This window comes from Rhinoderma darwinii, chromosome 2, assembly GCF_050947455.1.
Source record: "Rhinoderma darwinii isolate aRhiDar2 chromosome 2, aRhiDar2.hap1, whole genome shotgun sequence".
In the NCBI taxonomy this organism is placed as follows: Eukaryota; Metazoa; Chordata; class Amphibia; order Anura; family Rhinodermatidae; genus Rhinoderma; species Rhinoderma darwinii.
In genome coordinates, this window is record NC_134688.1 from 213,581,657 (window position 1) to 213,653,745 (window position 72,089).

The following is a 72,089-nucleotide window of genomic DNA, read 5'->3' on the forward strand; positions in this document are numbered from 1 at the left end:
GACGCCGGATCAGCTCCTGACCCGGCGCCATCTTGCCGGCAGCTACGGAAGCCGATCAGGCTCCGCCGCCGGGCGGATCTTGACCGGCTTCGGTGCTAGGCAGACCGGGAGGCCAGTATTAGGCCTCCGGTTGCCATTGCAGCCACCGGAACCCCGGCAATTTCATTGCTGGGGCTCCGATGAGCTGCAAACACCTTAAGTGCAGCGATCGCGTTTGAGCGCTGCACTTAAGGGGTTAATGGCGGGGATCGAAGCTAATTTCGGTCCCCGCCGTTACAGTCGGATGTCAGCTGTAAGATACAGCTGAGATCCGACGATGATGGCACCGACTCAGCTTCTGAGCCGGTGCCAAACGTTTGACGTACATGTACGGCATTTTGCGGGAAGTCAATGCTTTCCATGACGTACATGTACGTCAAATGTCGGGAAGGGGTTAAGGGCGACTTTTTGTCAGGACACACACAGACCCCCTGAGGAAGCACCGGAAGCGAAACACGCTTTGGGGTCCATGTGGAGGAGCAAGTACTGAGTCACTTCTTTGCTGTTGCTGTGGGTAAGGCTAGGGTTACCTAATATTGACCAATGCATTGACACTTTACCCTAAATTTCCCCTTCCTCTCCTTTGTACCATAGAATTCAATGTGTATGGGGATTATGGACTAGGATAAGGGAACCCATCCTCTATCTAAATATAAATACATTAAATCTCACTTTAGCCCACAGCATTCATATATATTACTCAGTATTTTTTGACCATTTGCTCCATCTATTTTACTGGAGTCTTGTCCTTATGTATGCTTTTTTTAATACATTGTTTGTTATATGTGTTCAATAAAATATTTACATTTTTATAAATTTGGCTTTAAAGGGATCCTGTCATCAACATTTTACCTGTCAAACTCGCCTGACCCCTCAATGGCCGCAGCTGTCCAGAGTGCGTTCCTGTTCTCTGCTTTCCTGAAGTCCTCCTCTGTCAGTAAATGTAGTCGTTTAAACTCTTCCCGCCTTTTATGGTAATTAGTTTTCCCTCTGGGACTCAGCTTCTTAACCCCGTCTTAACACCTGTCCGGCCTTGACTGGCTAAGGAGCTGTCAATCAAAAAGAAGGAGGTGGAGTCCACTCTGAGATGCTGGAGGAATGAAAATCGGACTCTTTTCAGATGAAGATTTGACTCTTCTGCTCATTTGCATACGGCGTGGGACCACTGAAAAACGGAATACTAAAGGTACAGAGCTTACTTAGAACATATTTATAGCTTAGATGACAATGATTTTTCACCCACTTTCACCAGGTATTGCTGGCTTTATAGCTAAAATGCTGGTGACAGGTTCCCTTTAAGCTCTGCAGTTTTTCTTGTGTATGGAATACATTAATATTGCACTATATCGTGCAAGCGGTCCAACGATCGCTGGTTGAAGTCTCCTTGGGGGACTAATAAAAAAAAGTTAAAATTTGTAAAATAAAGTTGTTTTTTTTATGTAAAAAAAATATGTAAAGTTAAAAAAAAACCTTTTCCCATTTTCCCCCTAGACCATAGTAAAAAAATCAACATAATTGGTATCGCCACATCTGTAAAAGTCTGAACTATTACAATATATCATTATTTAACCCGCACGGTGTATGCCGTAAAAAAAAATTGTAAACGCCAGAATCGTTATTTTTTGGTCACCTCATCTCCCACAAAAGATCGAATAAAAAGTGATCAAACCGTCACATGTACCCCAAAATGGTATCATTAAAAACTACAGCTTATCCCGCAAAAAATAAGCCCTCATACCACTTAATCTATGTAAAAATAAAAAATGTATGGCTCTCAGAATTTGGCGACACACAATAAATTTTATTTTTTACACTTAGTTTTTTACTTGTAAAAGTAGTCAAATATAGAAAAAACAATATATATTTGCTATCGCCATAATTGTATTGACCCGCAGAATAAAGTTAACATGTTTTTTTAGTTGCACAGTGACTTCCGTAAAAACAAAGCGCAAAAAACATTAGAGGAATCACTGTTTTTTTAACTTTCTGCGCCACAAATATTTTTTTCCCCGTTTCCTAGTACATTATATGGCACAATACATGGCGCTAAGAAAAACTACAGCTCGTCCTGCAAAAATCAAGTGCCCACAGGACTATATAGACCGAAAAATAAAAAAGTTATGACTTTTGGAAGGTGGGGAGGAAAAAAAAATAAAAATCTGAAAGTTGTTTACGATGGGAAGGGGTTAAAAAGGATGAGCATCTCCAGGAAACTTTATCCCTTGCAGACAATGCCCCTATTATTGAATCATCGAGACGTTATGAAACGTAACCAGATAACGACAAACTTTCTGTGGCAGGGAAGACGCCCTCGTACCCATTTCCATAAACTGATGGCAACCAAGAATGATGGAGGAACAGCGGGACCAAACATACGAGGTTACAATTTAGCATGTATAGCAAGACACGTAATTGATTGGGTGCAATGCTCTAGTTACTATTCTGACTATGAGTTGGAAAAGAAGTTTGCTACTCCTTAGAATCCGTCTGCACTTTTACATACTAAAATCAGACTACAACTAGCTAAAATTAAGAAGTCATTGATATGCAGGGACACTATAGTGTTCTGGAGATCTCTCCGTAAATGTCCATAACTACCAAGTCTATTATCAAAACATTTGCCACTACGGTCTTTCCCATCTTTTCCCCCAGGAAAGGGGAATAAACTATTCAATGAATGGCGTGATAAAAGCATCACGTGAATGGCACATCTTTTACATGATTCAGAACTTAGATGATACAATAGAGAAGAACTCATAATGAAATATAACCTGAATCCATTTCAAACTATTACATTTGCTCAAATTAAAAAGTTGATAAATGTTAGATGTGAATTCTAGACTAATAAAATGCTTTTCTCCTGTACTTCTTGTTTATCTATATCTATATTATATGTAAGATTAACCCCTTCCCAACATTTGTCGTAAGTATACATCATGGAAACCAGTGCTACCCACAAAATGTTGTATACTAACGACAAGCAGGTGTCAGGAAAACGCCTGTTCCCTTAACCCCTTGCGTACCTTCGCCGTAATAGTACGTCGCTGGCCGCTTATTGCAGCGTACCTTCGCCGTACTATTACGGAGAAGGAACAAACTGTCACTATGTGAAATCACATAGCGATATAACAGCGGCGGCAGCTGTCATTGACAGCTAACCCTCTCTGCTACCGGCCTGGGGACAAATTAGCAGTCCTCAATGCCGGCGATTGGTCAGTCTCTGAAGACTGACCAATCACAGCCGTCTGTGACGTCGTCTGCAGGAGAAAGCTCCTGTCACTTTCTCTGAACTCCTCATTTCTGTGAGATCCGTGAGGAGATCAGAGAAAGCGGTGTAAAAAAACAAAACACTATTTTTATTAACCCCTTCCCGAAAATGGGCGTATAGTAACGCCCTGAGGATGAAGCGGGCACAGGAGCTGTGCTCGCTCCATCTTCATCGGATGTCGGCTGTAATATACAGCCGACATCTCACTGCAACTACAGCGATCACTGTCCTCTCCGATCGCTGTAGTTGCACCCCATTGCCCCCCCCCCTGGTTGCCAGGTACGGGAGCCTACTAGGTCCTGCCCAAGGCAGGATGTAATAGGCTCAACTGTCAGTTGTAAAGTGACAGTTACAATACACTGCACTTACACAAGTACATACAGAAGTAGTGCAGTGTATTGTACAGGGTATCAGAAGACCAGATCTTCCAGTCCCCTAGTATGTGTAAAATAAAAAGTGAAAAAAAGTAAAAAAAAAGTTTTAGATAAATAAATAAATAAAAGTTTTACGTAATAAAAACAATAATCGCCTTGTTTCCCTGATCAAGCCCTTTATAATTAGAAAAAAATGTACAAAAAAAAAGACAAAAACTAGACATAATAGGTATCGCCACGTTCGTATTGGCCTGACCTAAAAAAATATCATATTATGTATCCCGCACGGTGAACACCGTAAAAAAATACCAGAAAAAACAATGGCAGAATTTCCTTTTTTGGTCACGTTGTTTCCAAAAAAATGGAATAAAAAGTGATCAAAAAGTCGCGCGTAGCCAAACATGGTACCAATAAAAACTACAGTGTGTCACGCAAAAAACAAGCCCTCACAAAGCTCCGTCGACAAAAAAATAAAAAAGTTATGGCTCTCTGGACATGGTGACACTAAAACATTTTATTTAGAAAAAAGTGTTTTTATTTTGTAAAAGTAGTAAAACATATAAAAACTATATAAATTTGGTATTGCCATAATCGTATCAAACCGCAGAATAAAGTAAACATGTTGTTTATACTGCACAGAGAACGCCGGTAAAAAATTATAAAAAAAATAGTGAAAGAATTTCTGTTTTTTGGTCTCCTCACCTCAGAAAAAATGGAATAAAAACTGATCAAATTATCGCATGTACCCCAAAATGATACTAATAAAAACGACAGCTCATCCCATGAAAATCAAGCACTCACATAACTCGTCAACGGAAAAATAAAAAGTTATGACTCTTGGAACGCAATAATGCAAAACGATGGCCCAGACTAATTTATATGTGCAGCAGTTCTTCACCTAAAACCCCACGTCATCATTTGCAGCCCCCACTGGTAGACCCTGTAAATGCAGCGGAAACTATGACATTTTGGGGTCTGTTCTACATGTGGGGCTAGTGAAGAAGTCAAAGATTAGGCAATACTGGAGTGCGGATGTTTTGTACAATACCACGGACACACTTTAGAAGTGCGAGTCCTGCACCCAATAATCCGGCCTGTGCATGAAGGATTGGTTCAAAGCGTACGTCACTATCCATGGATCATTTTATTATTAAATTTTCCCCATTATTACATCATACTATTATGACCTGTTGCACTCCGCCCAGCTTACATATACCCTGATGTACTCCACATAGCTTACATATACCCTGATGTACTCCGCACAGCTTACATATACCCTGATGTATTCCGCACAGCTTACATATACCCTGATGTACTCCACATAGCTTACATATACCCTGATGTACTCCGCACAGCTTACATATACCCTGATGTACTCCACATAGCTTATATATACCCTGATGTACTCCGCACAGTTTACATATACCCTGATACACTCCGCCCAGCTTACATATACCCTGATGCACTCCGCCCAGCTTACATATGCCCCCACATTATAAACTGAAACACCAGTAAAACACTAAACAAAACTACTACCAAGCAAAATCTGCGCTCCAAAAGCCAAATGGCGCTCCTTCTGGGCCTGGCAGTGTGCCCAAACAGCAGTTTATGACCACATATGGGGTATTACCGTACTCTGGAGAACCACTTAACAATTTATGGGGCGTATGTCTCCAGTAGTACAAGCTGGGCCCAACACATTGGGCACTGAAATAGCATATATGTGGAAAATGTCAATTTTCAATCTGCAACATCCACTGTGCACTAATTTCTGCAAAACCTTTGGGGGTCAAAATGCTCACTACACTTCTAGATGAATTCCTTGAGGGGTGTAGTTTCCTAAATGGGGTCACTTCTCGGGAGTTTTCACTGTACTGGTACCTCAGCGCAATGCAACATGGCGTCAAAAACAAATTTTGTAAAATCTCCACTCCAAATACGAAATTGCACTTTTTCCGTTTAGAGCCTTGCCGTATGTCCAAATAGCAGTTTACAACCACATATGGGGTATTTCTGTACTCAGGAGAAATTGTGTAACACATTTTGGGGTGTCTTTTCTCCTGTATTCCTTGTGGAAATGAAAAATTCTGTGCTAAATCTACAGGTTATTGGAAAAAAAAAAATGTTCATTTTCACGGACCAATTCTAATAAAATCTATAAAACACCTGAGGGCTCAAAATGCTCACTACACCTCTAATTTAATTCTTTCAGGGGTATAGTCTCCAAATTGGGATCACATCTGGGGAATTTCTACTGAACTGGTACTTCAGGGACTCTGCAAATGCGACATGGCCCCCAGAAACCAATTCAGCAAAATCTGAGCTGCAAAATCTAAATGGTGCTCCGTCCCTTCTGAGCCCTGCCGTGGGTCCAAACAGCAGTTTATTATTACATATGGGGTATTACCGTAATCAGTAGAAATTGCTTTACAAATGTTGAGGTGCTTTTTCTCCTTTATTCCTTATAAAAATTAGAAAATTCTGTTTTTTTTCCAAAAAAAAGTCTCTTTTCATCTTCACAGACTAATTCCAATAAATTCAGCAAAAAACCTGTGGGGTCAAAATGCTAACTATACCACTAGCAAAATTCCTTGAGGGGTATAGTTTCCAAAATGGGGTCACTTTTGGGGGGATTCCACTGTTTAGGTCCCTCCAGGGCGTTGCAAAAGCGACACGGCACCGAAAACCATTCCAGTAAAATCAGAGCTCCAAAATCCAAATGGGGGTCCTTCCCTTCTGAGCCCTGCTGTGGGTCCAAACAGCAGTTTATTAACACATATGGGGTATTTCCGTAATCGGGAGAAATTGCTTTACAAATGTTGTAGTGCTTTCTCTCCTTTATTTCTTGCAAAAATAAGAAATTTTTACGTTTTTCCAGAAAAAAAGTAGATTTTCATTTTCACAGACTAACTCCAGAAAATATAGCAAAATACCTGTGGGGTCAAAATGCTAACTATACCCCTAGATAAATTCCCTGAGGGGTGTAGTTGAAAAATGGGGGTCACTTTTGGGGGTTTCCACTGTTTTGGCACCACAAGACCTCTTCAAACCTGACATGGTGCCTAAAATATATTCTGAAAAAAGGAGGCCCCAAAATCCAAGAGGTGCTCCTTTGCTTCTGAGGCCTGTGTTTCAGTCCATTAGCGCACTAGAGCCACATGTGGGATATTTCCTAAAACTGCAAAACCTGGGCAATAAATATTGAGTTGCGTTTCTCAGGTAAAACCTTCTGTGGTATAGAAAAAAATGTATTACATATGAATTTTGGTAAAAAAAATGAAATTTGAAAATTTCAGCTCTACTTTCCTTCAATTCCTGTAAAACGCCAAAAGGGTTGAAACACTTTCTGAAGGCTGTTTTGGATACTTTGAGGGGTGCAGTTTTCAAAATGGGGTGTTTTATGGGGGTTTCTAATATATAGGGCACTCAAAACCACTTCAGAACTGAACTCGTCCCTGAAAAAATAGCTTTTTGAAATTTTCTTAAAAATATGAGAAATTGCTGCTAAAGTTCTAAGCCTTGTAACGTCCTAGAAAAATAAAAGGATGTTCAAAAAATAATGCAAACATAAAGTAGACATATGGGAAATGTTAATTAGTAACTATTTTGTGTGGTATTACTATCTGTTTTACAAGCAGATACATTTAAAATTGGAAAAATCATAATTTCTTCATATTTTCTCTAAATTTTGGTGTTTTTCACAAATAAGCAATGAATTTATCGACCAAATTTTTGCACTAACCTAAAGTACAATATGTCACGAGAAAACAATCTCAGAATCGCTTGGATAGGCAAAAGCATTCCAGAGTTATTACCACATAAAGTGACACATGTCAGATTTGAAAAAATGGGTCTGGTCCTCAAGGCCAAAATGAGCTGGGTACTCAAGGGGTTATGGTTATCATGACTATTGTTCTGGCTTCTGGGCGTGTCTGTTTTACCTTGAGCCTATCTCTTTTGTCTGTCTTTCTGCCTTCAGTTGTAGAATTAGTATTTATACCCAGCCTCCTCCACCTGTCAGTGCTTGTGAATTTTCCTGTCTTCTGGTGTATGATCAAGCTTCCTACATTTCCTGCACTCCTGACTTCTGGACCTTTTGGAAACTGACTTCGGCTTGTCTCTCATTAACCCCTTGTTTGCTGATTTTGGATTATCTGCTCCCGGACAGTTTTTACCCTTGCTATTACTGATATCCGCTTGCCTTCTGATTTGGACTAATGTTTATACCCTGGCTGTCTGGTTTCCTGCTCAGGTTAGTCTGCATTGCACCTCCTATCCAACGCTGAACTCTGCTAAGACAACCTGGGTCCTAAGCAGCAAAGTCCATCCCACCTTGCGGTCGGCTCTGGCGAACACCTTAGGATCACCTTAGACACTGTCGATCAGAGTTGTGACGAATTCAAGGTTGCGATTTTATGTGCACGCTCTCTCCCGGCAGTCTCCAGCAGCCTTTGTTGAATCGCTCAAATTGCAATTCCATAACAGCAGGGAAGCGGTTACTGTGTAAAAATACACGGTTACAAAGTAAAGATTGCTGTTGTTCCTAACAGCAGGCTATCTTTACACAATGCACAGGGGGGTGTCACACACCCCGCATCGGCGATCACTGCGATTTGCAGGTCAATTCAGACTGGCCAATTGCGACTGTCTGCAGCTTTAGCGAATCACTGTGCCACAGGGAACAGTAATATGGTGGTGATTGGTGCTGTCTAGAACAGCACCAATCCCTACCATGTATTGATGAGAAGGTGGCGATGGTGCCACTCCCCTGATCGCTACGATTGATCAGCCTGCATAGACCGACCAATCACAGCCATTGCAGGTGTTTCAAGCACCCTGCACCAGCTCAGCTTGCCTCATTCTGGTTAGGAACACTAAGCAGAGCTGGTGTGACCGTCTGTGGGCCGATACTTACCGGTTCTGAGGCCTTTTGGTCTTGTGATCCTGCTGAGCCGTCTGCATCCTGCTGCTTTGTGATCACTGCTGCTGTGGTTCATCATCATCTGTGCTGCTGCTGATTGTTGTTTTGTTTAGCAGCAGCACTAGTTCTGTCCCTAAATTTCCCAGCTCGTTCCTCCCCTCCTTCCAAAACCCTCCCCCTTTTTTATATCCTGTGGCCACTGAGTGTGGATCAGTGACCGCCATCACTGATCGGCCCGTGTGCTCAATTTTTGGCACAGAACTTTGTTTTTCTCTTTTCTGCACCATCTCCCTGTGTGCACCCTTCGGTGACTGAGTGCTGATTAGTGACCGCCATCACTGATCAGAATCTGTGGTAATTTTTGCCTTCTTCTACCCGCACCAATTTACTGTGTGCATCCTGCGGCCGCTGAGCACTGATCAGTTACCGTCATCACTGATCGGAATCTGTGCTCAATTTTTTGTTTTTTTTACTGCACCATGTACTTGTGTGCACCCTGTGGCCAATGAGTGCTGAGTCTATAATCAGCCTCAGTGGTAATTTGTTGACAGGTTTTTTGGGCCTTTTTTTAAAAATTATTTTTCTACCTGCACCATCACTGATTGGCATCTGTGCTAATTTCTTGGCACAGATTATATATATTTTTGTTCATTATCAAAGCATTTTTTATTAGAAAATAAACAGAGCTTATAAAACATTACACAAAATTTCAAAGATTGGCACATAGTTCAATACAAGAAAGTCAAATTGCAAGAAATGGTACAAAAACATATGAGTAACAGCAGAAGGTAGCCTCCTGAACATCAAAGTAATATGAACTACATAATAAAACCTAATGGTAAGTAATAATATCATAACTACGATAAAGGTAGTGCAATATGTAGGGAAACCAGTCCCAAGTATTGACACGCTTAAGTGCAAAGTCTAACACGAAGTTACACAAACACAAGACAACGAAGGGAAACACAGGCGGACAAAAGCACACAGAATTTGGCGAAAGGAATGTTCAATAGAGGCCATCTAACCAGAGAGGCATATCAGGACCCCCCCGGAACTCAGACCAAACTGACCAAGTTCGAACAAAAACCTCGGGCCTACCACGATCAGCAGACATTAACTCCTCCATCCTCATAATCCCATTTAATTCCGTTACCCATTCCTTCAAGGAAGGCACGGTACTGGACTTCCAATGACGTGGAATAACAGTTCTAGCTGCAGTAAAAAAAATTTCTAAAAATCCCAGTTTTGAGGTGTGGGAGTGATCCGGGGACCATGGAGAGCAATCCAACAGAAGGCGAGGCAGGAACGTCAGTACCAAAAAGTTTGTTGCCAAGATTAAAAAAAAATTCCCAGAAGGGACGGAGCTTGGGGCAATCCCACCAAATGTGCAACATGGTTCCAGGAGCCTCCCCACACCTCCAACAAGCTGCAGACACCTCAGGGAATATCCTATGCATAAGGGAAGGACAGCGGTACCATCTGGTAAGTATTTTATAGTTTTTCTCTTGAGCAAAACAGGAAGTCGGTAACTTATGGGCCAAGATGAAAGAAGTTCCCCACTCTTCCTCGGAATGCCGGACCCCCATGACCTCATCCCACGCTGTGGTGAATGTTAATTGAGAGGAGGAGTAATCAGGTTGGAGGATCACATGTAAATAGGACAACACATGAGAAGGAGCAGAAGTCGAGGACAGATAATGTTCCAGAGGAGTCTTACCCTGCAGTAACACAAGACAATCACCCATGGAAGAGAGGTAGGAACGTAGCTGAAAATAGGACCACCAGATTAATCGTCTCCCTGGGCAGGCCTCAGAGACAGCAGTAAGTGGCAAAATTGCACCTTCAGGTGTAAGGGTTTGCGCCAAGTATCCAAAGCAGAAAATTGAGAAATTTGCTTGAGAAAAGTCCTGCTGGACTGAAACGTCGCACGGGTGATTAAAAAGCTGACATATTTTGGAAGTGCTGTCTCCTCGTCTATTTTGTCTATGCGCCAAGTATCCGACGTCCTGTCTCCCCCAACAGAGGAATGTGTCAACACCCACCGCCGGAGGGAAGGAAGGGTTATCAAACAGAGGAGTCAAAGGACCCGGATGGTGAGCAATGTCCATGGTACCAATGAGCCGCTCCCACACCACAAGAAACTGACGTGTGAGGAAAGGCAGAGAGGATGTTGGTCTCTTGAAACCAGACAACCAAGGTAAAGAGGACAATGCAAGAGATGACATTTTATTCTCGATTCGCACCCATTGCTTACCCGCAGCCGCACGGAACCAGTCAACCAACCTCATGAGAATCGCAGCATGATGGTAGCGCTTAAAGTCCGGTAAGCCCACACCTCCCTCCGCCTTGGGCCTACTGAGAGTAGAAAATCTAAGCCGAGGCCGAGATGAGCTCCAGACAAATTTGGTTATGGCCCTATGCAAGGCCTTAAAGAAGGACGCAGGGACCACAATGGGGACAGTTTGAAATATGTACAAAAATTTAGGTAAAATATCCATTTTGACCGCGTTTATACATCCGAACCATGACATGCGCCGACCCCCATATGCCTCCAACTCTCGCAAAGTACGCTGTAAGAGAGGTGTGTAGTTCAGGGTAAACAGATCAGACAACTATGTGGGGATATGTATCCCTAAATATTTTAAAGATGAAGTTTGCCACTTGAACGGGAAAACCCGAGCAAGATGGGTAGCTAGAGGGGCATCTAGAGATACATTCAGCGGGGAATGGTCTGAAAATATATGTGATCCTATAAAAGGGAGTGTACAATATTGTAGAACTGCATGTGTTATAAGTAGGTAATCTAATCTCTGATAAGAGCTATGTGGGTCAGAGAAATGTGTAAAATCTGTAATGACGGGGGTAGGAAAACGGACAAGTGAGCCCTAATCTACCCGCCACTCTGTCCCTGCCTACTTGCAACAACCTGCCCTAGGCGACAGGGTACAACTGGGCGGCGGTCCCTACGCTCAGTAAGTGCACGAGACAAACAGACAAGGGAACACAAAACAAAGGGAAATGAGGCAGTTGCCCACGGCAACACCGTGAGCAACAAGAGTGGTGAACGAGCCGAGTCAAACCAGGAGTGCACGAGGTACCAAACGCAGAGCAGGAGAGTAGTCCGTAAGCCAGGGTCAGTATGGAGCAGGATCAAATAGTAAGAAGCTGTAGCTGGGCCAGGAAACCACACGAGAAGAATCACAAGCAAAGGAGGAACAGGAAAGGCAGGTATAAATAGACAGAGGGCGGGAGCTAGCTCCGTCTGGCCAGGCTGCGATAGGCTCTCCCACTCCTAAGCCTGCCATCCTGAGTGGTGGAAGATGGAGTCAGTCTCAGAGACATAGACTCAGGTGCAGACTGATTACCTATGGGCGTATACACAGAAGTTGTGCCTGGCAGATCCTTTACAGTACCCCCCCCCCTTTTATGAGGGGCCACCGGACCCTTTCTAAGTGGACCTGGTTTATTGGGGAAACGAAGGTGGAACTTCCTGACCAATACCCCAGCGTGAACATCCCGGGCGGGTACCCAAGTCCTCTCCTCAGGCCCGTATCCTCTCCAATGGACCAGGTACTGGAGGGAGCCTTGGACCATCCTGCTGTCCACAATCTTGGCCACCTCGAATTCCACCCCCTCAGGGGTGAGAACGGGAACAGGAGGTTTCCTCGAGGGAGCCAAGGACGGGGAGCAGCGTTTGAGGGAGGCATGAAACACGTCGTGTATTCGAAAAGATGGGGGCAACTCCAGTCGGAAGGAGACAGGATTGAGGACTTAAATGACCTTATACGGCCCAATAAACCGGGGAGCAAACTTCTTGGACGGGACCTTAAGGCGCAAGTTCCTAGACGATAACCACACCAGATCCCCGACCATAAACAAGGGGTTAGCAGAACGTCTTCTATCAGCCTGAGTTTTTTGTATGCTCTGGGACGCCTCTAGGTTCTTCTGAACCTGGGCCCAGACTGTGCACAGTTCCCGATGAACGACCTCTACCTCGGGATTGTTGGAACTACCAGGTGAAACTGAGGAGAACCGTGGATTAAACCCAAAATTACAGAAAAAGGGGGAGACCCCTGACGAGTTACTGACCCGGTTATTAAGGGAAAATTCGGCGAGGGGAATGAATGAGACCCAATCATATTGACAGTCAGAGATAAAACACCTTAAATATTGTTCTAGAGATTGATTAGTCCTCTCGGTTTGGCCATTAGTTTCAGGATGGAAGGCAGAGGAGAAGGACAAATCAATCTCCAACTTTTAACAGAAGGCTCTCCAAAACAATGAAACAAATTGTACCCCTCTGTCCGAAACAATATTGACAGGGACCCCATGGAGACGCAGGATGTGTTTGACAAACAAGGTAGCTAACGTCTTGGCGTTGGGTAGTTTCTTGAGGGGCACAAAGTGGCACATCTTACTGAAGCGGTCTACTACCACCCACACCACCGACTTGCCTTGAGATGGAGGCAAATCGGTGATAAAATCCATGGAGATATGGGTCCAAGGTCTCTGGGGAATGGGCAAAGAATGTAGTAAGCCCGCTGGTCGGGACCTGGGAGTCTTGGACCTAGCACAAACCTCACAAGCGGCGACGTAGGCCTTAACATCTTTAGGCAACCCAGGCCACCAATAGTTTCTGGCAATGAGGTGTTTGGTACCCAGGATGCCTGGATGACCAGATAGTGCGGAGTCATGATTTTCCCTAAGTACCCTTAGCCGGTATTGCAGGGGAACAAACAGCTTGTCCTCAGGAAGGTTCCCGGGAGCTGAACCTTGATCAGCCGCAATTTCAGAGACTAAATCAGAATCAATAGAAGAAATGATTATACCAGGAGGCAAAATACAAGCAGGATCTTCCTCCGAAGGAGGACTGGCCATGAAGCTACGCGACAGTGCATCGGCCTTAATATTTTTAGACCCAGCCCTATAGGTAACCAAAAAGTTGAATCTGGAAAAAATTGCGCCCATCGAGCTTGTCTCGGGTTCAGCCTCCGGGCAGATTCTAGGAAAACCAGATTCTTGTGGTCGGTAAGGACCGTTACCTGGTGCCTAGCCCCCTCCAGGAAGTGGCGCCACCCTTCAAATGCCCATTTAATGGCTAAGAGTTTGCGGTTGCCAATATCATAGTTACTCTCAGTGGGCGAAAACTTCCTGGAGAAGTAGGCACAGGGGCGGAGATGGGTGAGGGACCTGGTACCCTGGGACAAGACAGCCCCCACTCCCACCTCAGATGCGTCAACTTCCACGATAAATGGCTCCATTTGGTTGAGCTGAACCAGCACCGGCGCCGAGATAAAGCACTTCTTAAGGACCTCAAAAGCCTGGACAGCCTCAGGAGGCCAGTGGAGGAGATCAGCACCTTTGCGAGTGAGGTCCGTAAGAGGCTTAGCGATGACGAGAAGTTAGCAATAAATCTCCTGTAATAATTAGCGAACCCCAAAAAACACTGTAATGCCTTCAGGGAGGCAGGTTGGACCCATTCCGCCACAGCCTGGACCTTCGCGGGGTCCATGCGGAATTCATGAGGAGTGAGGATTTGACCCAAAAATGGTATCTCCTGTACCCCAAAACACACATTTTTCGGTTTTCACAAACAGTTTGTTTTCCCGAAGGACCTGGAGCACCTTCCTGACATGCTCAATGTGGGAGGACCAGTCCTTGGAAAAACACCAGTATGTCATCAAGGTACACTACAAGAAATACCCCCAGGTAATCTCTCAAAATCTCATTTATGAAATTCTGGAAGACCGCAGGAGCATTACACAACCCAAAGGGCATGACGAGGTATTCGAAATGAACTTCGGGCGTGTTAAACGCAGTCTTCCACTCATCCCCCTCTTTGATGCGGATAAGGTTATACGCCCCCCGTAGATGAAACTTAGAGAACCATTGGGCCCCCTGAACCTGATTAAAGAGATCAGGAATCAAAGGAAGGGGATACTGGTTCCTTACAGTGACCTTAGTCAAGTTACGGTAGTCAATGCATGGCCTAAGACCACCATCCTTCTTCCCTACGAAGAAGAAGCCAGCACCTACCGGAGAAGTAGAGGGGCGAATGTAACCCTTGGCCAGGCATTCCTGGATATACTCTCTCATGGCTTCACGTTCGGGACAAGAAAGATTAAATATCCTACCCTTAGGAAGCTTAGCTCCTGGTACCAATTCGATAGTGCAATCGTATTCTCTATGAGGAGGTAACACTTCGGAGGCCTCCTTAGAGAAAACATCAGCGAAGTCCTGAACAAACTCAGGTAGCGTGTTCACCTCCTCAGGGGGAGAGATAGAATTAACAGAAAAACATGACGTCAAGCATACATTAACCCATTTGGTAAGCTCCCCAGTATTCCAGTCAAACGTGGGATTATGCAACTGCAACCAGGGAAGGCCTAAAACTAAATCGGACGATAATCCCTGCATCACCAGTACGGAGAACTGCTCCAAATGCATGGAGCCAACAAGGAGTTCGAAAACAGGGGTATGCTGTGTAAAATAACCATTAGCAAGAGGAGTGGAGTCGATACCCACTACCGGGACAGGTTTAGGCAAATCAATCAAAGGCATAGCTAGAGACATAGCAAATTCCACAGACATGATATTAGCAGAAGACCCTGAATCCATGAAGGCACTACTGGTAGCAGACCTACCACCAAAAGAGACCTGAAAGGGAAGCAAGATTTTATTACGTTTCATATTTACGGGAAATACCTGTGCGCCCAAGTGACCTCCCCGATGATCACTTAGGCGCGGAAGTTTTCCGGCTGCTTATTCTTACGCCTAGGACAGGTGTTCACTTGATGCTTGTCATCCCCACAATAGAAGCAGAGACCATTCTTCCTGCGGAACTCTCTACGTTGTCGGGGGGACACGGAGGCCCCGAGTTGCATAGGTACCTCCGAGTCTTCCGTGGAAGAGCGAAGCAACGGGACCTCGGGAGGCATCATGGGGGAGTCAGAGGGGAAAACACAAAAACGTTCAAGCTGTCGTTCCCTGAGAAATCGGTCAAGTCGTACCGCTAAAGCCATAACCTGGTCTAGGGAGTCAGAAGAGGGATAGCTAACTAGCAGGTCTTTCAGGGCGTTCGACAGACCCAACCTAAACTGGCACCTTAAGGCAAGGTCATTCCACCGAGAAGCTACGCACCACTTCCTAAAGTCAGAACAATACTCCTCAACAGGTCTCTTACCCTGACGTAAGGTCACCAGCTGACTCTCGGTAAAGGCAGTCCTGTCAGTCTCGTCATAAATGAGTCCGAGAGCAGAAAAGAAACGATCAACGGAGGAAAGTTCAGGGGCGTCAGGAGCCAAGGAGAAGGCCCACTCTTGGGGCCCTTTCTGGAGCCGGGACATAATTATACCCACCCGCTGGCTCTCAGAACCTGAGGAGTGGGGCTTTAAGCGAAAGTAGAGCCTACAACTTTCCCGAAAGGAGAGAAAAGTCCTCCGGTCCCCTGAGAGCCGGTCAGGCAACTTGAGGTGGGGTTCAAGAGGTGAGGTGAGGGGCCTGGACCTGTAGGGAGAGACCCTGCATTTGCTGGGCCAGGGTCTCAAGGGGGTCTATAGTAGTGTCAGGGAGCAGGGTAGACTAGGTATATGGGCTTGTGATTATGTAATGATGGGGGTAGGGAAACGGACAAGTGAGCCCTAATCTACCCGCCACTCTGTCCCTGCCTACTTGCAACGACCCGCCCTAGGCGACGGGGTACAACTGGGCGGCGGTCATTACGCTCAGTAAGTGCACGAGACAAACAGACAAGGGAACACAAAGAAAAGGGAAAGGGGCAGTTGCCCATGGCAACACCGTGAGCAACAAGAGTGGTGAACAAGCCGAGTCAAACCAGGAGTGCACGAGGTACCAAACGCAGAGTAGGAGAGTAGTCAGTAAGCCAGGGTCAGTATGGAGCAGGATCAAATAATTAGAAGCTGTAGCTGGGCCAGGAAACCACACAAGAAGAATCACAAGCAAGGAGGAACAGGAAAGGCAGGTATAAATAGACAGAGGGCGGGAGCTAGCTCCGTCTGGCCAGGCTGCGATAGGTTCTCCCACTCCTAAGCCTGCCATCCTGAGTGGTGGAAGATGGAGTCAGTCTCAGAGACATAGACTCAGGTGCAGACTGATTACCTATGGGCGTATACACAGAAGTTGTGCCTGGCAGATCCTTTACAATTACAATGCTTTACAAAATCATGTATTATAAAAACATTTATTGTTAAGCTACTTTGGCAAAATTGTTAGCAAATGGAATAAAGACACCTAGGAAAAAAAATGTAATTAAAAAACATCGGCCTCCTCCATTTCCCCTCTAGCCGTCCTTTACATCTCCAAAATAGGTGTGTTTTCTGCCATTTTAGATAGAAAAAACAAAAATAATCAATTTGCTTACCATTTAAGCAAAGTAGCTGGAGGGTATAGTATGCAGTTTCTCAAACTCTACCTTAGAGAGCTGTCTGGTTTGTATTTTAGTAGTAACATTTTATCTAAATTTACTTTTTACTCTGCATGACCTGGTATTTTTTTGTTCAGGGTTTCAAGCTCACATTGACTTGGTACTCCCCTATAGGACCTCTCTATCTGTTTAACTAGGTATCATTACTAAAACTCATCTGAATCTGATACTTAAACATCTAGCTACTACTTTTGATCATAACAGTACCATCAGTCAGGCATAAGTTCAATCACACAGTATTAAAATATAAGTAAGGAGCATGGTTACATATCAGCATTAGATACACATGGGAAGAACTTATCGTTGTCAAACCTTGTTTTTAAAGCTTTAAAAAATTGTTTCAATTTATTAAAGATCATATCTGACTACTACTATAACAATTGACAAAGTGACTTGTTGTGATAATTGACTTTTAAGTCCTAAAGCTTGTTACAATAAAACAAATAGGGGAATTTATTAAAACTGGCATTTCATATGCCAGTGTTAAACAGAAACCTGCAGGAGTAAGTTGTGATAAATTTATTAAGAAGCGCACGACTCTAAATAAATTTGACACAACTTGGGATATCAAGGCTCCACAAACTGAAAGCTATGCCAGATACAATCTGGTATAGATTTCCGCTATCATTTACTCCAATTCCTGGCGTAACTTTTAGTAAATCTGTCGTGCAGCAGGACCCTACCTCCCACTGTTGCATGAAACGAATGGGTGGAATTTAGTAAGACTGGCTTTTTTATACGCTAATATTAAACAGTAGCCCGCTGAAATAAGTTGATGTCAAGGTCCTTTTATTGACGTCAGGGGTTCTTTCCAGGAGAGCAATCACTGGCCAGAGCATTGCCGACACTCTGGCCATGGATTCTTGGGTTTTTAAGCTCCTAACATCACTGTCAAGATATGGACAGTGACGTCGAGGGCTTTTCAAAGACAGAAATTCCCCGCCAGAGCGCTTGCGATGCTCTGGTCAGTAACTCCAAAGTTTAAAGCCTTTGATATCACTATCCATATATTGGCAGTGAGTCCCTCTAGAAGTGGAATCCCCGGCCACAGCGTTGCCGACGTCTAGCGAATGTTGCTGGGTTTTTAAACTCCTAACATCCCAGTTCATATATTTACAGTGACATCAAAGGCTTTCCCAAGCCCCTAACGTCACTGTCCATATATGCCTATACAGTAGGGTATGTCAGTGCCATATATTGGAGGTATACGTCGGGACACCTCCCGACATATATCTCAGACGAAAAGAAAAAACGTGATGTGAACAGATCCTAAGAAGCCCACGGCTCTGAATAAATTTGGTGGAACTTGGGCTGTCAGAGCTCCACAGACTGAAATCTACGAGCTAGCATAGATTTTCGCTATAATTCACGCTGGCGTAAATTATATAAAATCTGTCATGCAGGAGATCCCCTCTCCCGCTGGGCCCGACTTACTATTTTAAAAGTTGCGGAAACAGCATAAAGTTTTGAAAAGCTAAATTTTTTTACACAAAACAGACGGGTGCCAAAATTTCCCATTACAATGCTTTACAAAATCATGTATTATAAAAACATTTACTTTTAAGCTACTTTGCCTAAATTGTTAGCAAATGGAATAAAAGACACCTAGGAAAAAAAAATGTAATTAAAAAACATCGGCCTCCTCCATTTCCCCTCTAGCCGTCCTTTCCATCTCCAAAATAGGTGTGTTTTCTGCCATTTTAGATAGAAAAAACAAAAAGAATCAATTTGCTTACCATTTAAGCAAAGTAGCTGGAGGGTATAGTATGCAGTTTCTCAAACTCTACCTTGGGGAGCTGTCTGGTTTGCATTTTAGTAGTAACATTTTATCTAAATTTACTTTTTACTCTGCATGACCTGGTATTTTTTTGTTCAGGGTTTCAAGCTCACATTGACTTGCTACTCACCTATAGGACCTTTCTATCTAAGAACTAGGTATCATTACGAAAACTCATCTGAATCTGATACTTAAACTTCTAGCTACTACTTCTGATCATACAAGTACCATCAGTCAAGCATTTCAAATTAATCACACAATATTAAAACATAAGTAAGGAGCATGGTTACATATCAGCATTACATACACATGGGAAGAACTTATCGTTGTCAAACCTTGTTTTTAAAGCTTTCAAAATTTGTTTCAATTTATTAAACATCATATCCAACTACTACCATAACAATTGACAAAGTCACTTGTTGTGATAATTGACTTTTAAGTCCTAAAGCATGTTACATTAAAACACATAGGGGAATTTATTAAAACTGGCATTTCATATGACATATGTCAAACAGAAGCCTGCAGGAGTAATTTGTGATAAATTTATTAAGAAGCGCACAGCTCTAAATAAATTTGACACAACTTGGGATATTAGGGCTCCACAAACTGAAAGCTATGCCAGATACAATCTGGCATAGATTTTCGCTATAATTTACTCCAATTCTTGGCGTAACTTTTAGTAAATCTGTCGAGCAGTAGGACCCTACCTCCCGCTGTTGCATGAAACCAATGGGTGGAATTTAGTAAGACTGGCTTTTTTATACGCTAAAATTAAACAGTAGCCCGCTGAAAAAAGTTGATATCAAGGGCATTCAGCTATTTAGATCCTGAGCCTAGAGCATTGGTAGCACTCTGGCCAAGGATTCCTGTACTAGAGGGGCCCCTGCCGTTACCGTCCTTATATGGAGAGTGACGACAGAGGCTCCCTCTAGAAGCGGGATCCCAGGCCACAATTTTACCAACGCTCTGGTCTGCAACACTCGCATGACAAACCCTTAACGCCACTGTTGATACATGGACAGTAATGTCAGTGGTTCCTTTAGCAGCAGAATCCCCGGCTAGAGCGTTGCCGACGCTTTAGCCGGTTATTCCATCATCTCAAATCCCCTAACGTCACTGTCCATATATGGACAGTGGCGTCAGGGGCTCTTTCCAGGAGAGCAATCACTGGCCAGAGCACTGCCGACACTCTTGCTGTGGATTCCTGAGTTTTTAAACTCCTAATATCACTGTCAAGATTTGGACAGTGACGTCGAGGCAGGGGTGAACCTAGCCTGTCTGCCGCCTGAGGCGAACTATAAAAAGGTGCCCCCCCCCCCAAAATCTATCGGAGTTTTCTCATTCCTAGCTTTACACATCGAACACGCAATATATACATTTTTTAAATAGGAAAGCATTTGATGCTTATTTGTTAGGCCCTGTTCACATGGAGTATTTTGACGAGTTTTTGGGCGCGGAAACCGCTCCGCAAAACTCGTCAAATACCGGCCGAAAATGCCTCCCGAGAAAGAAGGGACATGCCCTATCTTCGCGCGTTTACGCCTCTGACCTCCCATTGACATCAATGGGAGGAAGAGAAAGGGTATTTAGCGGAGATTTTTGCCCGTAGCACTCAATGGCCGCCAGCAAAAAACGCGGTGAAAATCGCGGCAAACGACGTGCAGGAAGGACAAAATTTGCCTCGAAATCCCAAACAGAATTTTGAGGCAGAATTTTCCTCCTGCAAAAAAACTCAGTGTGAACACAACCTTAAAGTGCTGTTTGAAGTATGGAAAATATTTAAAGAATTATTCTTACTGCCAATCAGTGCAGTGCAAATAGTACAGTCTGCCCTGCACTGCCCCATATCTCTCCTCGGCAGCCAGTCTCATTTGTAGCGTCACTCTCTGCAATTACATTCAGGCCAGTCCAGGACGGTTCGCGCTTAGTGCTGTTTTGAAGCGGCACGTCCTGGGCTGGTTTCTTTGCTCTACCTGCTGTATTGTAGGGTCTGCCTGTGCTGACTTGATGCCAGTGGTGGATTCATATGATCTTTGGCCCTGGGCTGTACACAAGTTATGGGCCCACATACCACACGTAAGTATCACCTACATGTCAAAGTGCATCACATGCCACTCTGCAGACTGTCTCTTAGCCTGATCATCTGCTGCCACACTCACACTTCCCCACAACACAATAATTTGCATAGATTGTAAGCCCAACATTACCAATAATACCGCCGTACTGTTACTGAATAATACCCCCGTACTGTTACTGAATAATACCCCATACTGTTACTGAATAATACCCCCATACTGTTACTGAATACCTCCATACTGTTACTGAATAATACCCCCATACAGTTACTGAATAATACCCCCATACTGTTACTGAATAATACCCCCATACTGTTACTGAATAATACCCCCATACTGTTACTGAATAATACCCCCATACTGTTACTGAATAATACCTCCATACTGTTACTGAATAATTCCTCCATACTGTTACTGAATAATACCTCCATACTGTTACTGAATAATATCCCATACTGTTACTGAATAATATCCCATACTGTTACTGAATAATACCCCATACTGTTACTGAATAATACCGCCACACCATAACCACATAGTGACTGAATAATACACCCATACTGTTACTGAATAATACCCCCGTACTGTTACTCAATAATACCCCCATACTGTTACTGAATAATATCCCCATACAGTTACTGAATATCCCCATACAGTTACTGAATAATACCCCCATACTGTTACTGAATAATACCCCCATACTGTTACTGAATAATACCTCCATACTGTTACTGAATAATACCCCCATACTGTTACTGAATAATACCCCCATACTGTTACTGCATAATACCCCCATACTGTTACTGAATAATACCCCCATACGGTTACTGAATAATACCCCCATACAATTACTGAATAATACCCCCATACTGTTACTGAATAATACCTTTATACTATTACTGAATAATACCCCCATACTGTTACTGAATAAAACTACCAAACCATGATCACATATTACTACAACATAGTGTCAGAAAAAACCCACCATACTGTTCGTGAATAAATCACACTATATATAGACCAATATTACCACCATATAGTGACCTTATAGAGGTAGATGCCAGTTATACACAAGATATCTGCAAACCATATAAGTGATTACAGTATAGTTATATCGAGTGACTATTGTGGCAAATTTAAGTTTTTAAAATTTGTATACTGCTTTTTTTTGGTAGGTTCCGCTGGAGCGTTTGGACTACGTCGTAGATTCTTTGGACTACTCCGATGATCTAATTTAAAAAATAAAATAAAATAGTGAAAGAGGGTTGCAAGGGGGAGTTTAGATTTCAATAAAAGTTTTTCTTATGTCTGTTTTTTTTAATACTTTATTATGGCCTTGGTAATGGCTGTTGTCTGATTGAGAGCGTCCATTACTAAGAAGGGGCTTTGTGTTAGCCAGTAAAAAGGCTATCACTAACCCCTATAATTACCCCGGTTCTCACTGCCGCGAGGGGAGTACGATCCAGTACCCGACCATCTGAAGCGACGGTAAGGCAGCAGGGCGGCCACAGGCTGGTTTTACCAGGCTGGGAAGGGATAAAAAACGTGGCCCTTCCCACCCTGGTGATGCTAGGCTGCAGCTGCTGTATTGTATCTGGCTGGTTGTGAAAAATAGCGGGAACCCCACATCTTTTAAAAAAAAAAAATAATAGAAAAAAAAATTACGTGAGATCCCCTCCATTTTTCATAACCAGCCAGATACAATAAAGCAGCAGCAGCCTAGCATTACCAGGGTGGGAAGGGCCATGGTTTTTGGCCATTCCGAGCCTGATAGTACCAGCCTGCGGCCACCCCAGTACCCGCCCTTCTCTTCAGACGGTCGGGTGCTGGATCGTACCCAGCTCTTCCCAGTACTCCTGGTGGCGGTGGGTACCGGGGTAATAATAGGGGTTAGTGCTAGCCTTATTACTGGCTAACACTAAGCCCCTTCTTAGTAATGGACACTCTAAATCAGACAGCAGCCATTACTAAGGCGGTAATGAAGTATTAAAAAACAGAGACATAAAGAAATTTATTTTATTGAAATGACAACTCTTCCACAGAATCCACTTTAACCATTTTATTAAAAAAATAAAAATAAAGCTTAAATTAGCGAAGTAGTCCAATGAATCTACGACGTAGTCCAAATGGTCCAGCGGAACCTGCAAAACAAAAATGAGCAGTATGAAAAATAAAAATAAAGTTGGCTGTCCCCACAGACGTACAGACATATGAATAAATAGCTACCTTCGGAAACATATTAAAATAATTAGAAAAATTAGGCCCATAAAATAAAACATATCAAATAAAAAAAAAATATTATAACACCTTTCTTTTAAAGAGAACCTTTCACCTCCCCATACATGTACAGCTGAGTGCATCATGTAATGGGGAGGGCTGCACAAACTCTGGGGCACTTTAAAAAAAAATTCCTAGCCTCCTTCGTTATTTAGATATCGGTGCTGTAATATTTGGCGCCCGATATTTAAATAACCGCATGAACTGTCAATGGGGAGGTAATTGGCAAGGGGGCGTGTAATATCGCTGTTACACTGTCCAATCAGCTATGGTCAGCGTTACAGCAAGAGTTAGAGAGAGAGAGCGCGTGCGCGCAGCTCCGCCACCACTAAGGAACACAAGAGGAGAAGAAGAGTGCGAATTCTTCTTCTTCTGTTCCATGGCATCGGAGCTGTGCGCGCACGCACGCTCTCACTCTTTAGCTCTCGGCAGACAAGGACGACAAGACTGATCTCTCACCTGAGATCACAGTCTTGTACTTGCCTGCCGAGAGCTGAAGAGTGAGAGCGTGCGTGCGCACATGATCTCCTCTCTCCAGCTCATGCTGTTGACATTGTCTGTATCGGATTGTGTCACAGCGATGTTACACGTCCCCTTGCCAATTACCGCCCTATTGGCAGTTCATGGGGTTATTTAAATATCGGGCGCCAAATATTACAGCACCGATATCTAAGTAAGGACAGAGGGTAGGAAAAAATATATAAAGTGCCCCAGAGTTTGTGCAGCCCTCCCCATTACATGCTGCACTCAAATGCAAATCTGTGGGCAGGTGAAAGATTCTCTTTAAAGTGTAACAACTTTTTAAAAAACTTTTGACATGTCAGAAGTTTTGATCAGTGGGGTCCGAACACTGAGACCCCCCACTAGTCGCTAAAACGAAGCAGCAGAAGTGCTCGGGTGAGCGGTGTGCCGCTTCAATTCTGTTTGGCTTTCCTTGGAGCAGTGTATAGGCTCAATAGAAAGTCTAGGAGTCCGTACACCGCTCACTCGGCTGAAAGTCAATCATAAATGAAGCGGCACAGCGCTCACCCGAGCACTTCTGCTGCTTCGTTTTAGCGATCGGTGGGGGCCTCAGTGCTCGGTCCCCCACCGATGAAAACTTCGGACATGTCACTATGATATATAAAGATATCTATTAATGCGATTGGTGCAAATTTTAATTACTTTTTATTGAAAATGATTTGTACTTTTTGAGATACAGCTGCTTTGTATCCTGTATACAGAGCAGCTGTATATAGCGCTGAGACCTGAATGCATTAGGTCGCCTATTACTGATCACATCTAAGTTATGAACTTAGATGTGATCTGTAACAGCTCGATCCTGCAGGACTCGCTGACACTGAATCAGTCAGTCCCGCTGACCTGACGGATACAGCGCTATATACATTATATAATATATTTATTTTAATTAGCGGGGGCAGGATTATGGGGAAGGATTAGGGCCTGTTCACATCAGCGTTGGCTTTCCGTTCCGGGGTTCCGTGGGAGGTTTCCGTCGGGTGAACCCCGCAACGGAAAGTCAAACAAACTACAGCTTCCGTTTCAGTCACCATTGAAATCAATGGTGACGGAAACATTGCTAATGGTTTCCGTTCGTCACCATTCCGGCAGGTTTCTGTTTTTGTGACGGAATCAATAGCGCAGTCGACTGCGCTAATGGTGACAGAAACGGAACTGTGGTTTCAGTTTGACTTTCCGTTGCGGGGTTACCTCCGACGGAACCCCCGAACGGAAAGCCAACGCTGATGTGAACAGGCCTTAAGGCTTCTTTCACACTAGCATTAATATACGTTTACCTCTTTTCCGTCAGAGGAAGAGAGGATCGATATGTTAAACGGAAAGCAACGGCTCCATTAGAATTACCATTGCTTTCAATGGTAATTCTTTTGTATCAGTTGCTTTCCGTTTGTCTCCGTTCGCTAAGTTTCAGTTTTTTTTTAAAGGAAACAAAAGTGCAGTCTGCAGAACTTTTATTTCCGTTCAAAAGAACGGAAACCTAGCGAACGGAGACAAACGGAAAGCAACTGATACAAAAGAATTACCATTGAAAGCAATGGTAATTCTAATGGAGCCGTTGCTTTCTGTTTAACGTATCGATCCTCTCTTCCTCTGACGGGAAACGTATATTAATGCTAGTGTGAACAAAGCCCAAAACAAGATATTAATATTTAAAAAAAAAAAAAAAACCCCAGCTGAGCTTTGAACCAGCAACCTCCATGTGTAAGGCAGACAAGCTAACCACTACACTATAGAAGCTGTCATAGTCAATGTGTCTGAAACTGTAGTACTTGAGGGTTTATTTAATGACAGGCACTATTAGTCTCTCCTGTCTCTCCTGTCTCTCTGCTGAGTGTGGGTGGTGACTGGTCAGAGACTCACAGTCAGACTGGCTGCCGCAGCTGCCGCATGCAGTGTGCACTGGGAGTGACTGTGAGACTCACCAGTCACAGCCCTGATTGTAGCTTTCCCACGCTAATTAAGCACTGGAAAGCTACAAAGCCAGGAGTATACTGCAAGGAAGGGGGGGGGGGGTCTGGGCGTTTTACTGACAGCAGAGGGCTCTATAGGGGGGAATTATCCCCCCACCATAAAGCCCTGACTCGTTACTATACTGAAAGGTTAGGGGGGTCTGAGCATCTGACTGACTGCTCTAAGGGGGGGGGCAGAATCCCCCCCCCCTATAGAGCTCTCTGCAGTAAGTCAGACAGACGCTCAGACCCTCCCCCACCCACACTAATCCTTCCATTATAGTGATGTGAGGGCTCTATGGGGTGGATTATTCCAGCCCCATAGAGCCCTCTGCTGTCGGTAAAATGCCCAGACTCCCCCTTGCAGTATACTCACGTCACGGGACTCGGTCCCAGCAAGGCAGGACTTGCCTTGTGCTGCTCGTCGCTCCTCCTGCAGACCTGCTCCTCTCTGGCAGCATGTGCTGTGTACAGCGTCAGAGAGGAGGAGGAGTGTTACAGACGTTCGGCACGTCTGCTATGTGCGTCTGCATGGCCCCTCCCCCTGGTCCAGTCCGTCCCGGGCTGAAAATGCCGCCCCCCCCCGTTTGGGTAGGTGGTGCCGCCTGAGGCCGTCGAGGGCTTTTCAAAGACAGAAATTCCTCGCCAGAGCGCTCGCGATGCTCTGGTCAGTAACTCCAAAGTTTAAAGCCTTTGATATCACTATCCATATATTGACAGTAAGTCCCTCTAGAAGTGGAATCCCCGGCCACAGCGTTGCCGACGCTCTAGCGAATGTTTCTGGGTTTTTAAACTCCTAACATCCCAGTTCATATATTTACAGTGACATCAAAGGCTTTCCGAAGCCCCTAAATTCACTGTCCATATATGCCTATACAGTAGGGTATGTCAGTGCCATATATTGGAGGTATACGTCGGGACTCCTTCCGACATATATCTCAGACGAAAGAAAAAACGTGATGTGAACAGATCCTAAGAAGCCCGCAGCTCTGAATAAATTTGGTGGAACTTGGGCTGTCAGAGCTCCACAGACTGAAATCTACGAGCTAGCATAGATTTTCGCTATAATTCACGCTGGCGTAAATTAGATTAAATCTGTCATGCAGGAGATCCCCTCTCCCGCTGGGCCCGACTTACTATTTTAAAAGTTGCGAAAACAGCATAAAGTTTTGAAAAGCTACATTTTTTACACAAAACAGACGTGTGCCAAAATTTCCCATTACAATGCTTTACAAAATCATGTATTATAAAAACATTTACTTTTAAGCTACTTTGCCTAAATTGTTAGCAAATGGAATAAAAGACACCTAGGAAAAAAAAATGTAATTAAAAAACATCGGCCTCCTCCATTTCCCCTCTAGCCGTCCTTTCCATCTCCAAAATAGGTGTGTTTTCTGCCATTTTAGATAGAAAAAACAAAAAGAATCAATTTGCTTACCATTTAAGCAAAGTAGCTGGAGGGTATAGTATGCAGTTTCTCAAACTCTACCTTAGAGAGCTGTCTGGTTTGTATTTTAGTAGTAACATTTTATCTAAATTTACTTTTTACTCTGCATGATCTGGTATTTTTTTGTTCAGGGTTTCAAGCTCACATTGACTTGGTACTCCCCTATAGGACCTCTCTATCTGTTTAACTAGGTATCATTACTAAAACTCATCTGAATCTGATACTTAAACATCTAGCTACTACTTTTGATCATAACAGTACCATCAGTCAGGCATAAGTTCAATCACACAGTATTAAAATATAAGTAAGGAGCATGGATACATATCAGCATTAGATACACATGGGAAGAACTTATCGTTGTCAAACCTTGTTTTTAAAGCTTTAAAAAATTGTTTCAATTTATTAAAGATCATATCTGACTACTACTATAACAATTGACAAAGTGACTTGTTGTGATAATTGACTTTTAAGTCCTAAAGCTTGTTACAATAAAACAAATAGGGGAATTTATTAAAACTGGCATTTCATATGCCAGTGTTAAACAGAAACCTGCAGGAGTAAGTTGTGATAAATTTATTAAGAAGCGCACGACTAAATAGATTTGACACAACTTGGGATATCAAGGCTCCACAAACTGAAAGCTATGCAAGATACAATCTGGTATAGATTTCCGCTATCATTTACTTCAATCTTGGCGTAACTTTTAGTAAATCTGTCGTGCAGCAGGACCCTACCTCCCACTGTTGCATGAAACGAATGGGTGGAATTTAGTAAGACTGGCTTTTTTATACGCTAATATTAAACCGTAGCCTGCTGAAATAAGTTGATGTAAAGGTCCTTTTATGGACATTGACGTCAGGGGCTCTTTCCAGGAGAGCAATCACTGGCCAGAGCATTGCCGACACTCTGGCCGTGGATTCCTGGGTTTTTAAGCTCCTAACATTACTGTCACGATATGGACAGTGACGTCGAGGGCTTTTCAAAGACAGGATTTCCCGGGCAGAGCGCTTGCGATGCTCTGGCCAGGGACCCCAAAGTTTGAAGCCTTTGATATCACTATCCATATATTGACAGTGAGTACCTCTAGAAGTGAAATCCCCGGCCACAGCGTTGCCGACGCTCTGGCGAATGTTTCTGGGTTTTTAAACACCTAACATCCCAGTTCATATATTTACAGTGACATCAAGGGCTTTCCCAAGCCCCTAACGTCACTGTCCATATATACCTATACAGTAGGGTATGTCAGTGACATATATTGGAGGTATACGTCGGGACTCCTCCCGACATATATCTCAGACGAACAGAAAAAACGTGATGTGAACAGATTCCAAGAAGCCCACGGCTCTGATTAAATTTGGTTCAACTTCGACTGTCAGAGCTCCACAGACTGAAATCTACGAGCTAGCATAGATTTTCGCTATAATTCACGCTGGCGTAAATTAGATTAAATCTGTCATTCAGGAGATCCCCTTTCCCGCTGGGCCCGACTTACTATTTTAAAAGTTGCGAAAACAGCATAAAGTTTTGAAAAGCTAAATTTTTTACACAAAACAGACGTGTGCCAAAATTTCCCATTACAATGCTTTACAAAATCATGTATTATAAAAACATTTACTTTTGAGTTACTTTGCCTAAATTGTTTGCAAATGGAATAAAAGACACCTAGGAAAAAAAATGTAATTAAAAAACACCGGCCTCCTCCATTTCCCCTCTAGCCGTCCTTTCCATCTCCAAAATAGGTGTGTTTTCTGCCATTTTAGGTAGAAAAAATAATAATACATTTCCTTACCATTTAAGCAAAGTAGCAGGAGGGTATAGCATGCAGTTTCTCAAACTTTACCTTTGGGAGCTGTCTGGTTTGTATTTTAATAGTAACATTATCTAAATTTACATTTTCCTCTGCATGATCTGGTATTTTTTTGTCCAGAGTTTCAAGCTCCCATTGACTTGGTACTCCCCTATAGGACCTCTCTATCTGTTGAACTAGGTATCATTACTAAAACTCATCTGAATCTGATACTTAAACATCTAGCTACTACTTTTGATCATACAGTACCATCAGTCAAGCATATTAAGTTCAATCACACAATATTAAAACATAAGTAAGGAGCATGGTTACATATCAGCATTAGATACACATGTGAAGAACTTATCGTTGTCAAACCTTGATTTTAAAGCTTTAAAAAATGGTTTCAATTTATTAAAGATCATATCCGACTACTACCATAACAATTGACAAAGCCACTTGTTGTGATAATTGACTTTTAAGTCCTAAAGCTTGTTACAATAAAATAAATAGGGGAATTTATTAAAACTGGCATTTCATATGACAGTGTTAAACAGAAGCCTGCAGGAGTAATTTGCGATAAATTTATTAAGACGCGACGGCTCTAAATAAATTTGACACAATTTGGGATATCAAGGATCCACAAACTGAAAGCTTAGCCGGTTATTCCATCATCTGAAATCCCCTAACGTCACTCTGTCCATATATGGACAGTGACATCAGGGGCTCTTTCCTGGAGAGCAATCACTAGCCAGAGCATTGCCGACACTCTGGCCATGGAGTCCTGGGTTTTTAAGCTCCGAACATCACTGTCCAGATATGGACAGTGACGTTGAGGGCTTTCCAAAGACAGAAGTTTCCGGCCAGAGAGCTTGCGGTGCTCTGGCCAGGGACTCCAAAGTTTAAAGCCTTTGATATCACTATCCATATATGGACAGTGAGTTGCTCTAGAAGTGGAATCCCCAGCCACAGCGTTGCCGACGCTCTTGCGAAGGTTTCTGGGTTTTTAAACTCCTAACATTCCAGTTTATATATTTACAGTGACATCAAGGGCTTTCCCAAGCCCCTAATGTCACTGTCCATATATGCCTCTACAGTAGGGTACATCAGTGCCATATGTTGGAGGTATACGTCGGGAATCCTCCCGACGTATATCTCAGACGAAAAGAAAAAACGTGATGTGAACAGATGCCAAGAAGTCAACGGCTCTGAATAAATTTGGTGCAACTTCGGCTGTCAGAGCTCCACAGACTGAAATCTACGAGCTAGCATAGATTTTCGCTATAATTCACGCTGGCGTAAATGATATTAAATCGTTCATGCAGGAGATCCCCTCTCCCGCTGGGCCCGACTTACTATTTTAAAAGATGCGAAAAGTCTAAAAGTCTAAAAAAAGGTACAAATTTTTACTTAAAATGGGCGTGCGCCAAAATTTCCCATAACAATACTTTACAAAATCATGTATTATAAAAACATTTACTTTTGAGCTACTTTGCCTAAATTGTCAGCAAATGGAATAAAAGACACCTAGGAAAAAAAATTTATTAAAAAACACCGGCCTCCTCCATTTCCCTTCTAGCTGTCCTATCTATCTCCAAAATAGGTGTGTTTTCTGCCAATTTAGGTAGAAGAAAAAAAAATAATATATTTGCTAATCATTTAAGCAAAGTAGCAGGAGGGTATAGTATGCAGTTTCTCAAACTCTACCTTGGAGAACTCTCGGGTTTGTATTTTAATAGTAACATTTTATCTAAATTTTGTGTTGCTCAGAGTTTCAAGGTCAAATAGACTCGGTCCAACCCTATAGGACCTCTCTATCTGTTGAACTAAGTATCATTACTAAAACTCGTCTGAATCGGATTCTTAAACATCTAGCTGCTACTGCTAATCATACAGTACCGTCAGTCAAGCATACCAAGTTAAATCACACAATATTTGTAAAGGATCTGCCAGACACAGCTTCTTTGTCGACGCCAGTGGTTACTCAGTCTGCACCTGCTCCTAAGTCTGATAGAGTGACTCCTTCTTCCACCACTCAGGCTGGGAGGCTGAGGAGTGGGAGAGCCTATCACAGCCTGGCCAGATGGAGCTAGCTCCCGCCCTCTGTCTATTTATACCTTAATTTCATGCTTCTCCTTTGCCTGTGATTCTGCTTGTTTCCTGGCTCTGCTGCTGCTGCTTGTACTATTTGTCCTCTGCTTCATATTGACCCTGGCTTTACTGACTACTCTCTTGCTCTGCGTTTGGTACCTCGTACACTCCTGGTTTGACTCGGCTCGTTCACTACTCTTGTAGCTCATGGTGTTGCCGTGGGCATCTGCCCCTTTTCCCTTTGATTCTTTGTACCCTTGTCTGTCTGTCTGTCATGCACATAGTGAGAGTAGGGACCGTCGCCCAGTTGTACGCCGTCGCCTAGGACGGGCCGTTGCAAGTAGGCAGGGACTGAGTGGCGGGTAGATTAGGGCTCACCTGTCTGTCTCCCTACCCCGGCATTACAATATTAAAATAAGAAAGGAGTATGGTTACATATCAGCATTAGATACATATGGGAAGAACATATCATTGTCAAACCTTGTTCTTAAAGCTTATAAAAATATTTTAAATTTATTAAAGATCATATCCGACTACTACCATAACAATTGACAAAGTCACATGTTGTGATAATTGACTTTTAAGTTCTAAAGCATGTTACATCAAAACAAATAGGGGAATCTATTTAAAAAAAACGGCATTTCATATGCCAGTTTTAAACAAAAGCCAGCAGGAGTAAGTTGTGATAAATTTATTAAGAAGAGCACGGCTCCCAATAAATTTGACACAAGTTGGGCTGTCAAGGCTCCACAAACTGAAAGCTACGCCAGATACAATCCGGCATAGATTTCCGCTATAATATACTCCAATTCCTGGTGTAATTTATAGTAAATCTGTCGAGCAGCAGGACCCCACCTCCCGCTGTTGCATGAAACCAATGGGTGGAATTTAGTAAGACTGGCGTTTTTATACGCCAATAATAAACAGAAGCCTGCTGAAATAATCTTTCAACTATTCAGACCCTGGCCTAGAGCATTGGTAGCACTCTGGCCAGGGAATCCAGTACTAGAGGGGCCCCTGACGTTACCATCTTTATATGCACAGTGACGTCAGGGGCTCCCTCCAGAAGCCAAGTCCCCGGCTACAGCTTTGCCAATGCTCTGATCTGGGACACTCACTTTACAAAAGCCCTTATCGTCACTGTCAATACATCGACAGTAATGTTAGGGGTTCCTACAGCAGCAGAATGCCCGGCTTGAGCGTTGCGGACGCTTTGGCCGGGGATTGCAGCATCTCAAAGCCCCAAATGTCACTGTCCATATCTGGACATTGATGTCAAGGGCTCCATCCAGGAGAGGAATCACTGGCCAGAGCATTGCTGACGCTCTAGCCGTGAATTCTCGCATTACAAAGCCCCTAACGTCACTGTCTATGTACGGACAGTAACGTAAAGGTTTCCTCTAGGAGCAGAATCCTCGACCAGAGCATTGCCAACTCTCTGGTCGGGGATTCCAACATCACAAAGCCATATTTGGACCGTGACGTTAGAAACTCCCTCCAGGTGTGGAATCCAGCTAGAGCAATGCCGATGTTTTGGCCTAGGATTTCGGCGTCCTCCAGGGACCGAATCCCAGGCTAGAGCATTGCTAACGCTCTGGGTGTGGATTCTTGATTTTTAAGTCCCTAACATCACTGTCCATATATGGATAGCAACATCAGGGGCTTTCCCGAGCCTAGTGCTCTGTGCCCAGGGAGTTAAGGTGACATAACCCACTGTATACAGCAAAAAACGTAAAAAAATATAATAGAAATAAGTAACTGACTTAAAAAATAAAATGTTTAATTCGCGAAACATTCCCTTTAAAAGGTTAAAAAAAAGTTTCAATACATTAAAGCTCATATCCGACTAGCTTAATTAATTTACCCTACCTTAACAACTAACAATGTCACTTGTGATAATTGGCTTTTAAGTCCTAAAGCTGGTTACATGAATACAATGGGGAAATTTATTAAAGACTGTCATTTCATATGCCATTGTTAAACAGAAGCCTGCAGAAGTAAGTTGCGATAAATTGACTAAAAAGCGTACGGCTCTTAATAAATTTTCGGCAACATGGGCTGCCAGGGCTCCACAAACTTAAAGCTATGCCAGATACAAGCTTGCATAGATTTCCGCTAGAATTTAAACCATTTTCTATTGTGTTTATATTGAATCTGTCGTGCATCAGAACCCCCTACCGCTGGGACCCACTTCCTGTTTGGAAAGAGGCGAAAATAGCATAATTTTCCCCAAAAATTTATTTTTACTCAAAAGAGGTGTGCAACATTATTTACAACTTTTCTTCTGTCAGATAACTACCGCAATCTTTATTTTGACCCATTACATTACTTTACAAAATCACATATTATAAACACATCTACTTTTTAGCTACTTTGCCAAAATTGTCAGCAAATAGAATAGAAAACACCTAGGAAAAAAATGCAATTTAAAAACACCGGCCTTCTCCTTTTCCCCTCTGGCCGTCGTTTCCATCTCCAATATAGGTGTTTTTTCTGCCATTTTAGGTAGAGAAAGAAAATAATAAATTTTCTTACCATTTAGGCAAAGTAGAAGGAGAGAATAGTATGCAGCTTCTCAAACTCTAACTTAGTAGGGAGCTGTCTGGTTTGTATTTTAATAGTAACTTTTTATCAAGTCTAGCATATCAAGTTCAATCACACAATATTAAAACATACGTAAGAAGTATAGTTACATATCAGCACGGCTCTTAATAAATTTGACACAACTTGGGCTGTCAAGGCTCCACAAACTGAAAGCTACGCCAGATACGATCTGGCATAGATTTTCGCTATAATTTACGCCAATGCCTGATGTAACTTATAGTAAATCTGTCGAGCAGCAGGACCCCACCTCCCGCTGTTGCATGAAACCAATGGGTGGAATTTAGTAAGACTGGCGTTTTTATACGCCAATATTAAACAGAAGCTCGCTGAAATAAGCTTTCAACTATTCAGACTCCGGGCCTAGAGCATCGGTAGCACTCTGGCCAGGGAATCCAGCACTAGTGGGGCCCCTGACGTCACCATCCTTATATGGACAGTGACGTCAAGGGCTCCCCCCAGGCACAGCTTTGCCAATTCTCTGGTCTGGGACACTCGCATTACAAAGCCCCTCACGTCACTGTCGATACATGGACAGTAATATCAGGGGATCCTACAGCATCAGAATCCCCAGCTACAGTCGCAGACGCTTTTGGCCGGGGAGTCCAGCATCTCAAAGCCCCTAACGTCACTGTCCATATCTGGACATTGACATCAAGGGCTCCTTCCAGGAGAGGAACCGACGCTCTGGCCTGAAATTCTCGCATGACAAAGCCCGTAACATCAGTGTCCATGTACGGACAGTAACGTCAAGGGTTCCTCCAGTAGCATAATCCCTGGCCAGAGCATTGCCAATGCTCTGGTCGGAGATTCCAACATCTCAAAGCCTCTAACGTCACTGTCCACATTTGGACGGTGATGTTAGAAACTCCCTCCAGGAGAGAAATCCAGCTAGAGCAATGCCGATGTTTTGGCCTAGGATTTCGGCATCTTAAAGCTCCTGACCTAACTGTCCTAACGGTCTAATTGTCCTCCAGGAGCAGAATCCCCAGCCTGAGTTTTTAAGCTCCTAACATCACTGTCCATATATGTACAGTGATGTCAAGAGCTTTTCCAAGACAGGAGTCCCTGGCCAGAGCCGCTTTCGATGCTCTGGCTGGTGACTCCATAATTGAAAGGCCCGGACATCACTGTCTATATATGAAAAGTGACAACAAAGGCTCCCTCTAGAAGCAGAATCCCCGGCCACAGCATTGCCGACGCTCTGGCCAGGGATTCCAGCATGTCAAAGCCTTTAACGTCACTGTCCATATATGTCAGGGGCTCCATCCAAAAGCAGAATCCCTGTCCAGAGGGTTGCCGGCTTTCCTGAGCTTAGTGCTTAAAGTAGCACTGTGTCCGGGGAGTTCGGGCGACGTATCCTATTGTATGCCTATACACTGGGATACGTCTTTCAAGGTATATGTCAGGACTCGAAGTATACCTCCCTACGAAAAGAAAAACTTTGATGTGAACAGACCCCAAGAAGCCCACGGCTCTGAATAAATTTGGCACAACATGGGCTGTCAGTGCTCCAAAATCTGCACCAGCTATGAGCTAGCATAGATTTCCGCTATAATTTACGCTCAGCGTAAATTTTTATAAATCCGTCATACAGCAGATCCCCTCTTCCTCTGGGCCGGACTTCAATTTTCTACCCGCAGTTGGCACTGACTTGGTGGAGGGAGTGTGTAGATTGCCAGTGGATAAGGTATTATAAGGTGTAGGTGCTGAAGCAAACGTTTCAAATCATGAAGGGCAAGGAGCGAGTCAAGTTGAAGGAGTTGCAATCACTGATAGGGTAATTGAACTTTGCATGCAGTCATACCAACAGGGAGGATTTTCTGTAAGAGTATTGAGCGTAGTTCAGTGTGAGTAAAAAAGTTTTTCACAAAATTAGGTAACAAAGTACCCAAAAGAGGATTTTGAGGTGTGGGGTAGATTTTTGGAGGACTTTATTGAAGTGGCAGTATGGTTGAAGGAGCCGGCATCAAATCAAAGGCTAAGACTGTTCACAGATGCGACAGGTTCATATGGGTACATAGCATATTTTGATGGACAGTGGTGTGTGGGGAAGTGGCCAGCAGAGTGGGAGAAAATAGAATTAGACTTACCGGTAATTCGGTTTCTAGTAAACCCTCCATGACAGCACCACAGGAGGTAAGACTCCGCCTCTAATATGGACAGGAAAAAGCACAAGAGGTTAAATAGCCCCACCCCACCGTTTCTCCTCAGTGTATGTCCACTAAACATTTCTGGTAACTTTACATATCTATTACTTGTCATAGAAAAAATTAGCAGCAACTCATTGTCAGCAAGCTTGAGAAAGGCTCTAGTGGACGGAGCTGAAACGTTGCACGGGCAATAAAGTACCCATTTTTTTCACCTGAATCCTTGGAGTTGCTGCTCATCTTTTCAATTTCTGTGTATTTGGAACTTTGGTCTGTTCCTCAGAGCTTGCACCCACACGCTGCCAGTGCTGCTGGGCTTTGTATATATCTAGTACTTGCCATAAATATCTGTAAATAATGTTTAATTAACATAAATAAAGGGGGGGATATAAGGGTGCTGTCATGGAGGGTTTACTAGAAACCAAATAACCGGTAAATCTAATTCTATTTTCTCAAGGCACCCTCCAAGACAGCACCACAGGAGAATTCCCAGATCCTTGCTGAAAACAGATGTAACCTGTAATGTTTTGTAAAAGTGTGAACGGGTGACCAGGTTGCTGCTTTGCAGATCTGTTCAATGGATGTATCCGCTCTTTCTGCCCAGAATACTGACAAAGCCTGTAGAGTGGGCGTTCAGATGATCTGAGGGAGACATGTAGAGCTTTTCATAAAATACACAGATCGCCATTTTAATCCATTTTGCCAATGTATTTTTTGCCACCTTCTTTCTCTTATTAGGACCATTAAATTGAATGACAGGATTAAGATCTTTCCCCCACAAGTTTGTGGACTCAATATATTGTAGGATAATCTAGTGTGTGAAATTCTTCTTCCTTTTTGTTTGTTGGATTTTGACAAAATGAAGGAACAACTACATCTTGGGACATGTGGAAGTTTAACATTACCTTGGGAAAGAAGGTGGGATCTGGATGGAAAATAAGCCTATCATCTAGGATTCTGAGAAAGGGATCCCCAATAGTGAGGGCCTGAATTTCTCCTACCCTTCTAGCTGTGGGTATAGCTATCAAAAAAGCTGCCTTCTAAGAGAGATGATTTATCTTACAGGAAGATATATAGGTTCAAAGGGAGATGACACCAAACCTCTCAATACTACGTTTAAATCCCAAGGAGGAAGAACTACACAAGGTCTGGGAGATAATCTAGATGCTGCCACAAAGAATATTTTTATCCATCTATGGGAGGCCAGATCTTGCTAAAAAAAAAAAAATGCCGCAAAGCGAATACTTGAACTTTTAAGGTGCTAGGTTTTAGTCCTTTTTCCAGGCCTGATTGCAGAAAGTCCAATATCTGTGCAATATTAGGATGATTAATATCGGGAAAGGAGTCGCCACAAGAGGATAAGCATTTCTTCCAGACCTTCCCATAGATGGCGTTAGTGACATTTTTACTACTTTTTTGTAGGGTTTTTATGACTACCTCTGACAATCCTTTGACTTTCAGTTTAAGGGCCTCAGAAGTTGACTGCGCTATTGATTCTGTCAAAACAATGACGGAAACCTGTCATAATGGTGATGCAAACGGAAGCTAAGGTTTCCGTTTGCCTTTCCGTTGAGGAGTTTCCCTGACGGAAACCCTCAAAGGAAAGACAACGCTGATGTGAACACAGCCTTAGAGGGCATCTCTACCCATAAAATGCTGTATTTCTTATTCTTCCATAGTCTAAATTTTTCTTTTTGTCATATGAGCATGTAGCCATATAACTACAATCAGGGGTGCACCAGGCTGTTAAAGAGGCTCTGTCACCAGATTTTTAAATCCCTATTGAATGTGATCGGCGCTGCAATGTAGATAACAGTAATGTTTTTTGTTTGTTTTTTAAAAACTATCATTTTTGCCCAAGTTATGAGCAATTTTAGATTTATGCAAATGAGCTTTTCAATGGACAACTGGGCGTGTTTTCTCGTTTTACCAACTGGGCGTGTATTCTGTTTTTACCAACTGGGCGGGCTTACTCGTTTTACTAACTGGGCATTGTGAATAGAAGTGTATGACGCTGAGCAATCAGCGTCATACACTTCTCATCGTTCCCACCCAGCTTCTTTCACTGCACAGACACACAGCGTGTTCTCGAGAGATCACGCTGTGATGTCACTTCCTCCCACAGGTCCTTCACCATCGCATCGGATGAGAGAAGACACATCGGTTCCAGGCGTCCGAGATATGCTGCTGCAGATTCAAATGTACCCTTTCGGACGCCTGGAGCCGATGTGTCTTCTCTCGTCCGACGCGATGGTGAAGGACCTGTGGGAGGAAGCGACGTCACAGCGTGATCTTCTATTCACAACGCCCAGTTGGTAAAACGAGTAGACCCGCCCAGTTGGTAAAAACGAAAAAACACGCCCAGTTGTCCATTGAAAAACTAATTTGCATAAATCTAAAATTGCTCATAACTTGGGCAAAAATGATCGTTTTTCAAAAAACAAAACTTTACTCTTGTCTTACATTGCAGCGCCGATTACATTCAATAGGAGATAGGGATTTTATAATCTGGTGACAGAGCCTCTTTAAGTAAGTTCTTATGACCTCCAGGTAATGCTGGAGGTTTCTGACATATAGCAGCATTCATGGATAGAAATCAACATTAGCTTATTGTATATTGAAAGCTGCTCCAGCGCTCAGGAGGAAGGACGTTACAGCAGCTTGAGTGGCCATACAATAATTAGATATGAAATGGGGGACATGGTTTTGAAAACTGCTGCAACTCTTGGAACATGTAAGAAACATGGCCTAGAGAAAGTCTGAAGGTGACCCCCTGCCCTGGCATACAAAACTGGAATGGTCTTTACCTGCTTCCCTGCGGTGAACTTTCCTGCAGAGCCTGTGATTATGATGTGAAGATCTTGTAGCATGAAGAAAATGGTGGTCTTGTCTGAGAACTGAACAGGTCTGATGGGACGAAGACTGCTCTACACATAAGAGCTGCTGCATCAGGTGCTTGTCTGTAAAAAAGACATCACAATGCCTTAGGGTATTTTCACACGGCCTATTTACGGACGTAATTCGGGCGTTTTTCCCCCGAATTACGTCCGAAAATAGTGCCTCAATAGCGCTGACAAACATCTGCCCATTGAAAGCAATGGGCAGACGTTTGTCTGTTCACACGCGGTGTAATATACGCGCCGCTGTCAAATGACGGCGAGTAAATAGACGCCCGCGTCAAAGAAGTGACCTGTCACTTCTTTGGCCGTAATTGGAGCCGTTATTCATTGACTCCAATGAATAGCAGCGCCAATTACGTCCGTAATTGACGCGGCGTTCAAGCGCCTGCACATGCCGTTACGGCTGAAATTACGGGGATGTTTTCAGGCTGAAACATCCCCGTAATTTCAGCCGTTACGGACGCCCTCGTGTGAACATACCCTATGTATTCCATCAGCTGTGATGTCATCAACTGAAGGGAGAAGACTATGATGTCAACTGTAGGGAGAAGCCTGTGAGTGCTATAGATGAATATCCATGAAGAATTCATCATTTATAGAGCACTGAAAGCAGATCATTATGCGTTATAAACAAATGTACATTTCAAAGCAACCACATCGTATACCATTTTACACGTTGGCAATAGAGTTCAGAATCACTACTGTAGGCTTATACTGGAACAATTGTGAACTTATTAAGGTTGCAGCATGCTTGGCCATTTCTATTTTTTTGCCTTCTAGCCATAAACTTTTTTTTATTTTAATGTCTACGTTTCTATTTAAGGCCTTGTTTTATTTTTGCAGGACAAGGTGTAACTTTTTTATGCATCACGTTCCCGCTAGAAGACTTTCACTTTTGATTAGCACTTTAGAGCTTTACATGTGTATTCTTTTTATAATATTTTTTGTGATGTATTAACATAATAGCTCAGCGGATCTCTACCTATAATATGCTGCCCTTCAGGAGTATTCCCAGGAACAATCCTCACTTCCTCATGTCTCATGTTAAAAGTGACACTGAGGCTTTATTCAGACGAACGGGAAAAACGTCCGTGCAACGGACCTATATTAGTCTATGGGGCCGTGCAGACATGTCCGTGATTCTAACTCAGCGTGAGTTCGCTGAAAAAAAGTCACCACATGTCAGTTCTTTGGGCGTTTTGCACAAATCACGCACCCATTGAAGTCAATGGGTGCGTGAAAACCACGCATGTCGCACGGAAGCGTGATTCGCGCAACAGCTGTCAAACTCTGAATGTAAACAGAAAAGCACCACGTGCTTTTCTGTTTACAAACATCCAAATGGAGTGTCATAATGATGGCGGCTGCGCGAAAAGCACGCAGCCGCGCACCATATGCTGCTGCCACACGGAGCTGTCAAGTTGTTTTTCCTGTGAACCCAGCCTTAGGGTATGTTCACCCTATTTTCAGCTGTTTTTCGGGCCGTAAACGCCTTGAAAAACGGCTGAAAATACATGGCCTGAACGCCTCCCAACATCTGCCCATAAATGTCAATGGGAAAAACGGCGTTTCGTTCCCATGGGGTGTTTTTTACGCGTCGTTTGTAAAAACGGCACATAAAAAAAGCCTTGTAAAAAAGAAGTGCATGTTACTTCTTGAGCCTTTTTGGAGCCATTTTTCATTTTCTCAATAGAAAAACATCTACAAAAACGGTCGCAAAAAAGGCATCAAAAAACGCTTGATGCATAAAAAACGCCTGAAAATCATAGGCTGTTTTCCCTTGAAAACAGCTACGTATTTTACAGCAGTTTTTTGTTAAGTATATGAGCATACCCTTAACCTTAAAAACACACATTAAATTAAATAAATCCTTTTATAAAATTGTCCCCTATAGATAAACTTGCAAGACTTCCAGCAAGCTGCAGAAAAAAGCAGTTGTGATTTTGCAGAAAAGAGGGAGCCTTTTAATCCCAGCCTCCTCTATCTAAACATCTGCAGTGGAAATGCCACTTGTGAACACCCTGAGGCCTTATTTACAGGAACGCTGCGCATCTCGGACATGAAAAAGTGCAGTTTTTCATGTCCGAGGTGCATCCGCGCTCAGCGCTTCGGGACGCGATGTCACGCATCCCCCATAGTTGAGAGTCTATGGAGGGATGCGCGAAAATAACGGACATGTCCTATTTTCACATGGACCCTTCACACGGTCCGTTGAAACAACGGCTGTGTGAACGGCCACATTGAATTACATAGGTCCGTGGGACGGCCGCTGTTTCAACGGCCGTCCCACGGACGTTTAACACGTTCGTGTAAATAAGGCCTAAAGCTGGGTTCACACTTTGTTTTTTGCAGGAGGAAATTCTGCCTCAAAATTCCGTTTGGAATTTTGAGGCAGATTTTCCTCTGCCTGCACGCTGATTTTCACAGCGTTTTTCGCCCACAGCCATTGAGGGCCGCGGGCATAAAACGCCGCGAAATATGCTTTCTCTGCCTCCCATTGATTTCAATGGGAGGTCAGAGGCGTAAACACCCGAAGATAGGGCATGTCCCTACTTTCTCCCGCGAGCCGGTTTTACCTATCGCGGGAAAAAACCGCCTCCATTTTCGGCCGCGCAGTTTCCGCGTGAAAAGACTCGCCAAAAAACTCCTTGTGAACTCCTTATAGGAAGGCCTTAGGGTATGTTCACACGCACTGTTTTCAGACGTAATTCGGGCATTTTACGCCTCAAATTACCCCTGAAAAAACGGCTCCATTACGCCTACAAACATCTACTCATTGCTTTCAATGGGTTACTATGATGTTCTGTTCCCACGAGGTGTAATTTTACGCGTCGCTGTCAAAAGACGGCGCGTAAAAAGACGCCCGCATCAAAGAAGTGCGTTCAACTTCTTGGGACATTTTTGGAACCGTTTTTCATTGACTCCATTGAAAAACAGCTCCAATAACGTCCGTAAAATACGCCGCGAAAAACGTGAGTTGTTAAAAAACGTCTGAAAATCAGGAGCTGTTTTCAGGCGAAAACAGCTCCGTAATTACAGACGTATTTTGCTACTGTGTGTGAACATACCCTTATAGGTCCGCTCTCCTTGATCCAATTCTGGCTTTGGCTTACAAAATGCTGACAAAATCCGCAGCAAATCTGCACTGTGGAAACCCAGAGAGACTACCAAGAAAGAATGATCGACTAAGGCACATGAGAATACAAAAATATACAAATTTTATTACATAGAGACATTGAACAAGTTAAAAATGGAACAGAGGATAAGTCACACAATAAAAAAGACGTCAAATAGATCATAAGCCAGGTATGGTTGTTTTCTCAGCGTGTTATAGATGGGCATAATAATGCAGCAGCACAAAAGATAAATGGAGTCAAGCCAGACTGTAGAGAAAAGGTCAAACTGGACTGCAGTGGATATATGGCTAGTATCTGTAAAAATGGGAGCGGTTCCTAAGTAGGGACATAATATGCACCGCAACCAGTCTACAAAAAGTGTAGGAAAATGTAGAAAGGCCAATCTTAAAGGAACAGTGTCATCACAATTTTTTTTTTCATATGTTAAAGATGTTAGTGCTTTATTAAAAACGTTTATATTTATTTGTGTGTTTGTGTTTTACTTTTTCTTATTTTTACACTTTTTCTTCCCTATGGGGGCTGCCATTTTTTGTTCCATTTCTGTATGTGTCGATTAACGACACATACAGACATGGAATACGGCAGCCACAGTCCCATAGGGACTGCGAACGGGTCCCGTCCCATCCACTTCTGTGTACGCCGTCTGTGTGGGAACTGCGCATGCGCCGCTTCCACACAGTCCAATTTGAAATGCGCGCCGTCCGGCGCCATTTTCCTGTGGACCGGAAGTCGCGGCCGGACAGTAAGATTACTACTTCCGGTCGCGGCTTCCGGACTTGTGCACTTGGACCAGCGGCAGCAGACGGAGCGGACGGGCCGGAGGGAGCCGCGGCGGCAGGAGCAGGTAAGAGATTTCTATGTATGTTCGTGTTTGTGTACGTTTACTACTGTATGTAAACCTACTACACTGTGTGTTAGCTCAAAAAATGGCGACACACAGTGTAGGAGGTTAGACCGTTCAAACCCCTCGTTTATCCCGGCACTAGCCAGGATAAAGGAGGGGGGGATGCTGAGAGCTCACTAGAGCGAGGGCTTTTTACCCAATTTTGCAATGCTGCAATTTTGGGAATAGCTCCATCTAGTGACCAGCAATGGGAAATATTATAAATTAGAATCTAATTTATAATATTTCCTGACTCGTGAAAAAAATAAAAAAAATTTGAACAATGTTTAATCACCTACACACTAAATGTTTAATTTAAAAAAAACAAACATGTTTTTCTGGCAACACATTCTCTTTAAATGCAGTTAAGAAATGACAAATTCAATACAGGCTGCTACAAAGAGACAGAGATTAGTTTGAACATACCAGTGGACATTGTGAATGTGGATGAGACGTCTACACCCGACGCGCGTTTCGGCACCTGCCTTCGTCCGGGGTTAGGGTCTAACTGTTGGTGCCCACTCTTATGTAATGCGTATCTCAGGTGTTCTGAGTGGAGAGGAAAGAGGTAGGTGTGGCCAGGATGGAGGAAGACGGCGTCTGATGCGGGGTACAAAGATGGCGCTGCCCCACTTCCTGTGCCGAGTCATCAGAGAGGATGTGGGGCGGCGAGGACTGACCACGCCGCCCACAGCCTACTCCAATAGGAGACAGCGGACGGAAGGAGCCAGAGCCACTCCCCCCCCCCCGAGAGAGTTTGTTTGTTTATAAAACTTCATCAGCGCACCCTCCATCATGCTTGTGCCTTAGAAGATAAAAGGAAAGGATACTGGTAGAAGATTTAATTAAAAAAAGGGTGTATCTGCGCAGTTTGAAATAAATGAGTTAGTATATAATAGGAATGTGAAATAAGAGGACAGACATTGGTGTGCCGTAATAATACTGAGAGAAAGGGCACGTTGCACGGAAAAAACTAGAAATCAATGTTGTGTGGAGAGGATCTAGGAAGGGGAAATATTTAAATGAGGAATGAATGATGATGATGCGTGTGATAATAAACAGGTAGTGGTGAGTGCAAATGGAAACCCAGTCTAAGGCCGGATTCACACGAGCGTGTGCGTTTTGCGCTCCAAAAAACGCTGCATTTTGCGCGCGCAGAAGGTACATAACAGCTCCGTATATCAGCAGCGTATGATGCGTGGCTGCGTGATTTTCGCGCAGCCGCCATCATTATGAAACTATGTTTGTAAACAGAAAAGCACGTGGTGCTTTTCTGTTTACATTCATAGTTTTTACTGCTGTTGCGCGAATCAGGCGCGGCACCCGGAAGTGCTTCCGTGTGCTGCGCGTGATTTTCACGCACCCATTGACTTCAATGGGTGCGTGATGCGCGAACAGCGCAGAAATATAGGACATGTAGTGCGTTTCACGCAGCGGAGCATTCTGCATATTTTCAAATCTGCAGCGTGCTCATTCTGTTGCGGAGAAGCAGCGGATTTTAACTGCGCATTTCAGCCTTTGCAATGTATAGGCTGAAACCTACGTCAAATCTGATGCTAAATCCGCAACTAAATCTGTATGTAACATATGTGGATTTTCCAAGAATTCGTATCAAATTCTGCGGGGAAATTGTGCGCTAAGTCCCCCTACGGAATACAGGTTACGCAGGTTCCTGAAAGACAAATCTGCCTAGATATAGTGCAATTTGGTAGCAACGAGGGTCACTTATTTAGGGGGATTTAGTATTCTACAGTCTCTATTACAGCTTCACATGGTTTGTTACCCAGCTTTCCTGGGTTCCTGAAAGACAAATCTGCCTAGATATAGTGCAATTTGGTAGCGACGAGGGGCATTTATTTAGGGGGATTAAGTATTCTACAGTCTCTATTACAGCTTCACATGGTTTGTTACCCAGCTTTTCTGGAACCCTCAAAGGCAAATCTGCCTAAATATGACACAATTTGAGAGATAAGAGCAGGATTTATTTAGTTTGGATTAATGTTTAGCAGTCTCTATTACAGATTCACATGGTTTGTTACCCAGCTGTCCCAGTACCCTGAAAGGCTTTGCCTTATCTATGGCACAATTTGGTAGCGAGGAGGGGCATTTATTTAGGGGGATTTAGTATTCTACCGCCGCTACAAATGTGTCCGCGATTCACAGTGTGAGCAGTAAAGGAAATGAAAGGGAAGCGACGATCGTACGAGCATCGCGGCCCCTTCAAAACAGCTGATTAACCCCTATGACACCCCAAAAATTATTATTTTTTGGAAAGTAGACCCCAAGGTATTAATTTAATGACATATCAAAGATTTGAAAATGTGCCGTGTAAAATGTCTACAGCATGCAGATGAGTTTTGTAAAATCACATCTACTTGCCTTGTACTGTAATCTGCTGCAGACTTTGCCTGCGCAAAGCCGCAGGTAAAACTTGCAGTGAATCCGCCACATCTAACATCACCCTAAGGCCCAGTTCACAGAGTTTTTTGGCGCTGATTTTGACGTGGAAACGGGCAAAATTGTTGTTTTTTTTCCCGGGCAACTGGGAGGCAGAAAAATAATTTTACGTCCGCGGTTCTCAATGGCATCAGGCGAAAAATAAACAGCAAAAAAGGGCAGGCAGGTCAAAATCTACCTCAAAATTCCTGAAGGAATTTTGAGGCAGATTTTTTACTGCCTGCAAAATACTCTGTGTGAGTTACATGGTGACTTTCGCCACGACACAGGTCATCCAACCAAAGATCGCTATGTCCCATAGCCTACACCGCAAGTAATGAAAGTCAATGTGGTTGCGTTGCGACCTGCAAGTAACTGCGACACGACAGTTTGGATTTCTTGCAACTGCCATGTCATGGCAACTTGCACGTTGCGACACAACCACATTGACTTTTATTACATGCAATGTAGGCTACGGGACATAGCAATCTTTGGCCGGTCGACCTGTGTCGTGCGTGGCCAAAGTCGCCGTGTAGCATATAGACCAAATTATTTATAGAGAAAATTTTTACTGAAAAGAAAAAAAAGTATGTGTGTGTTTTTTTGTTGTTTTTTTTTTACATTACATTATTCTACTCCCTCTCTGGCAGTCTGCTAGAGAGGGAGAAGATGCAACTGCTGATCACTGTGACAGGCTGTCACAACGATCACCTGACCAGAGACGACTCTGAAGCTCGTGATACAACTGTCTCTAGACAGCTGTATCATGGAGCTCCTTACCGTCGGCACGCATGTAATCACTGTGACAGACTGTCACAGCGATCACATAGCTGGTCTCCTTACCATCGACGTGCAATCGCTGCTGGGAGGAGCAATGTGATCGCTGTCACATGCTGTCATAGGGATCACGTGACTGGAGACCACACTGAGTGGTCTCCAGGTGAAAGCTCCGTGATATCAGCTGTTTCTAGACAGCAGTATCACAGAGTTCCTCACAATCGGCGCGTAAGTGCTGCTGTTAGGTGCAATGTGATCGTTGTGACAGGTTGCCCCAACGATCACATGACCGGAGACCATGCTGAGTGGTCTCCGGTTAAAGTTCCATGATACAGCTGTCTAGAGACAGCTGTATCACGCAGCTAAATACCGCCGCGGAGCGGAAAACCTGCTAACTCTGCAGGACGTTCTGGAGGACGTTTATAGTCTATGAGCGGTCCGCAAGTGGTTAAACAGGTCAGTCAGTGTGTTTGGTGTAACTTTATAAATAGTTTTTACTAAAAATCTGTTTTACTTTTTGAGATACAGCTGCTCTGTATTCTCTATATTTCACTGTGATATTAATCCGTCAGTCCCGCGGACCTGACGGGTTCAGGGTCAGAGGGTCCGGCGTGTCTCTGACATGCAGAATCTACCTGTAATCTATCACATAATGGATATATGATGGATACCAGTTGGATCGTGCGTGTCAGAGACAATCAGGATCCACTTTCACTGAACCCGTCAGTCCCATGGACCTAACGGCAACAGGATTTAGCGCTACATACAGCTGCTCTGTATACAGAATACAGAGCAGCTGTATCTAAAAAAGTAAAAAAAACGAATTAAAATGTTACACCAATCACACTGATTGACCTGTTTATTAAAAAAAAATAATACAATACATACTCATCAAAGGTTTACAGAGCCTTTAAAGGGGTTTACCAGACAGTAAAAATTGATGGCCTATCCTCAGGATAGGGCATCAATAGTTGATGGGTCGGAATCTAACTCCCGGGACCCCAGCCGATCAGCTGTTTTGAAGGGGCCGTAGTGCTCGTATTTCTACTGCTGTTCCATGGCAGTCAGGAGACATACTGCCCGTTGCACAGGGGCCCCTATAGGAGGGTGGCCCAACTGGACTGCTGTAGTGTTAGGTGGTGAGTGTAAGAAGAACTTTTACATTTATTTTTAAATGTGATGGGCGGTGCTTAACAAAAGGGGCGGTGTTTATCGGCTATACGGACGGGCTTAGTGGTGGTAGGGAGTTTGGGTACAGATGCCTATGTCCTACTAGCATTCTGCTTGCCAGTTGCCAAGGTCCAGCACTCTACAAAAGAAAGCAGGAAAATATTGCAATGGGAGTGAAGTGTTGTGTGTGTTTGTTTGTTTGTTTGTTTGTTTGTTTGTTTGTTTGTTTGTTTGTTTGATGTATTGTATGAGTGAATTATGCAGTGTGTGGGCTATGTGTGTGTCATGTGTCTAATGTATCAGTGGTGTCAGTGTGCCCAATTTGTGAGCTGCATATGCGGTATGTGTCCAGTGGGTGAGTGGCGTTTGTGTTGGGGAGGGCAAAGGTTGGCAGCAGTTCTGTGTGGGGACAGAAAGTGACAGGAGCAATTTTGGGGCGGGGTGGAGAAGGCAGACGGTGGTTAGGGGAGAAGACGGGGGTACAATAGATGGCAGTATAAGGCTGTGGAGGAGGATTTCTAACCCGTAAAGGAAACTTTGCTGCCTAATTTGTATATATGCCAGTATTGGTTATTTATTGGTGCACTGTGCCTTTTAATAAAGCTGCCTGTGTGCTTTTGCTGCTGTCCCCCCCCCCCCCCAGGTGCTGTTACATAAGAAGGGTGGCCAGTTTGGCCTGTGTATTTATTTGAGGCCAGTTATATCAATTTTGTATATATGTCTTTGACTGTGTTTTTCCCCTCAGAAGGTGATATCGTTTTAAGACATGTTATGTTGTGCTGCTGTTATTGCATTGTAACGTTATGACTGTACACGTGATCCTTCCCACATGTACAGCATGCATCAAGTACAGTGCAGCCAGTTGCGGCCTGTGCCTGACGGACCAACCAGGGAAGAGTGCCCTTGGCTCTTTCTGCGACAAAATGTGAGCCAGCCAGCAGTCATCCGCATGAATAAGCCGCATCTAAGAACTATGCCTCTAATATTGAGAAGTTTTGTAGTTCCTGCTGTGGTTGGGTGTATTGTGAACACCGGTTTAGTTTGCAAGAATTCTCCTGTCTTCGTACCATCAATGCTGCGAAATACCTGCATTAACCCTTACTTCATCACCTGCCTGGGACCACTTCCTTACAGTGGGGCTCTGTGAGGAAAGAGGGCACGAAGGGTGGCCACAGGGAGGTAGCAGGGGAGCACAGGGTGAGAAGCAGGCACTGCCTGCCTCAGCAGACTCTCTCAGCTTCTGCTGGCTGGGCTTGCACTGCTGTACAGGGCTGGCTTCAGACTGGTGGCAGGCACTCAAGACTCCTGCCTCAAACAAAGCTCTGCCTCCTCAAACATACACAGACACCCATGTCACTGTAAGGAGGGAAAAGACAGAGTTGGAGGGGCTAGTATGAGTGGGGGCGGGCACTGGCTGTTGTTTGGAATCCGTATATTGTCAACGTATAGGTCCATGGAACAGGACTCTGCGATGCTATAGTGCCTGTTCCATTCACTGAAATGCAGCTATATAGGCCCTATAGAGTCAGGATAGTGATGGACACCTTTATGAGATTTACATGTTAGTGGTTTCCTGAAGTTAGAAAACTTGCACAAGTTTCAGGCTGCACATTTCATTCAGAAGTATTGCAATGTATTATATTAGCAATCAGGATATTGGATGTTCAAATCCCGCAGTAGGACTAAAATAAAAACGTACAAAAAAATTTGAATGAAGTTTATAGAAAAATGAAAAACAAAACTACAAAATAACTCACAGTACAAAAAAAAATGTAAAAACTACAAGATTGGTATCATCGCATCTGTAGCGACCTGTACTATAAAAATAAAACATTATTTATCCTACACAGGGAATGACCTAAAAAACAATGTCAGAATTGCTATAATCTCGCCTCCCAAAACAGCAAAAACAACTAATCAAACAACAAAGGTGAAAAAAAAGTTTAATTCTCAGAATGCAGTGTTTTTAAAGGTTTTTATAGTGCAAAACGAATAAAACACAAAATAACTCTATATCTTTGCTATCGCCATAATTGTAACGACTTGCAGAACAAAGTTATGTAATTTGTACGGCACATGGATTCTAAAAAAACAAGACTAAAAGTTGTTCAATACATTTATGTACCCAAAATGGTAAGATTAAAAAATACAACTCATCCAGCAGCAAATAGGCCTTTATAAGGCTGTGTCGATGAAAAAAAACAACAAATATATGGAAATGCGGAGATGAAAAAGAACATTATGTGTACCCTAACATGGTACCATTAAAAAATACAATGATTACACTTTCTAATATGCATCCTGTGTGCTTTTGCACAGGTCAATTTAAATAGAGAGGGAAGCATATATTTGTAAATCTGTCATTAACAAGAATACATAAAAACATGGGATTTATTTTGTTATTAAGACATTTATCATTGTCAAAGAAGTGTTATCCATGTCATGTACAGATAAGGTTCAAAGGTGCCTGTACACTCTGCGGCCAAACAGCAGTAGATGTCGCGTAGCCAAGAACTGCTTTGTAAATCCGCAAATAAAACAGCGTGGGTTTTGCCACCCGGCAGCTACCATTGTTCAGCTGCAGGGTGCATGGGCACCATAACTGTCAGTTAGTCACATGGCTGCTTAACATTAAAGCAACAACTGAACAGTTCAGCCCCATCAGTAGTGTGAATATATTGTACTGTGTGTAGTGTGTTAAGAGTAGCGCTTACCGATAGATGTACAGGAGATCTGTGCAGTCAAAACCAGGTACATATGAAAGGAGATAATGTGCAGGACATTGCTCCTCAGAGATCACGAGTCACTGGAAGAGCCGTTATAATACAATTGATCGCGGCAGTTGGTCAACGGTCTTACCAACCAGTTCAATTCATAACAGGGCGTACAACCAATCACCACTACCAGACATGTCTGTCACATGACCTCTTCACTGCAGCCAATTGTCTTTCAGGAATTATGTTTACAACTGGACAATTATAATTTTTATCAATAATCTTTTTGGACAGTAATTTCACCCAAATCAAACAAAGCAGATATTATAATGTGTAAGGAAGGGAAATCCCATAATGAAAATGTTCCCAGTGTATTCATTTTCAATAACTGTATGTGGCAGTTTTTAATGCCAAATTGAGTCTCATTCCCAGTGATCTAGACCACGGCTTCTCAATCTTTTACTACTGGGTCCTGAACCAGCCAGAACATGGCGATGCCTGGGCCTAAGAAATGGTCGCAGTCCATGCCAGGATGTTTCAAAATGTTTATTTCTCAATTTGTCATAACGTGTAATTATTGTGCAGCAACAGATGGCATACAGTAGATTAGAATATTCCTTTCTATGGTTTTTGTTCTTTGTTCAGAAAAACTATGTTCACGCGGGGGTGTATTTGTTCCAGATTTTCTGCATGGATTTTTCACCAAAAATCTGCAGCAACCAGCATTGCAAGTTTTCCAAACCTCATTCACACATTGCAGAAAAAAATCAGCAGGATTGTTCGGGCTTGCAGATTTGAAAATCCACAGCATGTTCTGTTCTGCTGTGGAAAGGTGGAAGAATTTGTATTTCACCCTTGCCATGACAAATCCATGGTTAAATCCAAGTAAAAATCAGCTTCAAAATCCTCAGGGGTGTGATGCAGATTTGTGTTGCTGAATTTAAGGCAGAAAATACTCCCTGTGTGAACATAGACCATGTCTGATGCTGGGGTTTCTCTTTGCTGGATGACAGATCATATAGATTGTATTTTGGTTCCATCTCTCAGATTTTGCAAGTTTACAATGTGTTCCTTTCCAATCCAGAACAGGTAACTTTCACAGCAGTTTCACACAAGGTGGATCACATAATGATGGCTATAGTGTGTTTAACCCCTTAGTGACCAGCCTATTTTAGGCCTTAATGACCAAGCAGTTTTTTACGTTTTACCATTGTGGCATTCAAAGAGCTATAACTTTTTTATTTTTGTGTCGACATAGCACACATAAGGACTTGTTTTTTTTGCGGGACAAGTTGTATTTTTTTAATACCACTATTTTGGGGTACATATAATTTATTGATTAACTGTTATTAACTATTTTGTGGGGAAATAGAGAAAAAAAGTTTTCTTATGTTTTACTACTTTTAGGCCCGCTGCACACGGCTGTAGCTGTAATCCCAGTCCATGATTACGGCTACGGCCGGCCACGGACAGTCGTCCGCATTTGCGGGCCATGCTCCCTTTATAAAGTATGGGAGCATGGTCTGTAAAATAAAAAAATAAGACATGTCCTATTTTTTACGGCAGCTTCCTATGGCCCGTGCACCTTCCCATAAATATACGTGACGGTGTCCGTTGGAAAAAGAAATGAATGGGTCTGTAATTACGGTCCTTAAAGAGGCTCTGTCACCAGATTTTGCAACCCCTATCTGCTATTGCAGCAGATAGGCGCTGCAATGTAGATTACAGTAACGTTTTTATTTTAAAAAAACGAGCATTTTTGGCCAAGTTATGACCATTTTTGTAGTTATGCAAATGAGGCTTGCAAAAGTCCAAGTGGGTGTGTTTAAAAGTAAAAGTCCAAGTGGGTGTGTATTATGTGCGTACATCGGGGCGTTTTTAATACTTTCACTAGCTGGGCGCTCTGATGAGAAGTAACATCCTCTTCTCTTCAGAACGCCCAGCTTGTGACAGTGCAGATCTGTGACGTCACTCACAGGTCCTGCATCGTGACGGCCACATCGGCACCAGAGGCTACAGTTGATTCTGCAGCAGCGTTTGCAGGTAAGTCGATCTTACCTGCAAACGCTGATGCTGCTGCAGAATCAACTGTAGCCTCTGCTGCCGATGTGGCCGTCACGATGCAGGACCTGTGAGTGACGTCACAGATCTGCACTGTCACAAGCTGGGCGTTCTGAAGAGAAGAGGATGTTACTTCTCTTCACAACGCCCAGCTAGTAAAAGTATTAAAAACGCCCCGATGTACGCACCTAATACACGCCCACTTGGACTTTTACTTTTAAACACACCCACTTGGACTTTTGCAAGCCTCATTTGCATAATTACAAAAATGGTCATAACTTGGCCAAAAATGCTCGTTTTTTAAAAATAAAAACGTTACTGTAATCTACATTGCAGCGCCTATCTGCTGCAATAGCAGATAGGGGTTGCAAAATCTGGTGACAGAGCCTCTTTAATTATGGATGAAATGTACGGTCGTGTGCATGGGGCCTTACACAGTAAAAAAAACTTTTTTTTTCTAAATTATTTGTTTTTGTGACGCCATATTTTAAGAGCCATAACTTTTTATATTTTCCAGCCGATGCAGCTGTATGAGGGATTTATTTTGCGGGATTACTTGTAGTAATTTATTGGTACCATTTTGGAGTACGTGCGACTTTTTGATAACTTTGTATCAAACTTTTTTGAAGGCAGGATGAACAGAAAACATCAATTCTAGCATTGTTTTTTTACTTTATTTTTGATGGCGCTGGCCGTAGAGGGTTAAATAATGTAAAAGATTTATAGTTGGGGTCGTTACGAACGTGTCATTTTGTAAGGGAAAGAAGTGGGTTTTTAATTGTTTTTTATTTGAGATTTTATTTATTTATTAACTTTATTAAGCTTTTTTTAACTTTTTTTTAGTCCCACTAGGGGACTTTACTATGCGATCATTTGATCGCTTTCATAATACATTGCAATACTTCTGTACTGCAGTGTATTATTGCCTGTCAGTTTTACACTGACAGGCATCTGTTACGCCATGCCCCTGGCATTCATTAGAGGCATACCTGGGGCCCTCTTTTATCCACTGATCGCATTGCAGGTGTGCTGGTGTGGTGAGAGAGGGAGCCCCCTCCCTCTAAAACCACTTAGATGCGGCGACCGCCACATCTAAGGGGTTAAAAGGACGGGATCGATGCTGATTTCGATCCCACCCGCTCAAGCTTGTCTGCTCCCAGCCCTCAGTTACCTACGGTAGCTGAGAGCAAAGCGATTTAACTGCTCCCGACGGCTCAGATTTATTCTGATGCAGTGCCATAAAAAGGCACATGCATCAGAATAAAGCCGGTTAGTGGCCGCGTATTGGCGGTCACTAACGAGTTAACTATTCAATGTTAGTACCCTACATGAAGACTATTGAAACATGTGCATATGTTCTGAACACAGATCAGGGCAAGCAGCATCAATTGTTTATAAAAAAAAAAAAGAGAATCAGAAACAGCAGCAGTGCTGGGGTCCTGGATTCAAATGTGAGCTTGTATGTTCTTCCTGTGTTTGCGTGGATTTTCTTCATATGCTTCCCATAAAACTGCCCCAGTGTGTGTGTCTGAGATGGGATGAGCTCCAATGAGATTATGAGCTCCATTGGGGACAGGGAATTATGTAAATGGTGACAATCTCTGTACAGCACTGAAGAATATGTTAGTGCTATATAAGCAACAATAGAAAAAAAATAAAATAAAAAATAAATAAAATTAAGTTACTTACAATAAATTTTACTTCCATCCCCTAATTTTACAATGTATTAGTTCCTTACAATGAGTATCAATCCATTAGTTACCTTATTGGCACTGTAGTTTTCTAAAAAGAACATTCTTGTATGGGATTACCAAACTGTAACCTTACCTTTGACTGATGACTTCCAAGAGGCCACAAGTTCTTTATATTGTATATGTTGCTTATTCAATAACATTGTTTAAGGGGTTGTGTGATGACAGACATTTATGGCCCATCCACGGGATATGTCATAAATGTCTGATAGATTTGGGTCCCAGCTCTGACGTCAGGGGCTTCTCCTGGAGTGGAATCCCCGGCCAGAGCGGCGGCTACGCTCTGGTCGGGGATTCCACTTAAAGAGGCTCTGTCACCACATTTTAAGTGGCGTATATTGTACATGATGTGATCGGCGCTGTAATGTACATTACAGCATTGTTTTTTATTTAGAAAAACGATCATTTTTTACAGAGTTATGACCTATATTAGCTTTATGCTGATGACTTTCTTGGTGGACAACTGGGCGTGTTTTACTTTTTAACCAAGTAGGCGTTGTGGAGAGAAGTGTATGATGCTCACCAATCAGCGTCATACACTTCTCTCCATTCATTTACACAGCACATAGTGATCTAGCTAGATCACTATGTGCAGCCACATACACACACATTAACGTTACTCAAGTATATGGAGGTGAATAAAGGAGGTGTATCCAGCACTCGGTATAAAAGTTAAATGGTTTATTAGGTCATGTTAAAACAAAAAGATTAAAACAGAAATCCCGGGACCACGCTTCCATAGTTTGATAGTAATCCTCCTGCCCCTAACTTTTATCTTCTATAGTTCCCTCTAGTTATGCTATCCTCCCGCTATCTGTTGGGAACTCTCATTCTCTGGGTTTAGGATAATGTGATATCGAATGATATTCTCCCCTTGGACTTAAGTACAACATTCCATATGAAAGAATATGGAATTTTATTTTGATAGCTAGACTTTACTCTAGTTTACACTCTTTCTCTAGTGCTGTTATTCTCTACATTATTCTCTACATTATGTAATTATTCGTTATATGTGTTTTATATGTTTTTTTCTTTATTTTTCTTTCGCCTTGGGTGACAATTCGTTACCTGTGTATTATGTCTATGACGTTTCAGACAAAAGGTGTTATGAATGCCTGTGCTCATTCCTTTGGTCTGATACTAACCTCCTCCATTCTAACTTAGACCTATGATAATGGCATTCTTAAAAATAGTATCATATAATGTTAAGGGCTTTAACTCCCCTTCTAAACTATGGCAAATATTCTCGTTTCTTAAAAAGGCCACCTGTGAAGTGCTGATGTTACAGGAAACGCATTTCAAATTGAACCTTTTTCCTAATTTATCCATTTCTAACTATCCTACATGGCATCATTGTTGGTCCGATAACTCAGCTTCCAGAGGGGTGAGCATAGGCTTCCAACGAAATGTTTAATTTGCTTATTCCTCCCATTTTCAGGATCCAGGGGGTAGATATTTATTTTTAACCCCTTAGTGACCAGCCTATTTTAGGCCCTAATGACCAAGAATTTTTTTTTCCGTTTTTCTATAGTCGCATTCAAAGAGCTATAACTTTTTTATTTCTCTGTCGACATAGCTGTATGAGGACTTGTTTTTTGCAGGATTAGTTGTACTTTTTATTGCCACCATTTTGGGGTACATATAATTTTTTGATTAACTTTTATTAACTTTTTTTTGGAGGGAATAGAAAAAAACCCTGAAATTCCGGCATTGTTCTATGCTTTTTAAATTGACGCCGTTCACTTTGCGGTGTAAATAACATGTTAGTGTTATTTTATGGGTGGGTAAGATTACGACGATACCACATATGCATAGGTTTTTTATGTTTTACGACTTTTGCACAATAAATACACTTTTGAACTAAAATTATTTGTTTTTGCATCGTCGCTTTCCAAGAGCCGTAATTTTTTTATTTTTCCGTCAATGTAGTGATTTCTTTTGGGCTTGTTATTTGCGGAACAAGACATAGTTTTGATTGGTACTGTTTTGGGGTACTTATTGATTAACTTTTATTATGACTTTTTTGGGGGGCAATGGAAAAAAATAGCAATTTCGCCATTGTTTTATTTCTACCGTGTTCACCTTGCGTTTTAAGTTACATATTAACTTTATTGTTTGGGTCATTACGGTCGCAGAGATGTCATATATGTGTAGTTTTATTTATTTTTTACACTTTTACTAAATAAAACCACTTTTTATGGAAAAAAATTGATTTTTTTTTTTACTGAATTTTTATGAATAATTTTTATTTCACATTTATGAATTATTTTCTTAGTCTCACTAGGGGACTTTACTATGCGATCTTTAGATCGCTGCTATAATGCTTTGGTATACCAAAGCATTCTTGCCTGTCAGTGCAAAAATGACAGGCAATATATTAGTACGTGCCTCTGGCACGTCCTAATAGTCATATGCCCAGGGCAGACCTGGGGGCTTTTATCAGGCCCCCGGTTGCCATGGCACCCCATGGGAGGCCCTCGATTGCATTTGCGGGCCGCCGATGGGTGAGAGAGGGAGCTCCCTCCCTCTGTAAACAAGTTAAATGCCGCCGTCGCTATTGACCGCAGCATTTAATGGGTTAAACGGCCGCGATCGAAGTAAACTTCGATCGCGGTCGTTGGAGCAGGATCCCGGCTGTCAGACAGCCGAGCCTCGGCTCCGGCTAGTACAGGACACCCGTGCAGGGCTTAGACTGGGCTGCCGCGAAAAGGTGACTGCCTAGCCTAAGGCCCCTTAGTGACCGTCATGAAAAGACTTATTAGTGGTCACTAAAGGGTAAGATAGGCGCTCAGCCCTTCACTTTGGCTAACCTTTATGCCCACAATACAGGCCAAATAGATTGGTTGCTGAATACCATAACATTGCTTGAAACTTTTACGGAAGGTTTGTTGGTTATGGGTGGTGACATCAACCTGGTCATGGATCCGCTTGTAGACTCCTCTTCGAAGAAATCAGCTCTATCTTACAGAGCACTGAGACTATTTAAATCTCTTCAAGTGGACTATGGCCTGGTTGATGTCTGGAGATACCTAAATCCAAAGCAAGTGGATTATACTTTTTTCTCCCCTGTACATTCCACATACCAAAGGTTGGATTATTTTTTCCTACCAGAGCCATTTCTTACGTTTTGCTCTGCGATAACGATTGGCTCTCAAATCCATTCAAATCATGCACCTGTTTTCCTATCTATTTTCCCATCTATTTTCCCAGGCATGAATAAATGTATGGTGAAATGGCGTCTTAATGACTCAATCCTGAGCACCCTTAAAGGGAACCTGTCACCAGCATTTTAGCTATAAAGCCAGCAATACCTGGTGAAAGTGGGTGAAAAATCATTGTCATCTAAGCTATAAATATGTTCTAAGTGAGCTCTGTAACTTTAGTATTCTGTTTTTCAGTGGTCCACGCCGTATGCAAATGAGCAGAAAAGAGTCAAATCTTCATCTGAAAAGAGTCAGGTTTTCATTCCTCCAGCGTCTCAGAGTGGACTCCGCCTCCTTTTTTTTGATTGACAACTCCTTAGCCATTCAGGGCCGGACAGGTGTCGGCGGTGGGCGGGGTTAAGAAGCTGCATCCCAGAGGGAAAAATAATTACCATAAAAGGCGGGAAAAGTTTAAACGACTATATTTACTGACAGAGGAGGACTTCAGGAAAGAAGAGAACAGGAACGAACTCTGGCCAGCTGCGGCCATTGAGGGGTCAGGCGAGTTTGACAGGTAAGATGTTGATGACAGGATCCCTTTAAAGTCAGAGAAGACTTTCAGTTAAAATTGAAAGACTACTTTCAGATTAATGAAACCCCTGATATTTCGCCTAATGTAGTCTGTGATGCTCATAAGACATTTATAAGGGGTTATTTCATTAGCTACTGTTCTCATATACAGAAAGAGAGGACTTGAGGGTTGATGCTCTTTTATCTAAAATACAAAAACTGTAGAAAATACATAAAGCCTCACTAGCTTTGCTTCACACTCAAGAGCTGGTTGATCTGAGGACTCCACTTAAAAACATTCTTAATAAATCTTCAGCGAAATATTATACGTATTCCCAACATAAATGTTCCGCTCATGGAATCAAGGCGTCAAAGATTATGGCTAAGAGGTTAAAGCAAAGACAGTCACGCAATTATGTACATATGCTAAAGGGTCACACTGGTAAATTAGTTTATTCGTCTAACTCCATAGCTGAACAATTTCGATCCTTTTACCAACAACTGTATAATATAAATGATATTGGTGCACCCTCCTCTGCGGGTCACAACACCTCCATAATTGAATTTTTTTTTAACCTCTCTAACTCTCTCTGCCTGTAATTGTGGTGGCCCGTGGGTGGCGGGGAATGCAGGAACCCAAAATGGTGGATACTGGGCTCTCTGTCTTGTGTCACGGTGGTATTTTGCCTTGCAGGCCTTCCCACCTCCCAGGGACGCACACACACAGTGATGAGGGGGTTGCACAAGATGATGATGATGACTGTTGTTTCCCCCGGGGCACTCCCTTGGTGGCTGACTCCTGTCTGGTGTTATTTGGGGTGCCCTTGGTGTAGAGTGCAAATAGAAGACAGGAGACGGTGGTGGCAGTTAATCTGGAGAGCTTGCAGCACACTTTTACTTTTCAAGATGGAGATAGTACAATACAAATATGTCATCCAAATTCAGCTCAATCAGTGTAGCCCAATGCTAAATGCAGGAGTGCTATTATCTCTCTACTCACAGTCTCTCTTTCTGGACTCTTCTGGCTCCTTGAGCTGTTATTCCAATAAATCTCTTTAGGCCTGTCTTTCTCTGTAATCCGCAAATGGCTGAACTCAGGAGCACCTTCACTGTGCTTCCTGCTGCATCCACTCCTAGCTCACCACTCCCCTCACTCACTCTAACCACTCCCTAATTAACTCCTCCCAGCTTCTGTTACATTATAGAAAAACACTCCGCATAGGCTGAAACACAATGTCCTAACATTTCTGAACCTGTAGATGGCAGCATAACACAACACATGAAGACAAACCTAGTTTTCATAGTAGTGCTCCTGTGGGACACTACATACACCCCCTCTTTAAATAAAGCCGTCCTCGGCGTCCGACTCTCCAGGCGGCAGGTTAACCTAAAACAAAGGTTAATCACAATTGCAATAATAAACTAAGAGTCCATACAGTCTCTGAGGAATATGAGGATATAATGCTGAACAGGGAAAATGTCCAAGAGTCCTTGTCATATGAACTGGGGAAAATGAAGGGCTTGTTACCCAATTGGGATGCAAACAATACAATGTCTCTGGTGAAGGATAATCCAAAAATGAAGTCTCAGATTCAACAGTTCAATCTTGATATCGAGCTGGCATCTTACCTCGGGTAGCTCTATCAGATCTCCTCAGGGGCTCCTCTATAACAATTTCAGGGTCCCTGGATTCCTCTGGACCAGGCCGGAACTCGGATGACGAGGTCACTTGGTCTTCGCCGGGATCAAGAACAGTTCTTGGAACAAAAATAGACAGCCAAGGTTGGAACAGCCAATCAAGAGGGGACATACTAGTTGTTGGCGGTAGCGGTTCAGCTGCAGGAGATTTCTCAGTTGTCTGTGGTTCTGCTGGTACCTCTTCCTTTAGGCAGAGCTTGAGACGATTACGGTGGACGACTTGGGAATCTCGGCCTTCGCGCACAATCTCATAGACATCAGTCCCAGGGTGCGGGATGGACTTAATTGTGTATGGTTCTTTCTGCCACTTGCTGTCCAACTTACTTGAACGATGGTTGTTTTTCAGCCACACACGGTCTCCAATTTGGAAGGGTTCTGCTTCGGCCTTTTGATCAAAACCTGCTTGTTGCCTTTGACGAGCATCTTCCATCCGTCTTTCCACAATCTCGTTGGCTTCAGCCAGGCGACGCTGGTGATCACTCACCCACTCTGTGTTTGGCAGGGGGTTGATAGTATCTGGAACTTCGACATCCATGGCCAAGTCCGAAGGCAATTTGCCCTGACGGCCAAACAGGAGATAGTAAGGAGTGTACCCTGTGGAGCAGTGCACAGTGTTGTTATACAGGTACACCAATTCTGGCAGGAGAGTCGGCCAATCAGCCCTCTTCTGGGACGGAACAGTTCTTAACATCCCAATAAGAGTCTGGTTCATCTTTTCACATAAGCCATTACCTTGTGGATGATAAGCGGTAGTTCTCAGCTTCTGACAGCCATAGAGGGAACACAACTCGTGGAACAGTTGAGACTCAAATGCGGAACCACGATCAGTCAGGATCTTGTCCGGACAGCCATAGGGGAGTACGAAATTCTTCCAAAAGATGGCAGCGGTGGTCTTGGCAGTCAGGTCTTTCACTGGCATAGCTACCACGAACTTCGTATAGTGGTCAATTATAGTTATAGCATAAGTATACCCAGTGCGGCTTGGTTCAAACTTGACATGGTCAATGGCTACCAGTTCCAGCGGTCTATGACTGATGATGGGGTGAAGTGGGGCTCTCTGGTCATGACGCTCTCCTCGGCTCTGAGCACAGGTGGGACATTCTCGGCACCACTTCTCTATGTCGTCTCTCATGCCAATCCAGTAAAATCGTCGGCGTATGGTATCTTCCGTTTTATGAACCCCAAAGTGTCCCGATCTGTCATGGTAGGCTTCCAAGATGGATTTGGAATCTCGCCGGGGTACCACAATTTGATGTAGACGCTCACCCGTTACTGGATCCAGGGCAGTCCTCTGTAGTAGACCTCTGGACACGAAAAGTCGATTCCTCAGTCTCCATAGACAAATTAATTCCTGATCAGCTTGACCTCTACGTATTCGGTCCGGAGTCCTCTTCTGAAGAAGGGAAGTCTGCAATTCCTGTAGGTTTCTACTCTCCCGTTGGAATCTAGCCCACTGTCTGGAATCTTGGGAGCAGTCAGGAACATTTGGTTGCGGATGTTCGTTTCGCTTCCTCTGAGCGATCACCGAATTCTGGGTTGCAAACTGAGCATAGAATGTAGGCATCTCTACCTCTTCCCATTCATCATTACATCGGACCAGTTCTTCACCCACAGGCAAACGGGATAAGGCATCGGCATTCACGTTGGACGCACCAGTCCGGTACTTGATCACAAACTGATAATTCGCCAGTCTGGATGCCCATCGCTGTTCAAGAGCTCCCAGTTGCGCTGTATCCAAGTGGGCCAGCGGATTATTATCCGTGAAGACGATGAAGGGTGTTGCAGCCAGGTAATCTTTAAATTTTTCGGTCACTGCCCACACAAGGGCCAGGAATTCCAGCTTAAAGGAACTATAATTCTGGTCGTTCCGTTCAGCGCCTCGAAGACCTCTGCTGGCATAAGCGATGACTCTCTCTTTCTGGTCCTGTACCTGCGACAGGACGGCCCCCAATCCCTTCTGGCTGGCATCAGTATACAGCCTAAAGGGTTGGTTGTAGTCAGGATATCCCAGGATAGGTGGTTCGGTTAACAGCTGCTTCAGCTTCTGGAAAGCGGCTTCATGGGCTTCAGCCCACTCAATCGGGATCCTTCTCTTCATAGCTTCCTTGGAGTGACCTCTTAACAATCCCTGGAGGGGTTCTGCAATCTGGGCAAAGTGTGGGATGAACCGTCTATAATACCCTGCAAATCCCAAGAAACTTCTCACCTCCTTGACTGTGGTAGGGGCTGGCCAGCTCTTTACTGCTGCTACTTTGCCTGGATCAGGAACCACTCCTTCTGCACTCACGACATGGCCTAAGTAATGGACTTCCGGCTTCAGGAGATGACACTTGGAGGGTTTCACTTTCAGGCCATATTTGATGAGGGTTTTGAGGACTTCTGCCAGGTGCTGTAGGTGTTCCTCATAAGTCTTTGAGTAGATGATTACGTCGTCCAGGTACAAGAGGACGGTCTCGAAGTTTTGGTGACCCAGGCAGCGTTCCATCAGCCTCTGGAAGGTTCCCGGGGCATTGCATAGCCCAAAGGGCATACAATTAAACTCGAACAACCCCATGGGAGTAGTGAAAGCAGTCTTTTCCCTATCTTCGGGAGCCATAGGTACCTGCCAATACCCGCTGGTCAAATCCAGAGTTGAGAAGTAGGCAGCAGACCCCAAAGCAGTCAGGGATTCTTCAATGCGTGGCAGGGGATACGCATCCTTGTGAGTGATATTATTGATTTTGCGGTAGTCCACGCAGAATCTAATGTTGCCATCCTTCTTTTTCACCAGGACTAGGGGTGCAGCCCATGGACTGTAGCTCTCCCGAATCACATCTGCGTCCTTCATCTCCCGAATCATTTTCTTCACTGGCTGGTACATGGCTGGTGGAAGGGGACGGTACCTTTCTTTGATGGGTGGATGGACGCCTGTAGGGATGGTGTGCTCAATGATAGTAGCCTTCCCAAAATCCATAGGATGTTTACTGAAGGCTTGTTGATTGTCTTTGGCCACCATCAGGGCTCCTTCGATCTCCTCTTCGGTAGTATTAGCATCGCCAACATGGATCTCGGTCCACCAGGGTTTTGTTGTCATCTCAGGGGTAACTTGATTCTGGGTAGCTTGCTGGAACACTGTAGTCTCAGGGCTCCAGACATCTTGGAAGAAGACCTGTGAGAGCTTAGCAACTGGACAGTATTTACTCAGTACCACAGCCGTATCACCAATGTTCAGGAGGCGAATAGGTACCCTCCCATTAGAAACAGTCACTAGACTTCTGGCTGCTAGCACGGTCGGATGATCTTCCAGAAGAAGAGGTTCCACAAGGGCCTGGTAATCTTGACCTTGCAAACCTGGACGAGCTCGACACCACAGAATGGTTTCCGTCTCTGGTTCCAGAGTCACTGGTTGTGAGTCCATGATGCGGGCACGGCAGATCTCACCCTTTTCATTCGTGAACCTCTGTTGGGCATTCAAGAGACGGATAGCATGCTGAATTGCATTTTGATTGGAGACAGGGACTGTAGAAAGTGCTCGGTGTAGGGCATCTAGCATCTCTTCATAGCAATTCCTAAGAACATTCATGCCCAGCACCACTGGTGGAAAGTCATCATCCCAGACGTTCACTACAATTACGCCTTGCTGGGGCAGTTCAGTTTCTCCCATCTGGATCGTGGGTTCCCAGTAGCCCCGATGGGGTATCGATTGTCCATTACTGGCTACAATGTTAAGCCACGTGTCTGGGGGTTGTATCAGCTGGTCGAGGTCCCAGTACTTCTCAAACCAACTTCTCTGCAGAGTGGTGACTTGAGAGCCAGTGTCCAGTAAGGCCGACAGTGGGATCCCATTTAGGTGGATCGTAATCACTGGACACTGCCCAATGTACCGGGGAATCCATTCTGGTGTTGTGGGACCTATTGGTCTTCCTCCCGAGGGGCGGTCCTCTGCCTCAGGGGATTGTCGTTTAACTGACGACATTCTCTTTCAATATGGCCAGCTCTTTGACACCTACGACAAATGGGTCTTCCGGTGGTATCAAATCTGTCAGAAGAGCGTCTACCCCAATTCCGGTAACTTCCCCCTTCTGATCGGTTACTGAACCTGTTACTGGAGTAGCGGCGGCTTTCTTTCTGGCGTTGCTCCATATCTTCCATTTTCTGGCACATTTTACTGAGGCTCTTGGTGAGGACAGCAATTTGGTCCCTCAGTTCACCAACTGGATCTTGAGCTTGCATGTGAGCACACTGAGCTAGTGCAACTTGACTTCCCGCTGCTGTAGGAGGATCTACTTGCGACTCCGTAGGAGTCTCTATGGAATAGGGGAAAACTTTGGCTTGAACCGCTGCGGCTTCAGTCCCCAGGATTCTAATTGCGAGCTCTTTAAAGTCCAAGAAGATACAGCTTGGGTTCTGGGAGGCCAACATTCTGAGCTGACTTTTAAGAGCTTCAGATGCAGCTCCTTCAACAAACTGCTCCCTTAAGGCCTTGTCAGCCTCTGCAGCCTCTAAGGGTTCTACTTGCATAATTGCCCGCTGGGCCTCCTGCAGGGATAAAGCAAAGTCTCTCAATGACTCACCGGGCTGCTGCTTCTTTCCAAAGAATCTCATCTTGAGCTCTGACACAGTCCTTACTTCAAATGTGGCACGCAATCGGTCCAGTATCTGTTCCACTGTTTTTTTCTCTGTTCTGGGCCAGGATTTCACTTCTCTTAATGCTGCGCCCTCTAGTTGTCCTATCAATATCTCAACCCTCTGGTCTGTTGAGACAGGATACAAACGGAACATGGACAGCATCTTCTCTTTGAATTCCCTCAGGGAATGAACTTCGCCTTTGTAGCGAGGAAGCCATGGTGCTCCAAAGTAATAGGGCATAGTGAGTGGCATCACTTGCGCTGTTGGAGGTGACCCACTGGGGCTTGGAGAGCCGTTATCTCCGTCGTCAGACATTTTCTGCAATAAGTCCTACAGTAACCCCTAGCAACGGGTGTTCAATTTCAGGCTATGCACTAAGCCTCTTTTCCGGATATCTTTTCCGGTGTCTCTACACTGTTAACTGCCACTTTTTACTTTAAATCTCATTTACTGGCCTATTCAGGCACTCACCAGCTTTCTCTTAGCTGCTCCGCTGTTTTCGCGGGTTCTGTTGCGCAGCTCCTTGCCACTTCCAATATGGCGGTGACTTGGCGGGAAACTTTTATTCCGGCTGTAGCGAAATGTCTGTAACTCTGCTCCGGCTGCGATAATCTGGCTCCGGCTGTGGCGCATCAGCGCTGACTTAGTTCATAAGGCACAGAGGCCATAGATGTCCTGTTCACAACGCCAAAATTATATGTGGTGGCCCGTGGGTGGCGGGGAATGCAGGAACCCAAAATGGTGGATACTGGGCTCTCTGTCTTGTGTCACGGTGGTATTTTGCCTTGCAGGCCTTCCCACCTCCCAGGGACGCACACACACAGTGATGAGGGGGTTGCACAAGATGATGATGATGACTGTTGTTTCCCCCGGGGCACTCCCTTGGTGGCTGACTCCTGTCTGGTGTTATTTGGGGTGCCCTTGGTGTAGAGTGCAAATAGAAGACAGGAGACGGTGGTGGCAGTTAATCTGGAGAGCTTGCAGCACACTTTTACTTTTCAAGATGGAGATAGTACAATACAAATATGTCATCCAAATTCAGCTCAATCAGTGTAGCCCAATGCTAAATGCAGGAGTGCTATTATCTCTCTACTCACAGTCTCTCTTTCTGGACTCTTCTGGCTCCTTGAGCTGTTATTCCAATAAATCTCTTTAGGCCTGTCTTTCTCTGTAATCCGCAAATGGCTGAACTCAGGAGCACCTTCACTGTGCTTCCTGCTGCATCCACTCCTAGCTCACCACTCCCCTCACTCACTCTAACCACTCCCTAATTAACTCCTCCCAGCTTCTGTTACATTATAGAAAAACACTCCGCATAGGCTGAAACACAATGTCCTAACATTTCTGAACCTGTAGATGGCAGCATAACACAACACATGAAGACAAACCTAGTTTTCATAGTAGTGCTCCTGTGGGACACTACATAATCTCTGATGCTCCGAGTTAAGATTTAGCTCATCCTTTATCACTAATAGAATTAGAGACAGTCCTACTCCAATCCCTTTCCGGGAAATGCAGAGGTCCAGACGTACTCCCAATTATTTTCCTATGCTACATTTAAAAATCGCTGCTCCTTAGTTTGCTGCTTATAGCTACCTAGCTTTTATACCCGGCGTTGCTCGGGAGGTTGACTTACGGTATAGAGAGAGTAAAAGCTCACTATTTAAATACCCAATTATGTGTTGTAAGGCCCCATGCAAACGACCGTAGAATTCGTCCGTAATTAGGGACCCATTCACTTCTATTGCCCATGAGCGGATGAGGGGCGGGGACTTCTGATTCATGCCCATTTGACATCATTTTTCCACGCTCCTCATCTTTACCATTAGTCCCTCCATCGTTCATTGCTTCTCCATGCATTTTAGTCCCTCAATTATACGAGACAGGACAACTTTCCTGCCTCTGTGTAAACCCGCTGTGGCCAACATCGCAATGCTGCTGTGCTAGGCAATTCAGCGAGGAATGATGTACGTTGCAGCCAATTATGGGCTGCCACATCATCAATAGGGGCGGAGCCTGTCAGTGCAATCCGTTACCTGGGGAACGTGTGTCCAATCAAAAATAGCTATTCCCGGATTTTAAACCAATGAAAAATCAGGCTTCAAACAAACAAACTTTCGAAAATATATATAAGATGTTTTATATTCCAGTTATATTGTGTTTTATATTCGTTATATTATATATGATTTATATTCGTTCTATTATATGTTTTATACTCCAGTTATGTATCGTTATACACCAGTTGCAGGATTTTAAGTATATATTATATACCAGTTATTTTATATTTCACTTATGTTATCTACATCATCTTCTTATATATATTTTTTTTGTTTTTAATAAAATTCGTTTTTGCAGTCCTGTCACTGTATTTCTGGTCTCTACGGGTGGTGCGGCCACATGCTGGGAGTTGTAGTTTCACACGATACAGACGACATGTCTATTTAATAGATGAGCAGCTCTGCGCCTGAGGAGGTACTACAACCCTCAGCATGCCCTCAGTGAGAGGATACATAGAGGACTACTGCACTAGCGGTAACCACTACTCCCCCTAGTAATCCTTTCCTCCGGGATTCACCATCCAGACCGCGTCCTGCAGTGATATGACATTCACTGGCAGTGGATGGAGACGCGGAGCCCCCGCTGTACCTCAAACTCCACACATAATGTGACCCCAAAACTGAGGCGGTGGCCGCTCACCCGACTCACCGTCTTCCTGTGAGGACGCGACAGCGCGGGAAACTGGGGACATCATGTGACACATTTGGCGCGCACGAGAAGCGGCTGCAGGACGGAGCTGAGGCGGCTGCACACAATGATGGAGGGCAGAGCCTGGGAACAAATGTGTCAGGTACAAATTCAATGCGTTTTTTTTTTCGTAGCTAAAAATCATGACGGCCTCATCGCTGACGGGATTATTCAGACGTAGCGGTTGTGGCGTTTTGCCGCGATTTTGCGACATATGAATGGGACAGCTCCAGTTCTGTACATCTGAATAAGAGGTTCTGCGGCAGCTGTGTTTTATATAAGAACACGTTATACAGATGTCACTGACATCGCTGTGTGATCTGCATGCGGTATTACTGCGGTGCTTGATTATAAATTACCAGTGATAGGGATTAGTCCTTACTGCAGGTCCCAGAAGTCATCTAATTATGTACATTGCAGCCAATTATGGGCTGCCACGTCATCAATAGGGGGTGGAGCCTGTCAGTGCAATCCGTTACCTGGGGAACGCGTGTCCGATCAAAAATAGCTATTCCCTGATTTAAACCAATGAAAAATCGGGCTTCAAACAAACTTTCGAAAATATATATAAGATTGCTCCCTAATGGAACACCCACTCTCATCCAATATGATGCATGCCCACATATCTGTTATCCCTAAAGAGCGGAAAGATTCCACCACCTGCTCCAACTATAGGCCCATTTCTCACCTAAACACTGACCTGAAATGGATTGCAAAAATTTTGGCCAATAGACTAAAAGATATCCTACCTGACATTATTTCACCTGACCAAGTTGGTTTTGTTAAAAACAGAGAGGGGAAGGATAACTCGGTTAACTGGGCGTGTTTATGTGTATGACGCTGACCAATCCGTGACCAGTCAGCGTCATACACTCTTCAACATCTGCACGCTCCCCTCCTGAAATATTCTGTGCTGCTGTGAACTCTGCTCTTACCATTACGTAGCTCTCAGTCTGTTACCTCTCCTCCACTCCTGTCCTCAATAACACCTTCACATGATTGGCAAGTCACCACCCCGCACAAGATCCTACTGCACAGCTGACAGTCGTCAGCTGTATAGCTAACAGCACGGTTGTGTTGGAAGCGTGCCCTGCTGTGTCTCACTTAGCAGCTGGGTGTGTTCCCCTCATCTAGCTGCTACGTTCTGTCCTGACCGCCGGTGAATTCTCCGTGTGGTCTTCGCAGTGCTGCTACCCAGTTTACCTACGGGAGCAGAACGCGGCTCCTGAAATACTCTGTGCTGCCTTAAACTCTGTGGACAGGTCAGGATCCTGTTTTTTTTAAATGCTGCTGGGGAACCCGCTCGATCCACTATATAAGGCTGCGCCTCCATCCTCTTCTGCCCCAGTCACTTATTCCCAAGCACTGTAAACTTTCAGATTGGTTGCGCTGTGAATATTCGGAGAACGTGATTGGTTTATGTGCAGGGTAATGAACATACAGACAAGCAGTAGAAGACTGAATTCAATTAAATGCTCAGCCCTTAGTCAGTCTTCTACTGCTTGTCTGTATGTTCATTACCCTGCACATAAACCAATCACGTTCTCCGAATATTCACAGCGCAACCAATCTGAAAGTTTACAGTAAAAAATGAAAAATCATGGTAGAAGAGGATTCAGGTTCTGAAGGTGGCAGTTATATTCACTCAGTATCAGGTGTACTAGAGGACGGAGAGATTGCATCTGTCTCCGCACCACAGAAAAAAAGAGAAATATTATTTCTCATCTGGATTTATGGTCAAAGTGCTAGGGTCAGTGAGAAGCACAATGGGGAAGTCCAAGAATCACGCTCTGTCCAAGATGGCATGTTTGCGGGCCTAAGAACCCAGAGAAAACAAGTATTTCCTATACATAAAAACCTCAAAAGACTTCTTGAGGATGAATGGAAATCTCCATACCTCATGAAATTAGAGAAAGATTCCCCCTGGATGAAGAGGAAAGTAAATCCTGGTCTGAAATACCAAAAATTTATATTCAGATGGCAAAGGTGGGGAAAAAAAAAAAGACTATTCTCCCATTTGAGGACTCTTCCCAACAAAGGCCCTATTCACACTGAGTTTTTTGCCACGGAAAACGCAGCAAAAACGGGAGGCAAAAAACTGCCGAAATTGCCTTCTATTGATTTGAATGGGAGGTGGAGTTTTTTTTCCCGCAAGCAAAAAAAAAAAACGCTCGCGGGAAAAAGCGACATGCCCTATCTTGAGGCGTTTTCCGCCTCAAAAACCCCATTGAAATCAAACGCTCTTTTTTTACGAGGTTTTCGGGAAAAAACGCTTGCATTTATTCCCCTTTGTTGAACAGGTAAAAAAAAGCCTAAAAAAATGCGGCAAAAACCACAGCAAAAAACGCGTGTGGTGCAAAACCACTTAAAAAAAACAGGTGCTGGTTTTTCCAGGCAGAATTTTCTGCCTGTAAAAAAACTCTGAACATACCGGAAGGCTGACAGTCTCCCCAAAAAATCCTGGGAGGCTACCTCAGCTCTAGTACAGATGAATATCGGTGCCACCTGTGTAGCCAGATTTATGTTTAGATGGCTCAATCAATTTGGAGGTTTACCTCAGAGAGGGCACTCCTAGAGAAGACATTATTGCGTCAATCCCCTTCTCTCCAAAGCCACCGTTTTTTTGGCGGATGCCTCCCCAGAAGCTTCTAGAGCTAAGCGTACTCTCCAACACCACAAGAGCCCTGTGGCTAAAAATGTGGTCTGGATATCCACTGTCAAAAAACAAATTCTGAGCTTTATAATCTTTCAAGGAGAATATGTGTTCGGTCCAGATCTAGATACCATTTTAGAGTAGACATCAGATAAAAAGAAAACCGTTCCCGAAACCTATAGTTCAAAAAAAAAAAAAAAAAAGTTTCTTTGCCGCTTTCGTAGTCAACAACAATCCCATAGGGGAAAAGGTAAATCAAGCAGGTGGAACTACCCCAAAGGCATAACAGGAAGGAATATCTTCCTTACCCAGGACAGACCTACACAATGACGGCAGGGAAGTAGTAGGCAGAATTTCAAAAGATTTCTCCACAATGGGAAAACATCTCTGCCAACGAATGGATCCTGAATTCCATATTAGAAGGGTTCAAAATAGAGTTCTCCTACCCCCCCAAACAAAATGGTCATAACCCATCTCCCATCCCTTACTTTTCAGACATCTCTGTCAGAAGGCCTACAAAAATTTATATACATGAAGGTGATCTCTCCAGTACCCATCAGGGAAAGAGTCTCGGCCACTACTCACGTCTTTTATTGGTCAGGAAACCCAACGGGAAAGACCGGATAATCATAAATCTAAAACCGTTGAACAAATCTGTGGTATACCACAAGTTCAAGATGGACTCAAACTCAACAATTCCACTGGTAGTGAAAGACTTCATGATGGCGACTATAGATCTTCAGGACGCATATTATCATATTTAAATACATTCGATATACAGGTTTGCAGTCCAACAGGCCCAAAAAAATTACCACTACCAGTTTAATGTACTCCCTTTCGGAATCTCCTCTGCACCAAGAATTTTTACCAAGGTAATGGCGGAAGTGGTGGCCATTCTCAGGAAGTTAGGGATAAAAGTCATCCCATATCTAGACGATCTTCTTCTAATAGCATCTTCTCAAATACTTATAAGTCACGTACATCTTGCCTGTCAAACACTTCAGGATTTAGGCTGGATCATCAACAGGGAAAAATCCAATATGACTCCAAAGAGACAAAACATATTCCTGGGAATCTTGTTGGATTCTCACAAACAAATGTAGTTTTTGCCACAAAGCAAAAAATTATCCCTGAAAGGAAGAATTTCCAACTTCAGGGGTCAAAGACAAGTCTCCATAAGGGAGGCAAAGTCGATATTGGGATTAATGACCTCATGCATTCAGGCGGTTCCCTGGTCTCAGGCTCATGCCAGAAATTTCCAGGCCCTGACCGTCAAAATGGAACAAATCCTCCCTAACGCTGGACAAGAAAATACTCCTCACAGGTTCAGTAAAAAGGAGTAGTTTGGCATCCCTCTCCCATAATCTCAGTGACAACACAAGCAAATTAGGATGGGGTGCGGTAGTATCCGGAAGAACATTCCAGGGTACATGGTCTCAGACTAAGCCTTCACTCCTCAAATTTTCTAGAATTGAGAGCTGAAGTGATGTGTTGAAGGAGCGGTGGCCTGAAGTGTAAACACAGCGTGAGCTCGCGATTTAAGCTTAGATCCCGCTGTGCAGGGAGATGTATGATGCTTATTGGACAGTGTCATTCAGACAACATTACAACGCCCAAAGAGAAAGATCAGCATTACCGCCTCTTTGGTTTCGCCTCATTTGCAAATTTAGAAAAAGAGCTCAAATTAAAATAATAAATGTTTTGGGACACAATTTTCACTGGAATTATCAGGGTGACAGCACCTATTAGATTGGGCATTACTAAACTAGCAACAAGTCCTCTTTAAAATATATCCAAAATAAGGACATATTGGAAAATAAGCTACTTCAAAATAATTTGTAGATTTAGAAGGCTCTTTATGGAAAGGAACATACAGCATGTTTGTTTTATACGGGTAGAAAGGTTTATAAATATATTGTATTTAATCAGTGAGAACTAAAAGTTTTACTACCGGGTAGCGGGTCGGTTTGCCCCTTAGATTGCAGCAGTTTATTTAGATTTTGAGTTCAGCTGAAGGATCAGAGAATATTGCGCTGGTCTGTTATTAGGTCTTTCCAAATGGGCTACTATCCACCAACCACAATAATTAGCGTACACCTTCAGCCATGCTTCAGCAGAGATGATAAGCCACCAACCATCATTAATGAAGAGGAGGGCATATTTGTGGCCTTTTTGTAGCGTGCAGAGAAAAACCTCTAAAACCTTCTGCTGGGCTCAAAACTCAGGACTCCTCGTCATAAAATGTTTTTGTTACAGGTGGAGAACGGTTTTAACCCCTTCCCGCTGCGGCCACTTTTGACCTTCCTGACAGAGCCTCATTTTTCAAATCGGACATGTTTCACTTTATGTGGTAATAATTTCGGAATGCTTTTACCTATCCCAAGAGATCCGGAGATTGATTTCTCGTGACACATTGAACTTTGTTATTGTCACGGTCCCAGGGTATGTGGACCCACTAGGCCGCTCCGCCGTAGCGGATAGGCAGCTGACCAGGTCACAGTCTATATGAAAGTCAATAGTAACTGGTCCAGACGGTGGTTGTGGCTTCAGCACGGATGGAGGCTGGTGCAGCAGGTAGCGCCAGACGTGGCGGGCAGAATCCGATGTGGCAGAAGACACTGGACGTGGCAGACGACAGCAGGTGCAGTAGACACGACTCCAACACTGGTATGCACAGGAACAAGAACAGTACGGGACACAGGAACAGGTAAAAGGGCACGGGTAACAACTGGAACGGGAAACACTAAGGGACCATTTGCAAGACAGACTGGGATAAACTAACAACGCTCAGGTAAGGATCAGAAGGCCTGGGGCCTTCTTATAGACCAGGAAATCATGGCAGTTGATGATCAATTCCTTTGTGCGCGCGCTGGCCCTTTAAGGATGGGCACGAGCATGCGCACGCACCCTACGGGACACAGCAGAACGGAGCGGAAGTGAGCACTGGTGTCTCCTAGGAAGGAGATGGGGACCAGCGCTCACGTATCCATGGCTGCGGGCGTTGGGAGGTGAGTAAACCCGATGGCCCATGGCCATGGACGCTACAGTTACTGGCAATATTTGCTCGAAACCTTTAGTATTTAATTGTGAAAAAAAACAACATTTAGTGAAAAGTTGCAAAAATTA

At 43.7% G+C, this 72,089-nt stretch overlaps 1 long non-coding RNA gene across 1 annotated transcript; it reads right to left on the reverse strand.

Moving 5' to 3' along the window:
- Window positions 1–33,372: 33,372 nt before the first annotated feature.
- On the reverse strand, window positions 33,373–49,821 carry LOC142740960 (uncharacterized). Its single transcript, XR_012880937.1, has 4 exons — window positions 49,735–49,821; window positions 38,525–38,677; window positions 35,661–35,720; window positions 33,373–33,459 (listed from the first exon to the last, which is right to left on the reverse strand). It is a non-coding gene; the product is annotated as an uncharacterized LOC142740960 (long non-coding RNA).
- Window positions 49,822–72,089: the final 22,268 nt, after the last annotated feature.